We start from the raw sequence: 72,089 nt of genomic DNA on the forward strand, positions 1-72,089 counted from the left end.
TAGGTATATCCTAAGATACTATAATATTATTATTATTTAGAAACCATTAACTTTTACATCAAAAATTTTAGTTTTTAACAATAAAAAATTCAAAAACTTTTATTTTAATTATCTAAAAGTATAAATAATAATTAAGTCTAACATAATAAAATATTGAATTCACTTTTTTAACTAATATAAACAATACATTAATAAATTCAAAAAATAAAAACAGTATGACTCGTGCATTCATGTTATTCAAACTTTTTTTATATGAATTACATTTCATAATATATTTTTCATAATATATTGCATTATATCTATTTATAATATTTTAAATTTTATTTTATCTTTTCTCTTATTTCATATAGGCATTGATATTCTTTTTGTGTTTTAAATTGTTTATATCTACATTTATTTATATTTAAAATTTTAACACAAAATTGTATTATATTTATTTTGTACGAGATCTAACAGTAAAATATGCATTTCATTTTAGTCTAATTTATAACTAAATAATTTGGTTGTAAATTTTAATCATACAATAAAATTATTTCTTACACATCAATGATTAATTATAGTGTCAGTTTTATAAATTAAAATTAAAAAAAAATTCATATCTAAATATTATTTTTTAATATTAATAATATTATTTGTATTATTATTATTAATATTATTAGTTATACTTTTAATAATATGATATTTTAACATTATAAAATCAAAATTAAAACAATTTTATTTAATTTAATTTATTACATAAAAAAAACTCATAATTAATTACTTATCTTTTTCTCATATCACTAAACTTTTTACTAAAATTTTATATTTATAATTATATATAATTATAATCACATAAATAAATTATTTATGTAAATATAAAAATAATTATATTAATTTCTTAATAAAAATAAAAAAATACAATTTTATCAAGTATAAGAAAAGTTAATTACCTTTTTTAATAAAAAAGAACAAAAACAGTACGTATGCACGGGTTAAATAGTTGTAAAAAAATTGTATTCAATTAATTAAATTAATTTTAAATAATAAATTAGTTAAATAAAAAAACAAAAAAAATATAACATACAAAAAACTAAAAAATATAAAATCACTTTAACTTAAACAAATTAAAAATACACTTAAATAAATCATAAAATTAAATTGAAAAGAATTTCGAAATAAAAAATAAAATTTAAATCGAAGTCTTCGTGAATACGATGATTTCACACTTAACAAGAAAAAAAAATTGAAGTTGTCATTAACGTGAAGAATTAATGTTGAAAAAAAAAAAAAAAAGTCGTAACACATCATACAACTTCAGGTCTTTGACATATACTTTAAAATCACCATCCCTCTTACGACTCCACCCCTTTTGGTAATTTTCTTTTTTAAAAGTCCCCTTACGTAAATTAAAAAGTAAATTTATCCATACGCAAATGAATCTTAATAAGATTAGAAATAGCGATGAAAAAAAATAAAAAAGTTATTTAGTACTTTGACTTTCATGAACATGTACATAATTCAGTATAATTGTAAATATAAAAAAAATCACTCATATATAAAATGATTGTCCTTCGTTCTTACATATTTTTGAACTCATCAATAATTGAACCAGAAATAAAATTTTCAACTATTTTTTTCCAATGTAAATATAAACTTATTCTAAATAATTAATAAGAAACTCCTCAACTATAACTTGTTAAACCTTAACAAAGGTTTTTTTAATTGAATAATATAATCATTTGTATGGTGCTCCGGAATACGTAAATAAGTAGAATTTGTTCTGTTTTATATCGTCACAAATATCTTTCTTTTTATCACTTTTAAAAAATAAATATATTTTTTTATTCTTCGTCAATATATCTATTTTTACTTTAAGTTTAAGATTAAAAAATAATTTATCATCATTTAATCAAAAAGTAAAAAAATTAAGAATTATTAAAAAAAAATATATGATAATCAAGCATAAGTTGAAAGACGATTATGAAAAAATACATAATACAATACTTTTTCTTCCATATTTATAAAAATTAATATAAAGCTCATGAGATAAAAAATAATGCTTAATATTAAACAAATGTTTCAGTATTATGTGAAACAATAAAGATACTTTTTTTTTTTCACGAATGAAAGATAACAAATGAGAAATGAAATAAAAATAATGAATTTGTATCTAACTTTTTTTTCGAAACAAAAGTAAAACATGTGAATGTGTGAAATGAATATAATACGTGAAAAAGTCAAAAACAGAATAAAAAAATAAGAAACATCTTTATAGATTTTTTTATTTTTTTATTTTTTGATTTTATGTTATATTTTTTATTAATATTAAATATTATGCTTTATAAAATAAATAAAAAACACCTAATTTAACTTTTAATATATATTAATATAATTTTGAAAATTAAAAAAATTAAAATATTTAATACACATAATATAAAAAATTAAAAATGTTGAGGCCACGGTCACTCTACCTCCAAGAAGTTCCGCCATTGGATTTTAAGATTCTTTATCGACAAAGTTGAAAGGGAAATAAGATGATTGAGTTCAACTCTTCATCTGATATTTAAAGATATAAAATTAATTTTATAAATTTGAAAGGAAGGATGAAATAAATTATGGGTTCAACTCTTCTAACTAATAAATACCATGAAATCCTAATAAATAACATTGGCATATAAAAAAAATGTCTTCGTTTTCATTGTTATTTCTTTTCACTATTTATATTCTTCTTTCTCCATTTTTACTATTCATGTTCTCCCATCTCATTGATCATATTTTCGTACTCTCTTTATATTATTTGTCGTTTTGTTTTTATTTTTTGGTGTTTGTCTTCTTTATTATTCATCTTCTTTTTGCAATTTTTTTTCTGAACTTTATCTTCTTTATTGAGTTTGGTCTTTGTCGAGTTTCTTTACCATTTGGTTTGTTCGTAATTTTTCATTTTCAGTTTCTTCCTCATAAACCCTCCGGAACAGACCTGAATCGCAAATTACACTATTCACATCCTCTTTAATTTAAGTTATGATTCAAACTACAAAAGTGTTTTATGGCCCTAATTGTTTTAATTTTTCTTTTCATTATATATTTAATTCATCCTTGAACTTTTCTTCAAAATTATTATCTATTTAATTTACCGACAATATTATTAAGTCGTTTTCATAAATGACTACCCTTAGTCAAACTAGTTACAGGGTTTGAATTATTTGTTGCATGGATGATGATTTTGACATAAAACTTCGCCTTTCTAATTTGTGAAACTTGTCCCTCATGGATTTCGAAGAGAACATGACCCTTTTTAAACACTTTCAAAAGACGTAAGTTTCTCTCTTTGATCTATTCTTCTCTTTTGTTCCTTTTATTTTATTTTTTTTGTTTCTTGAATGACTAAAATTGTTCTCAATTCTATTGTTTATTTTTCCTTTATAATATCAACATTAGTGTTAGGTTCATCTAGAAAAGTCTCGCATGACTTAAGATAAATAATCAAGTGAGTAATAATAATTATATAATGAATTTTGGTTAAAAACATTTTAAAGTTTGTATTTGTTCTTTATTTTTTATACTCTTGTAATAAAGTTTTGTGAGGTTTAGTTTAAATTATTATTTTGAAAAGGGTGAGTATATTTAAGGTCAATATGCATGAGAGAGTAGTTTATGTGTTGTAAAATTTTTCACATAATGTTATTTTATGGTTGTCATGAGACAACAAACATGGGGTTTATTTTTCTCCAGTTTTGGATTTTTCACATTATATTTTTGTGTTGATTGTTTTTATCTTATTTATCTATTAGTAGAATATTTATCAGAGGTAAAGACATTGATGTCCTTCATGATGACGTTTTTTCTCATCAGAGTTTATGGTTCAATAGGATATTCTTAGTATCTTCTGTGGATGTTGCTTGGTCTAATGTTCCACACCAGAAAAATATTATTTTTTTGTTGTTGGAGAATCATTCGTGGTTGTTGAAATTGCAATGTCATTTGCAAGTGCTCTCAAATGCGACATAGAGAAATTTAAAGGAAGAATAAATTTTGGCTTATGATAAACTCAAGTTAAAGATGTGCTGATACAACCTGGATTACACAAGGCATTGAAAGGAGTGCGAAAATTGGCTAACATTGATGCACAATACTAGGAAAGTCCCACGTTACCTAAGATAAGCAATAAAGCGAGTGATAGTAGCTATATAATGGACTTAAGATCCATGATGCACAAACACCTCAATAAAAAACATTTAAGTCTGTATTTAAATTTTCTTATAAACATAATGTTGTGAGGTTTAGTTTAAATTATTGCTTTGAAGAGTGTGTGTGATTTTGTGGTCAAAGGGCACAGTCTATTTGTTGTAAAAAATTGTCCCAACTTTTAAAAAAATGTTTTAATTAGGTCCTTTTGAACAAAAAAATATTAACAATACTACCATGTGTAGTGTAGGCTTTAAGCCTAACTCAATCCCACAAAATCGATTTGTAAGGTAAGACTTACACCTCACTTATATACTATAAAATGGTCTTATCTCTAGTGATTTCCAGCAATAGAAGAATAGGAGACTGTGAAATTCACATATTTATCTTCAGTTTCAGGTCAAATCAGTAGAATTAAATATTCATAAAAATATTACTTTTTATATTTCCTTTTTCTGAAGACGACAGTTATTAATGCGATCAACGGCTTAAATTTTTTTTAGAGAAACTAATAAATATAATAACTTTATAGTTTAATAAAATAATTATAAGATTCTTTATTTTATTGTTTTTATTACTATATTATAATATATATATATATATATATATATATATATATATATATAAAAGATTAGATAAAGAATGTGTATAAATAATAAAAAAATAATTAATATTGTCTTAAATTTTAAAAATAATAATCAACAAAATAATAAATTATCACACTTAAAAAACACGAGGTATCTATTTTGAACCGATAAATGTTTTCCAAAATTATTCAAATAGTCTAAAATCAAACCATGGACTATTGAGTAGAATTGGAAGAGGTTGAACGTAACGGGTAAATATTATTTTCCATATGTATAATTAGTTTAGTGAGGAGTTCATATCATACAATACATATCTATTCAATCTTATCAGTCGAGAAATAGTATTTTTTTTAACTAGTCTAACATTTAATTTGATTCGTATTTTTTTTGTTATTTTAGTAACTTTTACTATATTCTTTGTAGGAATATTAAAGTAAACTCAATTCCATAACTAACTTGATTCACCTATGTTTAATAGGATTGAGTTAAAAAAATATAACTTTTTAAAATATAGTTCAATATCAACAATATTTACTTATACTGATTTTTTTTTAATTATTTTTTTATCTTTATTTTGAAAAAATGTTAAATTAGTTCTTCAATTTTATTTTTTTTTTCAATTTATTTCTGTTTTCTTATAAGTGATTCAATGTCACATGTCAATTTTTAATTTTTAATTTTTAAATTTAATATTATTTGTGAGAAACTAACAGCAGAACACATTGAATCACTTTTAAAAAAAATCAGAATCAAATTAAGATAAAAAAGATAAAGGACCAATTTGATACTTTAAAAAAAAATTTAACCTTTTTTTTAGTTTACTCATATTACTAACATAAGAATATATATAATTTTTAATTATATTAAAAAATACAAAATACGTACACTAAAAGAAAATAATTCTTCTTATATACTGTTATAAATTATAAATTATAAAATACAAATATTAAGACAAAAAAAAGTAATTTAGCTTTTTTTTTTTTAAGTTTACTCATATTACTAACATAAGAATATATATAATTTTTAATTATATTAAAAAAAACAAAATACATACACTAAAAAAATAATTCTTCTTATATACGGTTATAAATACAAATAGAATATATCTTCGAACCAACCAATTATTTAGTTCAAATAATAATAATTTATGAATGCCTTTTTAAAATAGGGAATGAATTATGTTATGAAGTACTCATATTCAACATGCTTCCGCCATGGATGAATAATTTATATGGTCATAAGAATATAAATTTTGAAAAGTGATTCTTCTATCTCAGTCACTGTATATTAGTTGTTAACTTTAATTAATTTGAATTAAAAATTTATAAATATATTTGACAATAATAAAAAAAACTCATTAAATATGACTAGATTAGAAATATTTCTCAATAAAGATGAGATTAAATTTTAAAATATTATGAGTTAAAAACAACTTATAAAAGCTCTATATTGAATAGCTTAGTGAATATTAGTTTTCTATATTTTTACAATATCTATATCTATATATATTAATATAAAGGAGATTTTTCTTTATTTTTCAAATTTACTCTTTAAATATTTTTTTTAACTTAAATGAATATTTTATTAATTTTTCTATTTTTTAAATTTAGTCATTATTTTTTAAAATTTAACTATTTTTTTAATTATAAAACTATCTATAACGTAAATAAAAAATATTAACAATAACATTATAAAAATGATTTATATTTAATTTCATAGTTATAATAATAAATAATAATAATTATAAATGATTTATTATAAAAAAATTGTGAACAGTAGTATTTGATGAAAAAGTTATTTTTACAATAGACTGATAAAATATTAGATTAAATTAAAAGCATATAAATGATTTTAAAATAGGGTTAGTAGTAAGTAAATCAGGAATTAAATATGAAAGCCGAGAATAATGACAACATCATCATAACGTGAAAGAAACTAACTTGATAGGCAAGTCTCCTTATAGCCTCAAACATATAAATAGCCAAATCCACCTTCTTTCTTCTTCTTTGCTCTCTCTCCCATTCCTCCTTTTCTTTGTTTTCTAGTTTCATTCAAGGTGATTTTTCATTCCCTATTTTCTACCATCTTAGATCTCTTAAATCTCTTCCCTTTCCCCTTCTTATTTTGTTCAATTCGTTTGGATTTGTTTCAGGTCCCTTAACGCGATTTCTGCGCCGCTGAAAAGAGTGGTAACTGATAAATCAGGTACTTGTCGATCTCTTCTCTCTCTCCCTATCGTGAAATGATCCCAATTTTTTTTATGTCATTGGGTGATAGTGCTTCAAAATCAAGAACGAAACCAATTTCACCTTGTGTGTTCCGATAATGACCCTGTGGCAATGAATCATTGATCAAAGCGTCGTCATTTTTTCTTTTCTCCATTCTCAAGCTTTTTTGTTTTGCATTTTCCTGATATGGGCAAAATGGCAGGGGTGTAATCAAAAGGTGATGCTTTTGGGCCAAAGGGACATGAAAAAAATTCAGCCTTAAGCGTCGTCCTATTCGCACAGTTTCGATTTGTTTTCTCCTGCAACTGTAAGCCATTAATTGGTTTTTCATTTTTTTTTTTCAATATCTCAGTCATTTACGACATTTCACACCATACATACGGACTTAAATTTTATATTTGATTGAAAATGTTTAAAGCTTTTAACCATACTGATACACCCGCATAGGGCATGGTAATTGAGTAATGATTTGACAGCCCATGTGTCAAGACCCGAGTGTTTCTCATCTACCATTTGCCTATCAATTAAGAAAAGTAGAAAATAATATGTTGTACTTGAGTTTCTCTATTTTTTTTTAATGGTTACAGAACATGTTCAATTTTCGGAAACATGAATATGGTTTACTAAAATAAAAGCACTAGAATATTTTGCCTAGCCCACCTGCCAGATTTAGGTTAAAGTTTTTCACAGGGTAATGGTTTTTTGTCATCCACAGAACTTTTTCAACATTGACCTTAACCTAGGCCAGATGGATGCCAATTATGTAGTAACAATTGCATATTCAAAAAGCAAATTTGATATGTACCCTTTAAAACAGGCAATATTAACGGAGGCTGAATAGATTTTTTACAATTTATCTCTCCCCCTCTTATTTTTTACCATCCTTTTATTGTATTTTTGTGGTGGGAGAGTTATTGGAGTATGGTTATGTCCTTAACTTTTATTCACGTTGGCTGTTGAAGTGTCTAGTCAATGAAGGGAAATTTGTTATGATCATAATATAGTTTTTTATTTATTTTTAATTTATATATATATATTGGAATGTGAAGGTCGTGCGTTGGATCTACAGCTACAAGTGACAGGCTGACAGCTACATTTTTTCTCCATTTTTAGCTCGGGTAGGTCCATCACCGAAGTTTCAAGTTTCAAATACATACCACAGATATAACTGCACGAACACATGACTCATACAGTGCACGACGCTACACAACTCTGTATCAAGTATTAATATTTTATGCCATTTCTTTCCCAAATGTTGCTATAAACAATTACAGCAATAATGATTTCTTCGTTAGAGCATTTCCGATGGTCTACCGAAATTTGTGCTTCTTAACTTTAGTGACTCTGTCTTATAATATTAGATCTAAAATTTTAGCAGTTTTCCACTTACCGTTAATAGTCTAAAATCTTAAAACATATCTTTAACAAAATGCAATTTTATTTTTAGAAACCATTTACCTGTTCTTACTATTAGAAGCCATGTCAACCCCATCCATTTATAATCTTGAGTAAAATTGATTCTTAAATTGTAAAACCTCCCAGGAATTACCATCGGATATGCTCGTAGTGCATTTTGAACATAAGGGACTATGCATATGCATAATGATTATAATAATGTTAAAGAAGGTCATGTGTCATTTATAGATAAGTTCGAATAACTGACATAGCGACATGATAAACATTTAGTATAATGTATTCATAATCTGCCTTATCTTCTGTGCGCATCATTAGATCTATGCTTGTTTTGAATTCTGGTTATATATTTATTTATTCTACCCAAGAAATTGCTTAGTAATTTTGAACTTCACAAAAGTATCTATACATTGGGTTTTTCTCTATGGCTTTGAAGGTATTGTCTTGTGAAAGTATCTTTTACTTTCATACTTGGGAGGGTTTACATACTTTTAAATTTGTTATAGACATCATTTGACAAGTATTAATGCACGTTGAAAGGTAAAACGGGTATAGAACTAAAATAAATTGCTGACGTGTAGTTTGGTAATAAAATAAGATTTTTTTCCTTTTTTTTATGTTATTTGTTTCCGAAGAAAATCTTTTGGGAGTAAAAAGTAGAGGCTAGAAATCTTAGTCTGTTTTTGGAGAATGTTCCATGTGAATGTTGATTATTTGAAAAACAGTAGAATCAGGTGTTCCTGAAAGTAATTGTAACTTTGTAAGCTTTCATTGCCATGCCAATTGCACCAACACTCAGAAGAACTGGGAGTTCCCTCGGTCACTGAATTATTATCGACCAAGCTCAGTGGGACATCATTTTCATTGTTTGCTTTTTTTGACAACAATGTTTTCTAGTGTTTCCTCGACGTGTTTCGTTTTTTATATTCGCATTTCATATCATGTTCAGCAATTCCTACTTTTCATTGTACATTCCTGTTTAATCAATTAAACGTCCATTACTCTTACATTAATAAGCCTTTATCATGCGCAAACGCCACCATTGAAACAAATTATATATAAATGTAAATTTTGTATTCATTGATCATCTATAGCCAATATATAGCTTATGGTTTCCTCGGCTACAGATTTTATAACAGTCACCCTCTATTCAGAAGACCCACACATCAATATCATCATCCCGTTACAAATGCAATGCGATATATGAGAAGGTATTTTGTTATAATCATTTTTCTGTTGTTTCATCTTCCGAACATTGTTATTTTCCCTTACATTTCATGACAAAATCCCATTTGGTTGCTCTGTAACTATGGTTATTATTCTCCCAATTAATCAAACTTTCAGTGAAACCCGTGCTTGATGGACTGCTCACACAGTTGCAGTGACAAGAGAACATTAAAGCGGTGGTTTTTCATAGACAAAAGAGTTGGTTGACCGAAGATAAAAAAGTAGAATAGGCAGCACATAAAATCAACCCTGTTTGTGACAAAGTCACACGCTCATAATATCAAACACAATCATTTCTAGCTTTCGTTGATACGTTGGTGCCTCTCAAATAGTATAGCTTGGTTCAATGGATTTGAAGTCCTCTCATGTTTCTCCTGTTCTCACTGACCCTGTTCCCGTCAATAAGTCAAGGCTTCGAATGCATTCTAGTCTGCTAGCTTATTCCCAGCAAGATTCGCCAGTCTCTCCGGGGAAGTACTCAAGAAGCAATTCAAGGAAAAGTACAGGGAGTGTCGATGATGTGAAGTCCAATGGTTGGTTGGATGCCATGAAGGCTTCTTCTCCTCCAAGGAAGAAGCAACTGAAAGGGTCCAGTGTTCAGATTGCTTCAATTGACTTTGAGATTGAAGATTATTGTACATGGATGGTAAATTTGCTACATAGTCTCATGATTTCGTCATTTAGTTCTTTGGTTGATTTATTCGGGATCACAACCGTGGTTTCGTCATGTTCCTTGATATTATGAAAAATTGTACAGAAATACAATTGATATAGTCACAATTGCGATTGCATTATGATTGCAGACACACAAAGAAAAAACCTTGATGTTGCTATCAACATCACAGTCGTAGACCGTATTCGAAAACCATGCATTGATCCATCTCGCTTAAAGTTTTTTTTCCTTTGTAGACTGTCTTTGATTTGGTTTCTTTTACCAGCTTGAATATCCTTCAGCACTAGACTCTTTTGAGAAAATCGTTGACCTTGCTCAGAATAAGAAGATTGCAATGTTTCTAGACTATGACGGCACACTTTCACCGATTGTAGATGATCCCGATTGTGCCTTTATGTCCGAATCTGTAAGTAGTACAGGATTGCCATTATATAAAATTATATATATATATATATATATATATATATATATATATATATCATATATCATATATCAGGTACAATTATGTCAATTCTTCGTTAGTTCTTAATGTAAGTTCTCTCTCTTTTTCTTCACAAAATTATGCTTAGATGCGAACAACTGTGAGAAGTGTGGCAACATATTTCCCCACAGCAATCATCAGTGGAAGAAGCCGTGACAAGGTATCCAGGGTGATTATTGTTTTATTATTTGCTGAGTTAAGTGTTCATATTTTTCTTTATCAGATTTACTGTCATAAAAGCGTGTTACTTTTAATTTTCAGGTTTTTGATCTTGTTAAACTAACAGAACTGTACTACGCTGGTAGTCATGGGATGGATATTATTGGCCCTGTCAGTGAAACTTTGTCCAAAAATCACCCTAGTTGTGTAATGTCTACAGACCATGAGGTGTGTAACAGTAGTGAAGCAATCATGGATTGTGTCACCGTTTTATATACATTGAATATATGTCAAAGAATTCCGAAGTTCACCGTGTCTCTGTATTTGAATGTGTCTAGGGAAAGGAAGTAACTCTCTTTCAACCTGCGAGAGAATTCCTGCCTATGGTTGATGAGGTGCGAGTTCTCTTTCGAATATTAAGCGCGAATCATGAGCTTTTTCATAAATTGCAAAGAAAGTAATGATGGGATGATTTCATGCAGGTTTTTAGAGCCCTCGTCGAGATTACTAAAGATATAGAAGGCGCAAAAGTTGAAAACCACAAATTTTGCGTTTCTGTACATTACCGTAATGTAGAGGAGAATGTAAGCATTGGTTGCACCAACCATGAGGAGTTGATATAGTTTTTCCAAATCCCGATCATTCCATTATCTAATCCTTTTTTACTTTTTAAATGGACCGCAGAATTGGACAGTAGTTGGGCAACGTGTCCATGATGTCTTGCAAAGTTACCCTCGTTTACGTTCAACTCATGGACGGAAGGTATTGTAATATTAGCCATTCTTAATTGGAAAGTGGACACTTTGTACTTTTGCACAATTTTTAAACATTTTATGATTGTAACCAGTGATTTAAAATTTTAGTAATATAAACCTCCTTTGGTGCGGTAGGTTTTAGAAGTCCGTCCTGTGGTTGACTGGAATAAAGGAAAAGCAGTTGAGTTTTTACTTGAATCTCTAGGTAAGAACCTCTCTTCTGCCTTTGATTATATTTTGAACACAAACCAAGCTCAAAATGGTGTTTTGCAGGATTTAATGATAGTGAGGATGTGCTTCCCATCTACATTGGAGATGATAAAACTGATGAAGATGCATTCAAGGTATTGAATTTGAATTAAATATTTTCAGTTATGCTACAAATTTTAATGACTGCAATGTGCATATGGTAAACATATAGGTGCTGCGAGAGAGCAATAGAGGCTATGGGATTTTGGTTTCGTCGGTGAGGAAAGAAAGCAATGCCTTCTACTCTCTCCGAGACCCCAATGAGGTACAAATCTCGGCATAGTTGTTGTGCAATTATTTTGTCTGATTCTTCTTTTTGTCAGAACTTAGATTATTGGCATAATACGTGCAGGTCATGAAATTTCTCCAACTCTTGGTGAACTGGAAAAGACAAGAAAGAAAGCATGGGAAGATGTAAAGGCCAAAGGCTTCATTGTATTTTATACTCCAATTACATAGATTTTCTAGAATTGATTATTTCTTCCTCCGCTTTCATTTCTATTAAGTTATTACCAATGGAAGCTACTGGATCCTGCGGATTTGTGGTTATTATTATTGCTATATACACCATCTCAGTATCACTTTTTTATTCTTTTCAACTTGTAATAGTTGAGTGAAATATATCAGCGGCTTCCATCAATTATTTAGCATTTTTCTAAAGCTGGATCAGTAGTCATTCGTGTATTATGAACTGCTTCTTGGCAAGCAAAATGATATGAAAAACAGTAATATTTTTTATACATTTAATTTTAATAATAGTTTCTGCATAAATATATTTTTTAGCCTATGTGCATTACGGAATAAATGCTGAAACTATTTCTTAAATGTTTGTCTGATTCTGATGAAAGTATGATATTTAACCATACTTTTGCATCTGCTTTATAATTGCCATGGAAAGTAAATGTGCGATGATTAGGACGTTAGAAAGAAAAGAAAGCAACGGAGAACAAGACACGACGGAAGCAGTTAGGAAATTGACTATCTATTTATTGTATAGAGAAACAATTGATGAGGGGAAAAAAGTACATATATTTAATTTACAATAAGGACCATGCAAGTAAAACATCATATTCTAGGTACATTTGCATTTATTTAATGAATAAACTTCAACCTTGACCATAACACACTAAATTAAGCGCCATGTCTGAGCACATTTTTTTCATGGAGGAAGAAAAAGTAAGAAAAATAAAATAAAACATTTCATAAATTAACTTTAATTCATAAAAAAGTTACAAATAAGATTTTAGAAAAAATGTTATAAATTAACTTATGAACAATTTACTTTTAATTTGTAAAAAAAAAAAAAATCTTCCTACATTTTTTTATTTTTCAATAATAGTCGTAACATCCTAATTTTAGCAGCTTAAAACTAATAAATTAGGATGTTCCAACTTAGTGTTCAAAACATATAAATAAATGTATAAAATATATTAATACAGTCTTACAAATAATCGGACTATATAAATATATCAATTATACATACCAAACATTTCTAATTCTAAATACAAGCTAACCACTTACAATAGTTTTCCACTGAGATCTCTTTCCGACCTAAAAGATGGCTCTTCAACCTCTAGAGGTGCCTCTGAAATTGCAACCACCACTGTTAATAGGTGATCATCCCAAGAACGAGATTAGGATATACTATTATGATCATTGATCAACAAAGACAAGACTCAAACTGATAAATAAAACGACGCATGCAAGCAGAAGATGACTTATATGCAACAGAAAATATAAAAGACCAAAAAAAGAGAGCAGAAACTTAATTTATGCGAATGGAGAAACTGATAAGTCAAAATTGAAAAACTCACCGAAAGGATCAATCCTAGGGTCTCGATTTTTCAATCAGACGACCAAAAGGATTTAACACTTAGAGAGAAGTCATAAAACTGTAGGAAAATGGTTTTTAGAGAGAGGATGTGTTTTGTTTAAAAATAATGAAACTCATTTATAACAATTCTATTTATATTAAAATATTTTAATATTAAAATAATCGAGCTTCACTATTTTTAACCCACTATCACCTTTAAACTATCATTTTCTAGGGTTTTAGAACGGTGTTTATAAAAAAATCATGTAAACAATTAAATAACCCATATAATATTCATAAAATTTGCTCAAAGTGTAAAAAATGGGTTAAGTACATAGTAATAATGGTTCATCGACGATTAAAATATGTCTGTCATTAATATTTTTAAAACTATTTACAGTTTTTTGGAATTAAAGAAATTGTTTATTACCTTTTACACAAACCAATATTTCAAAACTTGATATAACTGCTCTATTTATTTAACGGTAACGTCACATTTGTATACCTAAAAGGAAAGAAATAAATGACACAACATTAAAACTTTCATCCTCGCAAATAAAACTAGATAGATTTTCCTTTCTTTCATTTAAACAATTTTGTACAAAATATAAATAAAAATGTGAAGAAAAAAATCATAATTTAAGACTTATTAAACATAGAAAATAAATGTGTCAACTTCTTAGAAAACTAATATTTTTTTTAGAAAATGCTCCTAAAAGGTATTATTAAAATGGGACCTTGTATAAAAATAATAATTATAATTTTTTTTATATATTTTTATTTTTATCAGCAATCGTTAGTTGTTAATTTTTGTTAAGGAAGAAGCAATCTCTCCCACCCTCCTTTCTAGAGACATTCAAACTCATTTTATTTATCCAAATTGTTGGGAGGAATTGAAGTAATAACCTCCCTTTCCCTCTCCCTTCCTTCTAATCACTAAGCTATTATATAGTTAAATTTGTATGGAAGGTTAAGTTATGATATAAGATCAATCATTTTTAGATAAATTTGAAGTAAATGAGCTTGTGATGTTTTATTTATGTGTAAATGTTTGTTTATCCCAGGTAAAAGAGTTAGTTTGAATTCTCCATATGATATTTTAATGATTTTGTTTTTTATGTGTGACACATTATGGGACAAATATTCTTGAAGGCCGAAATTTTCCAAATTTTATGTATATATAATGAAAATTTATAGGAATTAAATTAGGTAGGTTTTTAACTTAATAATAAAATATAAAATTAAATATAATAAATAAGAACAAACTTATTAAGATATTTTTGTTATATTTTTTCGTTGTCTCTTGATTTACTTAAAATTTTTGTTTATCTTCACTTTCACAGGTACTCTTTTGTTTCTAAAGAAAAAAAAAATTAAATACAAAATCATTATTTCTGCTCTCTATCTTTTATATGTTTTGTTTTATTTTGAAGTAAATAAAGTATTTCTTTCTTGTTTTATTTGATACTAAAATATTAGTTTCATTTATTTTTTTCTCTTATTAGTAATTTTTTATGAATATAAAAATTGTTAATTATTATGTATTTTCTATAATTTGATTTTAAATATGTTTTGATTATCGTATATTTTTCTTATGATAATTAGACCCTTCAATAATTAATTAGATTTTGATAATTTATTTTTTAATTTTAAATTTTTTTTAAACAAATATACTTATGAAAAATAAAATAATAGATTTATTTTTTAAAAATGATAAAAAATAACTGCATGTGAAAATAAAAGTAAGACATTCAATTTTTTCGTCTTTTATAAAGAATGATGTTAATAACTCAATTATTTATTTATTTATTTTTATTTATTTTTTGTCAGTAATAAAAATTGAATATATAAATTTTAAGTGTATTATTATTTTATTCCAAAATTATTCATCAAAATATATCATTGAACACACAGACTTCTTATTCCTCATCTTCTTGCCACTAATATGCCTCACGTAGCAAGAAAATGGTTAGAGAGCATATTGGCGGGTTTTTAATACACACGATACACAAAGACACTTGCAAATATTTCTATATTTTACTTTTTTAAATTTTTAAATGAACTTATTTTAAAAAAATATTTAAAATATGAACTTAGATAAAAAAATAATTTTGAGTATAATTCAAATTAAAGTACAATGCAAATAAATTTAATTTTAAAAATAAATGAGAGTTGAATCTAAATATAAATTTTAAAAAATTAATCTTTTTAAAAACAACATTAATTTTACAGTCTAACTAAAAAATAAAATATATGAATTCAAATCATAAACATTTTTTAGTGTTTAATATTTATTTTACTAATACTTTTATTTTAATCACTTAATTTTTTCAATAAAACTTTAAATAAAATTTACTGGTAATTATTAGTGGACAGTAAATATACAATGATATCGGTATTTAAATTATATTTCTTTAAATATGAAATTATTGGCATCGTGTTAAAGTTCTAAGGACTTGAAAACTTTTCAAAATTGTCCCTCGATACTAACTTGCAATTCATATAGTTTACATATTTTTTATGACAATGAAAGACCAAAGCGAGCAAGCCAAACCATGAACATGTTTAATTTTAACCTGAAACCATTTAAACCTCACTTAAACTCAAGCGAGTAACCCGCAAGTTTTAAATTCAGCTAAGGTTTGAACTCTTTCAAAGTAAAAGACCTAAATGTTATATATGAATTTAGATATTTACAATTCTTTAAAATTTACTAATCCATTTTTTTTGTCGTTTAACGAGATCTTATGTACCATGAATATCAATATAAGTTACAAAAATCAACCTTTATTATTTGCATTAGGTGGCTGACTTGAAGAAAAATATAGGTCAAACTAAATAGACAAATAAATAATAATAGGCAAATAAGTAGGACACAAAGAACAAATAAGTGCGAAACTACGTTTTCGTACAATTTTTAAAAATTTACTGATCAAATGTACTTCTTATATACCATGAATTTGTTTACAAGTCACAAAAACAACCTTTCTTTTTTGCATAAGGTGGCCGACTTGATAAAAAAAAATAAGTCAAATAAAATCTCAATCTAGGTGGTGTACAATGAATAAATATGTGGGGAGTTGTTTGTTACTTTTCATACAATTTTTTAAAATTTACTAATTAATCTTTTTTTTATCATCTAAAGGGATGTACTTCTTATGTATCACAAATTTAATTACTAGTCACAAAAATCAATTCTTATTGCTTGAACAAGGAGGTTGAGTTGAAGAAAAAAAAAAGACAAATAAGTGAGGCATAATGAACAAATATGTGAGGAGCTGCATGTTACTTTTCGTATAATTTTTTAAAATTTACTAATAAATTGTTTTTCCATCCAATGGAATGTACTTGTTATGTACCACGATTTTGCTTACAACTAAAAAAACAACCCATAGTTTTTGCACAAGGTGATTGCCTTTAAAAAAATAAGTTAGATAAGATCTCAATCTAAGTGGGGCACAATGAACAAATATGTGGGAAGTTTTTTGTTACTTTTCATACAATTTTTTAAAATTTACTAATCAATATTTTTTTTTTGTGTCTAATGGGATGCACTTTTTATGTACCACAAATTTCATTATAAATTACAAAAATCAACCCTTATTACTTGCACTAGGTGGGTGGCTTGAAGGAAAAAATAGGTCAAACTATATAGACAAATTAGTGGGGGCACAAAGAACAAATAAGTGGGGAGATGCATATTACTTCTCGTAGAATTTTTTAAAATTTTTGGTCAATCTTTTTTAGTCATTCAATGGATGTACTTCTTATGTACCAAAAATTTGCTTACAAGTCACAACAACAACCCTGACTTTCTGCACAAGGGCTGGCTTGAAAAAAAAAAGTCAACTAAGATCTCAATCTAAATGGGGCACAATCAACAAATATGTGGGAAGTTGCTTGTTACTTTTCCTACAATCTTTTAAAATTTACTGATCAATCTTTTTTTTTTCGTCTAATGGGATGTACTTCTTATGTACCACAAATTTTAATATAAGTTACAAAAATCAACTCTTATTGCTTGTCCTAGGTGGTTGACTTAAAGAAAAAAAATAGGCCAAACCAAATAGGTAAATAGGTGGTGCACAAAGAACAAATAAGTAGGGAAGTGCGTATTACTTTTCGTATAACTTTTTAAAATCTCTGATCAATCTTTTTTGGTTATCCAATGGATGTACTTCTTATGTACCACAAATTTGCTTATAAGTCACAAAAATAACCCTTATTTTTTGCACAAGGTGGTTGATGTGATAAAAATTGTTACTTTTTGTACAATTTTTTAAAATTTACTAATAAATTGTTTTTTCATCCAATGGAATATGCTTTTTATGTACCACAAATTTGCATACAAGTCAAAAAACAACCTTTATTTTTTGACAATATGACTGACTTGAAAAAAAAAAGTAAAAAAAAAATCTCAATCTAAGTGGGGCACAATGAAAAAAAGTGGGGAGTTGCTTATTACTTTTCGTACAATTTTTTAAATTTACGAATCAATCTTTTTTTTCATCTAATGGGATGTACTTCTTTGGTATCACGAATTTCATTATAAGTTACAAAAATCAACTCTTATTGCTTGCACTAGGTGGTGGTTGGCTTGAAGAAAAAAATAGGTCAAACAAGATAGGAAAATAAGTGGGGCACAAAGAACAAATAAGTGGGAAGTTGCCTATTACTTTTCGTATAATTTTTTAAAATTTCCTGATCAATCTTTTTTATCATCCATTGGCTGTACTTCTTATGTACCACGCATTTGCTTACCGGTCACAAAAACAACCCTTATTTTTTGCACAAGGTGACTGGCTTGAAAAAAAAAAGTCAAATAAGATCTCAATCTAAGTGGGGCACAATGAATAAATATGTGGAGAGTTACTTGTTACTTTTCCTATCATTTTTTAAAATCTACTAATCAATATTTTTTTTTCGTCTAATGGGATGTACTTCTTATGTACCACAAATTTCAATATAATTTACAAAAATAAACTCTTATTGCTTGCACTAGGTGGCTGACTTGAAGAAAAATATAGGCCAAACTATATAGGCAAATAAGTAATAGTAAAATAAGTAAGGCATAAAGAACAAATAAGCGGAGAACTGCGTATTACTTTTTATATAATTTTTACAATTTTTTGATCAATCTTTTTTTGTCATCCATCTTATATACCACAAATTTGCTTACAAATAACAAAAACAACCTTTATTTTTGCACAAGGTGGTTGACTTGATAAAAAAAAGTCAAATAACATGTCAATCTAAGTGGGACACAATGAAAAAATATGTGAGGAGCTGTATATTACTTTTCGTACAATTTTATAAAATTTACTAATAAATTGTTTTTCATACAATGGGATGTTCTTTTTATGTAGTACGAATATGCTTACAAGTAAAAAACAATCCTTATATTTTGCACAAAGAGGCTGCCTTGAAAAAAAAAGTCAAATAAGATCTCAATCTAAGTGGGACAAAATGAACAAATATGTGGGGGTTGCTGGTTACTTTAACTACAATTTTTAAAATTTACTAATCAATCTTTTTTTTCGTCTAATGAGATGTACTTCTTTTGTATCACGAATTTCAATATAAGTTACAAAAATCAACCTTTATTGCTTGCACTAGGTGGCTGACTTGAAGAAAAATATAGGCCAAACTAGATAGGCAAATAAGTAATAGGCAAATAAGTAGGGCACCAAGAACAAATAAGTGGGGAACTGCGTATTACTTTTCGTAAAATTTTCTAAAAATTATTGATCAATCTTTTTTGTCATCCAATGCATGTACTTCTTATAGACCACGAATTTGCTTACAAGTCACAAAAACAACCTTTATTTTTTGGGGTTAAACATGTTTTTGGTCCCTCAAGTTTTAGTGAAATTTGGAATTAGTCACTCTTCGAAACTTTATACCAATTTAGTCCTCATCTTCAAAAATACATGAATTTAGTCCTTTTAATCAAATTTTGTTAAGTTTATCTGACGTTTCATGTAACATCCCTTTTTTTATAATAAACTGTATTATTTATTTTAAATAAAGCAATTAGAAAATCTTATATTTTTACTAATGTTTCATATTTTATCTAAATGCATTTTAAACATTAAAAATCTATTTTATCATGATGTAATTTTACTTATTGAAAATAACAATAAGAATAAAACAAAACAAATATTATATATATATATATATGAGGTAAAAATATTTTAATTAAATAGGTGTGTGTAAATATATATATATATATATATATATATATATATATATATATGAAGAATTTTTAAAAGAGAAAAAAAAAATAATATAGAAAAGAAAAAGAAAAAAGAAAAGAATAAGAAAGGATAAGAAGATAAGAAGAAAAGATAAGAAGAAAAAAAAAAGGAGGATAATGATGATTTGGATAAACATGCACATGCTTTGCTTTATATATATATGGAGAGAAGTTACGGTGAGGTGAGAAAGTGAGAAAGTGAGAAAGAAAGAAATAAAGAAAGGAGGGAGAGAGAGAAAGAAAGGAGAAAGAAAAAGAGAAAGAGAAAGAAAGGAGAGAGAGAAAGAGGAAGAGAAAGAAGAGAGGGAAAGAAAGTATAGAGCAAAGATTCAAAGATATCTTAGTCTTCTTCAAAGATTATTAGTGTGCCCTTCAATCAATAAGGTAAGGGGGAGTGAGGTTAAGCTTTTATATATTAATCTTGATAAGCTCATGGGTTTTATATTAATTTTTTATTTATTTTGACTCATATATTATTCTTTTTACTTTCATTTAACTTATTTTCATTTATTATCCTCTTATATTTATTTTATTTAATCTCCAATTATATAGTAATCCTGTTTATTTATTTATTTTATTTAATCTCCCAATATGTATTGATCCTGTTTATTTATTTTATTTAATCTTTAGTTACGCACTGATCCTATTTATTTATTTTATTTTATTTATCTCCAGTTACGCACTGGTCCTATTTATTTTATTTTATTTATCTCCAGTTACACACATGTCCTATTTATTTATTTTATTTTATTTATCTCCAGTTACGCACTGGTCCTATTTATTTATTTTATTTTATTTATCTCCAGTTACGCACTAGTCCTATTTGTTTATTTTATTTTATTTATCTCCAGTTACGCACTGGTCCTATTTATTTATTTTATTTTATTTATCTCCAGTTACGCATTGGTCCTATTTATTTATTTTATTTTATTTATCTCCAGTTATGCACTGGTCCTATTTGTTTTATTTTATTTTATTTATCTCCAGTTACGCACTGATCCTATTTATTTATTTTATTTTATTTATCTCCAGTTACGCAATGGTCCTATTTATGTATTTTATTTTATTTATCTCCAGTTACTCACTGGTCCTGTTTATTTATTTTATTTTATTTTATTTATCTCCAGTTACGCACTGGTCCTATTTGTTTTATTTTATTTTATTTATCTCCAGTTACGCACTGATCCTATTTATTTATTTTATTTTATTTATCTCCAGTTACGCAATGGTCCTATTTATTTATTTTATTTTATTTATCTCCAGTTACTCACTGGTCCTGTTTATTTATTTTATTTTATTTTATTTATCTCCAGTTACGCACTGGTCCTGTTTATTTAGTTTATTTTATTTATCTCCAGTTACGCACTGGTCCTATTTATTTATTTAATTTAATTTAATTTATCTCCAGTTATGCATCCTGTTTATTTATTTTATTTAATCTCCAATTACGTACTGCTCCTGTTTAATTTATATTTTTGTTTATTTATAACGTTCTTACCCTTATCTAATTATTTATTTAAAGTTCTTGCTTTGATTCTTATTTTATCATTATTTTTACAATTAAAAATAAATAAATGTGAAGTGAAAGTATATATTATTTTATTTAGTGAGCTTGGATATAAGAAAATTGTATGTACATTTTATCGTTGTTTTATATTCTTTGTATAGTTTATACGATGACATGAATTGATAGTCATCACATTTAATGACCTTTGAAAATATCCAAGAGTATGTTGGTTAAGTAAGAGTTAAGTCTGATTTCAATAAGTGGAGATTAAACCAGTGTCAAAGTGTTTGTATTTGGGAAGTCACAGTTTGGTACACTGCGGGATGAAAGGCAGGGACCATGGTGGGGTCTAAGGAAGTTTTACCAAGTAGGTGAATATCTGGATAGTTCAGAATAGCGCCCTGGACTAGAATATTCATAGGCCAAACTTGGAACTATCCGATACCTGCTCGGCATCGCCAAGGTTAGGTAGTGAGTATATATCTCTTTTGTGAGCCGATGAATGGCTAGTATTCTCGAGAAAGAAATAATTATGATTGTATCAATGTTTTATGAGAAATACTCAACTACCTAATCACTTCCCAAAGCAACTTTTGATGTTCAGATTGGATCATCAGAAGTGGAATATGGATCCATATGTCTGGTAAAACAAGATCAAGTTTGGTGGTTATAGGTCCAAATCTAGGCCCCCGGTGTCTGCATTGTTTGTTGAGTTTATTAAGATTGATATTTAAGGCTTATAAAGACCTCACTCCTTTCATATTTTTCTTTCATATATACTTGTTGCATGAATAGAAGATGAACCTGTTCAGTGAGAGTTATTCGGGATATTGTTGGTGGATCTTCTGAAGATTAACTCATGGATAATTTCTATTAATATCTTTAGGAGATATTAAAAATATAGATAAATCTTCTATTTTGATGTAAGACTCTTAATATTATACAAATATATATTTTTGTAATATTTCATGAACAATTACAGAGATGTAAACCATATATATGAATATGATGTTATGTTATTATTAATGTTCTCTCAAGGATAATCTTATAAAAAAAAATTAATTCCATATCTTTTTATCAGATAATAATTATTTAGTATAATAGTCAGGGTGTCACATTTCAAGCGCATTTCATGATAATATTTGAATTGTTTACACCGTTTGACACATTTTCGTTTCATTGTTAACTCAAATATTATTATAAAATACGTTTAAAATGTCAAATAAACTTAACAAAAATTGATAAGAAGGACTAAATCCACGCATTTATAAAGATGAAGGACTAAATTGGTAAAAAATTTCGAAGAGGGACTAATTTAAAAGTCCACTAAAACTTGAGGGACTAAAAACATATTTAACCCTATTTTTTGCACAAGGTGGCTGGCTGGCTTGATAAAAAAATAAGTCAAATGAGATCTCAATCTAAGTTGGGCACAAAGAACAAATATGTGGGAAATTGTTTGTTACTTTTCGTACAATTTTTTAAAATATACTAATTAATCATTTTTTTATCATCCAAAGGGATGTACTATTTATGTATCACAAATTTGATTACAAGTCACAAAAATCAACTATTATTATTTAAATAAGGAGGCTGACTTGAACAAGGAGATTGACTTGAAGAAAAAAAAAATAGGCCAAACCGGATAGGCAAATAAGTGAGGCATGATGAAAAAAATAAGTGAGGAGCTGCATGTTATTTTTCGTACAATTTTTTAAAATTTACTAATAAATTGTTTTTTCATCCAATGGGATGTACTTTTTATGTAGCACGATTTTCCTTATTTTTTGCACAAGGAGACTGCCTTGAAAAAAAAAAGTCAAATAAGAACTCAATCAAAACAAGTAACTAAAACAACCCTTATTTTTTACTCAAGATGGCTACCTAGAAAATAAAATAAGTCAAATAAGATCGCAATCTAAGTGGGGCACAATGAACAAATATGTGGGGAGTTGCTTGTTACTTTTTGCAATTTTTAAAATTTATAGATCAATCTTTTTTTCTCATCCAATGGATGTACCTCTTATATATGACGAATTTGGAAACATCCCTTATTTTTTCTCAAGGTGGATGCCTATTAAATAAAATAAGTCAAATAAGATCTCAATCAAAGTGAGGCAAATTGAACAAATATGTTAGAAGTTGCTTCTTACATTTTCTATAATTTTTTAAAATATACTCATCAATCTTTTTTTGTCATCCAATGGATGTACCTCTTATGTATCATGAATTTGGTTACAAGTAACAAAAACAACCTTATTTTTTGCTCAAGGTGGCTACCTAGAAAATAAAATAAGTCAAATAAGATCTCAATCTAAGTGGGACACAACGAACAAAAATGTGGGGAGTTACTTGTTACTTTTTGTACAATTTTTTAAAATTTACTGATCAATCCTTTTTTGTCAACCAATGGACGTTATGTATCACGAATTTGGTTACAAATAACAAAAACAAACCTTATTTTTGCTCAAAGGCTGCCAAAAAATAAAATAAGTCAAATAAGATCTCAATCTAAGTGGGGCACAATGAACAAATATGTGGGGAGTTGCTTCTTACTTTTCGTACAATTTTTTAAAATTTACTGATCAATCTTTTTTTGTCATCCAATGGATGTACCTCTTATATATCATGAATTTGGAAACATCCCTTATTTTTTGCCTGCCTAGAAAATAAAATAAGTCAAATAAGATCTCAATCTAAGTGGGACACAATGAACAAATATATGGGGAGTTGCTTGTTAGTTTTTTGCAATATTTTTTAAAATTAACTGATCAATCTTTTTTTTGTCATCCAATGGATGTAACTATTATCTATCACGAATTTGGAATAATCAGTTATTTTTTGCTCAAGGTGGCTCCCTAACAAATAAAATAAGTCAAATAAGATCTCAATTTAAGTGGGGCACAATGAACAAATATGTGGGGAGGTCCTTATTACTTTTCATAAAATTTTCTAAAATTTAATTATCAATCTTTTATTGTCATCCAATAGATGTACCTCTTATATATCACGAATTTGGTTACAAGTAACAAAAACAACCCTTCTTTTTTGCACAAGGTGGCTGCCTAGAAAATAAAATAAGTTAAATAGGATCTCAATCTAAGTGGGGCACAATGAACAAAAATGTAGGGAGTTACTTGTTACTTTTTTTTCAATTTTTTAAATTTTATTGATCAATATTTTTTTGTGATCCAATGGATGTACCTCATATGTATCACGAATTTGGTTACAAGTAACATAAACAAACCTTATTTTTTGCTCAAGGTTGCTGCCTACCAAATAAAATAAGTCAAGTAAGATCTCAATCTAAGTGGGCACAACGAACAAATATGTCGAGAGTTGCTTCATACATTTTCTATAATTTTTTAAAATTTACTCATCAATCTTTTCTTGTCATCCAATGGATTAGCCTCTTATGTATCACGAATTTGCTTACAAGTATAAAAAACAACTCTTATTTTTTGCTCAGGGTGGCTGCCTAGAAAATAAAATAAGTCAAATAAGATCTCAATCTAAGTGGGGCACAATGAACAAATATGTAGGGAGTTGCTTGTAACATTTTGTACAATTTTCTAAAATTTACTGATCAATCTTTTTTGTCATCCAATGGATGTAACTCTTATATATCACGAATTTGGAAAGATCACTTATTTTTTTCTCAAGGTGGCTCCCTAGAAAATAAAATAAGTAAAATAAGATCTCAATCTAAGTGGGGCACAATGAACAAATATGTGGTGAGTTGCTTGTTACTTTTTGTTCAATTTTTTAAAATTCATTGATCAATCTTTTTTTGTTATCCAATGGATGTACCTCTTATGTATCACGGATTTCGTTACAAGTAACAAAAACAAACCATAATTTTTGCTCAAGGTGGCTGCCTAGTAAATAAAATAATTCAAATAAGATCTCAATCTAATCGAGGCAAATTGAACAAATATGTCGGAAGTTGCTTCTTACTTTTTCTACAATTTTTTAAAATTTACTCATCAATCTTTTCTTTTCATCCAATGGATGTACCTTTTATGTATCACGAATTTGGTTACAAGTATAAAAAATAACTCTTTTTTTTTGCTCAAGGTGGCTGCCTAGAAAATAAAATAAGTCAAATAAGATCTCAATCTAAGTGGCGCACAATGAACAAATATGTAGGGATTTGCTTGTTACTTTTTGTACAATTTTTTGAAATTTACTGATCAATCTTTTTTTGTCATCCAATGGATGTAACTCTTATATATCATGAATTTGGAAATATCCCTTATTTTTTGCTCAAGGTGGCTCCATAGAAAATAAAATAAGTCATATAAGATATCAATCTAAGTGGGACACAATGAAGAAATATGTGGGTGTTGCTTGTTACTTTTTGTTCAATTTTTTAAAATTTATTGATCAATCTTTTTTTGTCATCCAATGGATGTACCGCTTATGTATCACTAATTTGGTTACAAGTAATAAATACAAACCTTATTTTTTGCTCAAGGTGGCTGCCTAGAAAATAAAATAAGTCAAATAAGATCTCAATCTAAGTGAGACACAATGAACAAATATGGTGGGAGTTGATTCTTACTTTTTGTACAATTTTTCAAAATTTACTGATCAATCTTTTTTTGTCATCCAATGGATGTATCTCTTATATATCACGAATTTGGAAACATCCCTTATTTTTTGCTCAAGGTGGTTCCCTAGAAAATAAAATAAGTAAAATAAGATCTTAATCTAAGTGAAGTACAATAACAAATATGTGGGGGTTGCTTGTTACTTTTTGTTCAATTTTTTAAAATTTATTGATCAATCTTTTTTTGTCATCCAATGGTCCACTGGACTTACCTCTTACATATCACGAATTTGGAAACATCCCTTATTTTTTGCTCAAGGTGGCTGCCAAGTGAATAAAATAAATCAAATAAGATCTCAATTTAAGTGAGACAAAAAGAACAAATATATGGGGAGTTGTTTGTTACTTTTTGTACAATTTTTTAAAATTTACTAATCAATATTTTTTTGTCATCCAATGGATGTACCTCTTATGTATCACGAATTTGTTTACAAGTAACAAAAACAACCCATCTTTTTTGCACAAGGTGGTTGCCTAGAAAATAAAATAGGTCAAATAGGATCTCAATCTAAGTGGGGCAAAATGAACAAATATGTAGGGAGTTGCTTGTTACTTTTTGTACAATTTTTTAAAATTTATTGATCAATATTTTTTGTCATGCAATGGATGTACCTCTTATGTATCACGAATTTGGTTACAAATAACAAAAACAAACTTTATTTTTTGCTCAAGGTGGGCCTAGAAAATAAATTAAGTCAAATAAGATTTCAATCTAAGTGGGGCACAATGAACAAGTATGTGGGGAGTTGCTTGTTACTTTTTTGTAAATTTTTTAAAATTTATAGATCAATCTTTTTTTATCATCCAATGGATGTACCTCTTATATATCACAAATTCTGAAACATCCATTCTTTTTTGCTCAAGGTGGCTGCCTAGAAAATAAAATAAGTCAAGTAAGATCTCAATCTAATTGGGCACAATGAACAAATATGTGGGGAGTTGCAAGTTACCTCTAGTACAATTTTTTAAAATTTGCTGATTAATATTTTTTTGTCATCCAATGGATGTACCTTTTTTGTATCTCGAATTTGGTTACAAGTAACAAAAACTACCCTTATTTTTTGCTCAAGATGGCTACCTAGAAAATAAATTAGTGAAATAAGATCTCAATCTAAGTTGGGCACAATGAACAAATATGTGGGGAGTTCCTTGTTATTATTCGGACAAATTTTTAAAATTTAGTGATCCATCTTTTTTTGTAATCCAATGGATGTACCTCTTATGTATCACGAATTTGGTTACAAAGTAACAAAAACAATCCTTATTTTTTGCTCAGGTTGCTTAGAAAATAAAATAAGTCAAATAAGATCTCAATCCAAGTGGGCATTATAAACAACTATGTGGGAGTTGCTTGTTACTTTTTGCACAATTTTTTAAAATTTGCTGATCAATTTTTTTTTGTCATCCAATGGATGTACCTCTTATGAGTCACGAATTTGGAAAGATCACTCATTTTTTGCTCAAGGTGGCTCCTTAAAAAATAAAATAAGTCAAATAAGATCTCAATTTAAGTGGGGCATAATGAACAAATAAGAGGGGAGTTACTTGTTAATTTCGTAAAATTTTCTAAAATTTAATGATGAATCTTTTTTTGTCATCCAATGGATGTACCTCTTATGTATCACGAATTTAGTTACAAGTAACAAAAATAACCCATATTTTTTGCACAAGTTGGCTGCCTAGAAAATAAAATAGGTCAAATAGGATCTCAATCTAATCTAAGTGGGGCAAAATGAACAAATATGTAGGAAGTTGCTTGTTACTTTTTGTACACATTTTTAAAATTTATTGATCAATTATGTATCACGAATTTGGTTACAAATAACAAAAACAAACTTTATTTTTTGCTCAAGGTGGGCCTAGAAAATAAAATAAGTCAAATAAGATTTCAATCTAAATGAGGCACAATGAACAAGTATGTGGGGAGTTGCTTGTTACTTTTTGTAGAATTTTTTAAAATTTACAGATCAATCTTTTTTTATCATCCAATGGATGTACCTCTTATATATCACAAATTCTGAAACATCCCTTCTTTTTTGCTCAAGGTGCTGCCTAGAGAATAAAATAAGTCAAGTAAGATCTCAATCTAATTGGGCACAATGAACAAATATGTGGGGAGTTGCAAGTTACCTCTCGTACAATTTTTTAAAATTTGCTGATTAATATTTTTTTGTCATCCAATGGATGTACCTTTTTGGTATCTCGAATTTGGTTACAAGTAACAAAAATTACCCTTATTTTTTGCTCAAGATGGCTACCTAGAAAATAAATTAGTGAAATAAGATCTCAGTCTAAGTTGGGCACAATGAACAAATATGTGGGGAGTTCCTTGTTATTATTCGGACAAATTTTTAAAATTTAGTGATCCATCTTTTTTTGTCATCCAATGGATGTACCTCTTATGTATCACAAATTTGGTTACAAGTAACAAAAACAATCCTTATTTTTTGCTCAAGGTGGTTGCTTAGAAAATAAAATAAGTCAAATAAGATCTCAATCTAAGTGGGACACAATGAACAAATATGTGAGGAGTTTCTTTTTACTTTACGTACTATTTTTTAAATTTTACTAATCAATCTTTTTTTGGTCATCCAATGGATGTACCTCTTATGTATCACGAATTTGGTTACAATTAACAAAAATAACCCTTATTTTTTGCACAAGATGGCTGCCTAGAAAATAAAATAAGTCAACTAACATCTCAATATAAGTGGGACACAATAAAGAAAAATATGGGGAGTTGGTTGTTACTTTTGTAGAATTTTTTAAAATTTACTAATCAATATTTTTTTGTCATGCCATGGATGTAACTCTTATATATCACGAATTTGGAAACATCCTTTTTTTTGCTCAAGGTGGGTGCTTAGAAAATAAAATAAGTCAAACAAGATCTCAATCTAAGTGGGGCACAATGAACAAATATGTGGGGAGTTGCTCGTTACTTTTTGTACAATTTTTTAAAATTTACTAATCAATCTATTTTTTTCATCCAAATGGATGTACCTCTTATCTATCACGAATTTGGTTACAAATAACAAAAACAATTCTTATTTTTTGCAGAAGGTGGTTGCCTAGAAAAGAAAATAAGTCAAATAAGATCTAAATCTAAGTGGGGGCACAATGAAGAAAAATTTATGGAGTTGCTTGTTACTTTTTGTACAATTTTTTAAAATTTACTAATCAATTTTTTTTTGTCATCCAATGAATATACCCCTTATGTAAAACTAATTTGGAAACATCACTCATTTTTTTCTCAATGTGGCTGCTTGGAAAATAAAATAAGTCAAATAAGATCTCGATCTAAGTGGGGTACAATGAACAAATATGTGGGGAGTTACATCTTACTTTTTGTACATTTTTTTAAAATTCACTTATCAATCTTTTTTTGTCATCCAATGGTCCAATGGATGTACCTCTTATATATCACGAATTTGGAAACATCCCTTATTTTTTGCTCAAGGTGGCTGCCTAGAAAATAAAATAAGTCAAATAACATCTCAATCTAAGTGGGGCACAATGAACAAATATGTGGGGAGTTGCTTGTTATTATTCGGACAAATTTTTAAAATTTACAGATCTATCTTTTTTTTTTCATCCAATGGATGTACCTCTTATGTATGATGAATTTGGTTACAAGTGACAAAAATAATCCTTATTTTTTTCACAAGGTGCCTGCCTAAAAAATAAAATAAGTCAAATAAGATCTCAATCTAAGTGGTACACAATGAACAAATATGTGGGGAGTTGCTTGTTACTTTTCGTATAATTTTTTAAAATTTACTGATCAATCATTTTTTGTCATCAATAGATGTACCTCTTATCTATCACGAATTTGGTTACAAGTAACTAAAACAACCTTTATTTTTTGCTTAAGGTGGCTGCCTAGAAAATAAAATAAGTCATATAAGATCTCAATCTAATTGGGTACAATGAACTAATATGTGGGAAGTTGCTAGTTACTTTTCGTACAATTTTTTTAAAATGTACTGATTAATCTTTTTTTGTCATCCAATGGAAGTACCTTTTATGTATCACGAATTTGGTTACAATTTATAAAAACTACTCGAATTTTTTGCTCAAGGTGGTTGCCTAGAAAATAAAATAAGTCAAATAAGATCTGAATCAAAGTGGGACACAATGAACAAACAAGTGGAGAACTGCGTATTACTTTTTGTACAATTTTTTAAAATTTACTGATCAATCTTTTTTGTCATAATGGATGTACTTCTTATATACCACAAATTTGCTTACAAGTCACAAAAACAACCTTTATTTTTTGGACAAGTTGGCTGGATTGATAAAAAAATAAGTCAAATGAGATCTCAATCTAAGTTGAGCACAATGAACAAATATGTGGGAAGTCGTTTGTTACTTTTCGTACAATTTTTTAAAATTTACTAATTAATCATTTTTTTATCATCCAAAGGATGTACTTCTTATGTACCACAAATTTGATTACAAGTCACAAAATTCAAATCTTATTGTTTGAACAAGGAGGCTGGCTTGAACAAGGAGGTTGACTAGAAGGAAAAAAAAATAGGCCAAATCAGATAGGCAAATAAGTGAGGTATAAGAACATATATGTGAGGAGCTGCACGTTACTTTTTGAACAATTTTTTAAAATTTACTAATAAATTGTTTTTTTATCCAATGAGATGTACTTTTTATGTACCACGATTTTGCTTACAAGTCAAAAAACAATCTTTATTTTTTGCACAAGGAGACTGCCTTGAGAAAAAAAGTCAAATAAGATGTCAATATAAGTGGGGCATAATAAACAAATATGTGGGGAGTTGCTTGTTACTTTTCGTACAATTTTTTAAAATTTACTGATCAATTTTTTTGTCTAATGGGATGTACTTCTTATGTACCACGAATTTCATTATAAATTACAAAAATCAATCATTATTGATTGCACTAGGAAAATAAGTGGTACATAAAGAAAAAATAGGAGGGGAGCTGCATATTACTTTTCGTATAACTTTTTAAAGTACCACAAATTTGCTTAAAAGTCACAAAAACAACCCTTATTTTTTGCACAAGGTGATTGACTTGATAAAAAATAAGTTAAATCAAATCTCAATCAAGATGGGCACAATGAACAAATATGTGGGGAGTTATTTGTTACTTTTCGTTCAATTTTTTAAAATTTATTAATTAATCATTTTTTTTATCATCTAAAGGGATGTACTACTAAATTAGTATTAACTATTTCAATGTTATATTAACATTAACAAATTAGTAAATACATTGTTACTAATCTAAAATATAATAAATTTATAATTGAGACGAAAATAATTGGTTTCACGAATTTTAGTTAATGCATTATCAATGTTTAGATAATAGAGATAAAAAAATTAAGTTTTTAATAATACGATAATTAAAAACTAAAAGGTTTAATTGTATTATTTTTATTGACTAAAATTTAGTTTCTAAAATAAATTAAAAATGACTAAAAAAATTTCTAACTACATCTAAACAAGACACTAAGAATATTATTTTTAAATAAACAAATATATTTTTAATGATGGGCTAATTAGTAAAAATATAACATCATGATACTTGATAATTTTAATTAAAAACATTAATTTAATCACTAGAATAATAAGTTATTATTAATTCATATTTAATTCATTTTTTAAAATACTAGTAATATTTTATTAAAATGATACTATATAATAATTTATTTACCTACAGTAACATTTTTAAAAAATGTTACAATATTATTGTTAAAATTAAATATAGTAACATTTGTAAGAAAATGTTATAGAATGTATTTAGTAAAATTTTTATTAGATGTAATCGAGCAAATGTTATTAAAATTACTAAATCTTGTGGTGTCCAAGCCATAAGTGTTGATTTTTGTAACTCATAATCAAATTCGAGGTACATAAGATATATATCCCATTGGATGATAAAAAAAGATTGATTAGAAAATTTAAAAAAAGATTAGCTCCCCACTTATTTGTTTATTATGCCTTACTTATTTGCCTATGTGGTTTGACATTTTTTTTTCAAGCCAGCAACCTAGTGCAAGCAATAAGAGTGAGTTTTTCAAACTTATAATCAAATTTGAAGTACATAAGGGATACATCTCATTGGATGATAAGATTGATTAGGAAATTTTAAAAAATTTTACGAGAAGTAATATGCAGCTCCCCACTTATTTATTTATTATGCCCCACTTATTTGCCTAGCTGGTTTGGACTATTTTTTTTTTCAACTCAACCATCTAGTGCAAGCAATAATGGTTTATTTTTGTAACTTATAATCAAATTCGGGGTACATAAGAGGTACATCTCATTGGATGATAACAAAAAGATTGAGATTGATCAGTAAATTTTGAAAAATTATACGTAAAGTAATACACAACTCCCCACGTATTTGTTCATTGTTCTTTGTGCCCCACTTATTTGCCTATTTGGTTTTACCTATTTTTTTATTTTCTATTACAGCCCATGCAAACAATAAGGGTTGACTTTTGTAACTTATAATCAAATTCGGGATACATAAGAGGTACATCCAATTCAATGATAAAAAAGATTGATTAATAAATTTTAAAAAATTGTACCAAAACAAATAAGCAGCTTCCCAAATAGTTTGGCCTATTTTTTTCAAGTTAGTCACCTAATGCAAGCAATAAGGGTTAATTTTTGTAACTTATAATCAAATTCAGGGTACGTAAGGGTACATCGCATTGGATGATAAAAAAAATTGATTAGTAAATTTTAAAAAATATTAAGTGAAGTAATACACAACTTCTCACTTATTTGTTTATTATTTTCCACTTATTTGCTTATCTAGTTTGACCTATTTTTTTTTCTTCAGGTCAGCCACTTATTGCAAGTAATAAGGGTTTTTTTTTTACTTATGATCAAGTATGTGGTACATAAGAAGTGCATCCCTTTGAATGATAAAAAAAATTGATCATTAAATTTTACAAAATTGTACGAAAAATAATACGCAACTCCCCACTTATTTGTTCTTTGTGTCCCACTTATTTGCCTATCTAGTTTGGCCTATTTTTTTGTTTAAGTCTACCACCTAGTGCAAGAAATAAGGATTGATTTTTGTAACTTATAATCAAATTGGTGGTACATAAGAAGTGCATCCCATGGATGATAAAAATAAAATATTGATGAGTAAATTTTAAGAAAATTCTATGAAAAGTAATAGCAGCTCCTGAATTATTTGTTCTTTGTGTCCCACTTATTTGTCTATCTAGTTTGGTCTATTTTTTCTTCAATTCTATCACCTAGTGCAAGATGATAAAAATAAAATATTGATGAGTAAATTTTAAGAAAATTCTATGAAAAGTAATAGCAGCTCCCCATTTATTTATTCTTTGTGTCCCACTTATTTGTCTATCTAGTTTGGTCTATTTTTTTCTTCAATTCTATCACCTAGTGCAAGAAATAATGGTTGATTTTTGTAACTTATAATAAAATTCCGGGTACATAAAAAAAGATTTATTAGTAGATTTTAAAAAATTGTACAAAAGGTAATACGTAGCTTCCCAGTTATTTGTTTATTATGCCCCGCTTATTTGCCTATTTGGTTTAGCCTATTTTTTACTTCAAGCCAACCACCTAGTGCAAGCAATAAGAGTTGATTTTTGTAACTTATAAACAAATTCGGGGTACATAAGAGGTACATTCCATTGGATGATAAAAAAAGATTGAGTAGAAAATTTTAAAAATTTTACGGAAAGTAATACGCAGCTCCCCAATTATTTTTTCTTTGTTCTCCTATTTGTCTATTTTTTTGGCCTATTTTTTTCTTCAAGCTAGCCACCTAGTGCAAGCAATAAGTGTTGATTTTTGTAACTTATAATTAAATTCAAGGTACATACAGGGTACATCCCATTGGATGATAAAAAAATTTTAATTAGTAAATTTTAATTAGTACATCCCACTTATTTGTTTATTATGCCCCACTTATTTGCATATCTCGTTTGACCTATTTTTTTTTTTCAAGTCAACCGCTTACTGTAAGCAATAAGGATTGATTTTTGTAACTTATAATAAAATTCAAGGTACATAAGAGCTACATCCCATTGGATTATAAAAAAAATTCAATTAAAAATTTTTTAAAAATTTTACGAAAATTAATACGAAACTTCCCACTTATTTGTTTATTATGCCCTACTTATTCGTTCATCTGGTTTGACCAATTTTTTTTCAAGCCAGTCACCTAGTACAAATAAGTGTTGATTTTTGTAACTTTTAATCAAATTTGGGGTACTTAAGAGCTAAATCCCGATGGATGATAAAAAAAAAATATTGATTAGTAAATTTTAAAAAATAGTACTTAAAGTAATAGGAAGCTCCCCACTTATTTGTTCTTTGTGTCCCACTTATTTGTCTATCTGGATTGGCCTATATTTTTTCCAAGCCAGCCACCTAATGCAAGCAATAAGGGTTGATTTTTGTAACTTATAATCAAATTTAGGTACATAAGAGGTACATCTCATTGGATGATAAAAAAATATCGATTAATAAATTTTAAAAAATTGTACTAAAAGTAATACGCAACTCTCCACTTATTTGTTTATTATGTCCCACTTATATGCCTATCTGGTTTGGCCTTTTTATTTTCAAGCTAATTACATAGTGCAAGCAATAAGTGTTGATTTTTGTAACTTATAATCAAATTCGAGGTTCATAAAAGGTACATCCCATTATATTATAAAAAAAGATTAATTAGTAAAATTTAAAAAGTTGTACGAAAAGTAATATGCAATTCCCCAATTATTTGTTCTTTGTGTCCCACTTATTTGCTTGTCTAGTTTGGCCTATTTTTTTTTTCAAGTCAGCCTCTTAGTGCAAGCAATAATGGTTGAATTTTGTAACTTATTATCAAATTTGGGTTACATAAGGGGTACATCCCATTGAATGATAAAAAATGATTGATTAGTAAATTTTAAAAAATTGAATGAAAAGTAATAAGCAATTTTCCACTTATTTGTTTATTATGTCCCACTTGTTTGCCTATTTGGTCTGGCTTATTTTTTTTCTTCAAGACAGTCACCTAGTGCAACTAATAAGGGTTGTTTTTGTAACTTATAGTCAAACTTGTGGCACATAAGAAGTGCAATCGTTTGGATGCTAAAAAAAAGATTGATAAGTAAATTTTAAAAAATTGTACGAAAAGTAATATGTAGCTCCCAACTTATTTGTTCTTTGTGTTCCACTTATTTGTCTATCTGGCTCAGTCTATTTTTTACTTCAAGCCAACCACCTAGTGCAAGCAACAAGGTTAATTTTTGTACTTATAATCAATTTCAGGGAACATATGATGTACATTCCATTGGATGATAAAAAAAATATTAATTAATAAATTTTCAAACAATATACGAAAAGTAATACGCAGCTATTCACTTATTTGTTTATTATGTCCCACTTATTTGCCTCTATTTTTTTTTTCAAGCCAACCACCTAGTGTAAACAATAGGAGTTGATTTTTGTAACTTATAATCAAATTTGGGGTACATAAGGGGTACATCCCATTGGATGATAAAAAAAATTGATTAGTAAATTGTTAAAAATTGTACGTAAAGTTATACACAACTCCCCACTTATTTGTTCTTTGTACCCCACTTATTTGCCTATCTGGTTTGGCCTATTTTGTTTCTTCAAGCAACCTAATCCCAGCAATAATGTTTGATTTTTGTAACTTATAATAAAATTCAGGGTACATCCCATTAGATGATAAAAAAAGATTGATTAGTAAATTTAAAAAAATTGTACGATAAGTAATACGCAGCTTCCCACTTATTTGCTTATTATGTCCCACTTATTTGCCTATCTGGTTTCGCCTATATTTTTCTTCAAGTCAATCACCTACTACAAGTAATAAGGGTTGATTTTTGTAACTTATAATCAAATTTGTGGTACATAAGAATTGCATCCCTTTGGATGATAAAAAAAGATTGATCAGTAAACTTACAAAATTGTACAAAAAGTAATACGCAGCTCTCCACTTATTTGCTCATTTTGTCCCACTTATTTGTCTATATAGTTTGACCTATTTTTTTCTTCAACTCAGCCACCTATTGCAAGCAATAAGGATTAATTTTTGTAACTTATAATCAAATTTGGTGTACATAAGACGTATATCCCATTGGATGATAAAAAAAATTGTACGAAAAGTAATACCCAACTCTGTTTATTATGTCCCACTTATTTGTCTATTTGGTTTGACCTATTTTTTTTTCAAGTCAGCCAACTAGTGCAAGCAATAAGGGTTGATTTTTGTAACTTTTAATTAAATTTGGGGTACATTAGAGGTAAATCTCATTAAATGATAAAAAAATATTGTTTAGTAAATTTTAAAAAATTGTATAAGAAGTAATACGCAAGTCCTAATTATTTGTTCTTTGTGTTCCACTTATTTGTCTATCTTGTTTGGCCTTTTTTTTTTCTTCAATCAACCACCTAGTATAAGCAATAAATGTTGCTTTTTTTAACTTATAATCAAATTTGAGATGCACATCCCATTGAATGATAAACAAAGATGGATCAATAAATTTTTAAAAATTGTACGAAAAGTAATACGTAGCAATAAATTTTTTTAAGACAACCACCTAGTGCAAGCAATGAATGTTGATTTTTGTAACTTATAATCAAATTTGTGGTACATAAGAAGTGCATCCCTTTGGAAGATAAAAAAAAAGATTGATTCATAAATTTTAAAAAAGTGTGCTAATAGTAATACGCAACTCCCCACTTATTTGTTTATTATTCCTCACTTATTTTTCTATCTGGTTTTGCCTATTTGTTTTTTTTTTCAAGACAGCACCTTGTGCAAGCAATAAGGGTTTATTTATGTAACTTATAATCAAATTCGGGGTAATAAGAGGTACATTGCATTGGATGATAACAAAAAGATTGATTAGTAAATTTTAAAAAATTGTACGTAAAGTAATACATAGTTCCCTACTTATTTGTTTATCATGCATGCCCCACTTATTTACCTCTTTGGTTTGGCCTATTTTTTTCTTCAAGCCAGCCACCTAGTATAAGCAGTGTTGATTTTTTTTAACTTATAATTAAATTCAGGGTACATCTCATTGGATGATAAAAAAAATATTGATTAGTAAATTTTAAAAAATTATACGCAACTCTCCACTTATCTATTCATTATATCCCACTTTTTTGCCTATCTGGTTTGACCTTTTTTTTTTCAAGCCAGTCACCTAGTGCAAGCAATAAGGGTTGTTCTTTGTGCCCCACTTATTTGTCTATCTGGTTTGGCCTATTTTTTTCTTCAAGTGAGCCACCTAGTGCAAGAAATAAAGGTTGATTTTTGTAACTTATAATCAAATTCGGGGTACATAAGAGGTACATCAATTTGGATGATAAAAAAAAAGATTGATTAGTAAATTTAAAAAAATTGCACAAAAAGTAATACGCAACACCCTACTTATTTATTTATCATGTCCCACTTTTGACCTATCTGGTTGGCCTATTTTTTTTTCAAGCCAACCACCTAGTGCAAGCATTAATGGTTGATTTTAATAACTTATAATAAAATTTGGGGTACATAAGAGGTACATACATCCATTGGATGATAAAAAAAATTATTAATAAATTTTAAAAAATTGTACGAAAAGTAATACGCAATTCCACACTTATTTGTTTATTATGCCTCACTTATTTGCCTATCTGGTTTGGCCTATTTTTTTTTTCAAGTCATCCACCTAGTGCAAGTAACAATGGTTGATTTTTGTAACTTATAATCAAATTCGGGTACATACATCCCATTGGATGATAAGAAAAAGATTGATTAATAAATCTTCAAAAAATTTATGAAAAGTAATACGCAGTTCTCCACTTATTTGTTTATTATGCCCTACTGATTTTCCTATCTCGTTTGGACTTTTTTTTTAAGTCAGCCATCTAATGCAAGCAATAAAGGTTTATTTTTGTAACTTATAACCAAATTCGGGATACATAAGAGGTACACCGCAATGGATGATAAGAAAAAGATTGATTAATAAATTGTAAGAAATTGTGCGAAAAGTGATATGCAGTTCCCCACTTATTTGTTTATTACCCCACTTCTATTTGGTTTAGACAATTTTTTTATTTCAAGCCAGCCACATAGTGGAAACAATAAGGGTTGATTTGTGTAAGTTATAATCAAATTTGTGGTACATAAAAAATGCATCCCTTTGGATTTTGGATGATAAAAAAAAAAGATTGATTAGTAAATTTTAAAAAATTTTACGGGAAGTAATACACAGTTCCCACCTCTTTGTTTATTATGTCCCACTGATTTACCATTCTGGTTTGGACCATTTTTTTTTCTTCAAGTCAGCAACCTAGTGCAGCAATAAGGTTGATTCTTGTAATTTATAATCAAATTCGTGGTACATAAGAGGTACATCCGTTGGATGATAAAAAATGATTAATTAATAAATTTTAAAAAATTATACGAAAAGTAGTATGTTACTCTCCACTTATTTATTGATTATGCCCCACTTTTTTATCTATCTGACCTCTTTTTTTTTTTTCAAGCCAGCCACCTATGCAAGCAAAAAGGGTTGATTTTTGTAACTTATAATCAAAATCAGGTACATAAGAGTACATCCTATTGGATGATAAAAGAAAGATTAATTAATAAATGTTAAAAAATTGTACGAAAAGTAATACACAACTCCCCACTTTTTTTCTTGAAGCCAGCAACCTAGTGAAAGTAATAAGGTTGATTTGTGTAACTTATAATCAAATTTGTGTTACATAAGAAGTGTATCCCTTTGGATGATAAAAAAAGATTGATTAGTAAATTTTAAAAAATTTTACGAAAAATATTACGCATCTCCCCACTTATTTATCTATCTAGTTTGGCCTGTTTTTTTCTTCAAGCTAGCAACCTAGTGCAAGTATTAAGGGTTGATTTTTGTGACTTATAATCAAATTTATAGTACATAAGAAGTGTCATCTCTTTGGATGATAAAAAAAATGATAAGTAAATTTTAAAAAATGGTAGGAAAAGTAATATGCAACTCCTCACTTTTTTTTTTGTGCCCTACTTATTTCTCTATTTGGTTTGGCCTATTTTTTCCTTCAAGTCAGCATCAGCCAGTGCAAGTAATAAGGGTTGATTTTTGTGACTTATAATCAAATTTGTGGTACATAAGAAGTTTCATCTCTTTGAATGATAAAAAAAAATTAATAAGTAAATTTTAAAAAATTGTAGGAAAAGTAATACGTAGCTCCTCACTTATTTGTTATTTGTGCCCTGCTTATTTCTCTATTTGGTTTGGCCTATTTTTTCTTTCAAGTCAGTCACCTAGTGCAAGCAATAAGTGTTGATTTTTGTATGTTATAATCAAATTTGGGGTACATATGGGTATATCTCCTTGGATGATAAAAAAATATTAGTAAATTTTAAAAAATTGTACGAAAAATAATACGTAGCTCCCCACTTATTTGTTTATTATGTCTCACTTATTTGTCTATCTGGTTTATCTGTTACGTTATGTAATTACCGTTATTGAAACGGATCAAATTGATCAAAAATTGACGAAAATAAGAATCTAATTGAATATAATACAAAAATGATGACCATATTGAATAAAAAGAATGAAATTAGGGAGCAAATATATATTGAAACCTTCTGTTTAATATTTAATAGCGCGAGTGTTTAAAAAACAAAGGAAAATTGTGCGAGATAATTATCTGAACAATTATATCTTGCAATTAAGAAAGTAGTTGAAAAATTAATACAAAACAAAATCAAAACATGGGTTTAATTAAAGTTACCTTGTAATTTCATTACAATAAATTAAAAACTAAATAGAAGTGATTGGATGAGTTGCTTAAAAGTGGAGGAATTGTCTAAAAACGGTTAGAAAGACATGTAGCAGAAAATAAATAAATCTGACACGATTGGTGTCCAAAATTAGACAGGTTTTGGATGTCGATCTGGCCTATTACTGCAGTTATTAATTCAGAAGTGGTAACGGAGCTTAGCGTCTTAATCTCTAATCTCAAAATGTCACTCACTTTGCAAACTCCGTCCTCTACAACGCTCTCTTCTGCATCTTCCATTCACTCGACAACAACCAGATCCACTTTCTACTTCTCGATTCGTTCCACGCTTTCCCCAAAAACTATCCATTTCAATTCCCGCAGGTCTCACCCTCAAACTCGCGCTTCTGCTTCCTCTATCAATATCGGTAACTCATAATTTCATTATATTATATACATTCTTCATTCCTTCATTTCGCGCTTTCCTTTTCTCTCTCATTTCGCAATTTCTGTTGCAGCTTCCACCACTGAACTCGATGCTGTGTCCGCCTTCAGCGAGGTCGTCCCAGACACTGTCGTTTTCGATGATTTCGAGAAGTAATGTCGTTTTATTCTTTTTGCTTCATTCCTATGGAATTTGAATGAGTTTTTATCTGATTCTTAATCAATGAGCGTATACGCTGCTGCAGATTTCCTCCTACTGCTGCTACTGTCAGTTCATCGCTTCTCTTGGGGATATGTGGCCTTCCAGACACCATTTTTAGGGTAACATGTGCATTTCAATCTTTGGAAAACCTAACTAGTGCATTTTGATCTGAGTCTGACTTAACGAGTTTAACGTTTTTTGTTTTTAATTATTATTATAGAATGCTGTGGAAATGGCTTTGGCTGATTCTCAGTGTTATGGAATTGAAAATCCTAATGCACGAGTGTCTTGTTTTGTCAACAAGGTATTTGTTTCTGTTTTTCATTTTATTTTTTATTTAATGATAACTTGTGATGCTCATATGAGTCTAATCTATATGTTGTTGTTTTGCGGATTTGATCCTGAAACTGTAGGCTTTCGCGAATGTGGGTAGTGACTTGGCAAAGCTTGTCCCTGGCCGTGTTTCCACAGAAGTGGATGCGCGGCTTGCTTATGACACGCACGCCATTATCAGGAAGGTATTTGACATGTTTCATGACTAATTATGTTAAAATTCTATTACCTTGTTGAATTATACACTTGTAGTTTGAGTGCTTCTTTCTCAGGTGCCAATCATATGTCTTGTAATTTCTCAGGATTATATAGTTCTTATGAGGTTATCCATACTAGTCATGAGTAAGAGAAGAGCTATAAACAGTTTCGATTTTGGCTCCAGATCTAGGAAAATATTTGTTTTAGTTGATTGCACATCATTCTCATATAGGCAATGCCCAAACTGAGGAGATAGGTGTTTCTCTCTGACTCTCTTTTCCTTTTCTCTTTTTCTCTCTGTAAATTCTAAGCTTTGAGTGGCTGCTTGACTGTTTAGAAACAAGCTTCACGTTTTGTGAGTCCTTGTCGCTCTGTACAGTTACAATGACAAAATACACATATGTTGTGAGTTGGTGAAATCTAATGCTACTGTTATCAAATTTTACAGGTGCATGACTTGTTAAAGTTGTATAATGATAGCAATGTACCTCCGCATCGTCTGTTGTTTAAAATTCCTTCAACTTGGCAAGTGAGCAATCTGAAAAATAGAATTGTAGTGCTAGCTAAATCCAGATATACTGATACTTGATTCATGTACTGATGGCTTGCTTACTTTTATTTAGGGAATAGAGGCTGCAAGGTTGCTGGAATCTGAAGGCATACAAACACATTTGACCTTTGTCTATAGGTAGTTTTGTTAAGTATTTTTAAAAAGCTCTCGAGGTTAATATAAGTGCGATGCCATATTAGTATACTGCTTAAAAGACTTGGATCTTTTTCATTATGTGTAGTACACCGATTTTTCTATTTTGAATGCTCTTAATACATTGCAATGTTGTCTCTGAACCTCATGAATCTTACGATAGTATAATTTTTTGTTTCATTATATGAGAAAAAATATTCAGCAATTTGGTAGTTATATCCATAATGAATTTTATTTAACTGATATGCATGTTCACTATTCTCAAGGGCATAGTTTCACTGTTGTTTTTATTAATCTCAAAATGGTTTCATCTGAGCTTGAATGAACTAATTTTTTTTTATTCAGCAGAATCTTTTATCTTATATCTTTATTCCGTAACAATGATAAATTTACTAGTTTGCAGTAGGTTGATGTTGCGCATATTAGCTTCGAATCTGGGAGTATGTGCACATCTCAATCTTCTAACAATAAATGAAAAACTATCCGTGTAACAGAACTTATAGAATATATAAATTGATGCAAAGTTCTGGTCATATTCCCATATATAGAAAAATAAAAGCCATATTTCCCCTGAACACAGATATTTTATGTATTGGAAAAAATAATACTGAAGCTTTATTTCTGCGATTTGTTGATGTTAAATTTCAGTTGCTTAAAATATTAGCAAGTCTGTTTATGATTTTTTTTCTTGACCGTTATCTTTTAACATTTTACGTGAGTGTGGCAAAACTATCCTTAAAAACCTGCTCAATCGAAGTCATTGTTTGTTAGAAGTACAATCGTTACTCTTTTTTTGACTCTGGACCACCAATTTGAATATCAGATAGCTAATGCTATGAAGCATGGCATCATGCTCTCTTACTAGAAATTTTGTGAAATGTTCTGCGTTCTGTTATGTCAAAAGGAAAAACTTTAATGACAATTACATGTTTGGATAATGACTACTGACTGATGTGAAAATTTTTCCCATTTTCTTGTTAAAATTCAAAGATCTAAGTTTGTGTAACCTTGGATCTAGTGGCTATGTGTTATGCCGTTTGAATTGAGTTTTATTTTTATTTTTATTTTTTTGTATTTTTAATCCTTCCATGGATTGGTTCTATTTCGGCAGTTTTGCTCAAGCCGCTGCTGCAGCTCAAGCTGGTGCATCTGTTATTCAAATTTTTGTTGGTCGTATAAGGGTAATTTCTATCTTTATTTGTGTCAAACTTCATAAGAGTGTTTAACAACAGGTTAAGGTTTTAGGGTATCCTATTTAAACTTCGTAATTTTTCAGGATTGGGCACGTAATCATTCTGGTGACGCAGAGATAGAATCTGCCCAGCTAAGAGGAGAGGATCCAGGGTTGGCATTGGTATGTTCTTCAATATTACTCTTTTGTTAATTGCCTATTTCTCTATTCTTAGAATTGAAATTTGTTTATTTTTGTGAATACTAACTTATAGAGCTTTTGGTCAAATAAAAATCAACTTATAAAACTCCTGGTGAAAATGAAAAAATACTGGTATATGACTTGTGGAAAGCAGCTTGGCTATTGCAAGAATCAGATCTTTGCTAAAATAGTTATTGTGATCACCAACAAAGCGTTTGCTTGAAACCATTATTATTGTTTCAGGTGACAAAAGCTTACAATTATATTCACAAATATGGACATAAGTCAAAGTTGATGGCAGCAGCTGTTCGCAACAAGCAAGATCTATTTAGTCTTCTGGGGTATTCAAAGACTTCCTTTCAGTCAGATCCAATTTAATACCTGATCGAAGTTTTATTTGCATGATATACTATCAATTTATTTGCTTTTTCCTCCTTGTATAGGGTTGACTATATCATCGCTCCATTAAAGGTATTGCAGTCTCTCAAAGAATCTGTTGCTTCTCCTGATGAGAAGTACTCTTTTGTCAGGAGGTTATCCCCTCAGTCTGCTGCACAGTACCAATTTCGTGAGGAAGAGGTATGGTTTCAGCTTCTGATTTCATTTGCTCTTCACCTTTACAAAGCAGCAATTCTTAGTTGAAACTGCAAAATTAAGTTGGCGTCGATATATGTCCGCACACCTCATAATTGCAAAAACATGATGGCATGTCCCTTGCTCCTTTTACTCAAATGGAAAATCTAAAACCAATTAGACGAAGAGCAACTTCAAACTGCATGTTGTCTGTTCTCTAATCTTATTATTTCAACAAGGTGTTAAGTCTCCCATCAAGAGACTCAGGAAAATCGAAATCAACCGACCCTAACTTCGGTCACTTTATTGGCTTTGAAAGTTTGATTTGTATCAGTGCCAGTGTAATACGAAATGTGAGCGTTAACCACCATCCACAATAACGCCATTTCCAGTTTCCTTTCTCACCTCAATCATCAGCCGGATAGTTTAAATAAAATCTCGTTTTCGTTCTGAAGTTTGTCATATTTGCTAATTAATCGGGATTCTTTACTAATAATAATTTTGCATTCTTTTATATTCAGCTTGTTAAATGGGACCATGATAGCATGGTAAATGCCATGGGGCCTGCAGCTGTGCAGCTTTTGGCTGCTGGACTGGATGGCCATGCTGATCAAGCAAAGCGGGTGGAAGATCTATTTGAGAAAATCTGGCCACCACCAAATGTATGATTTCACGTCTGTCTTTATGTCGAACCAGAGTATTTTGCCTTATGGAATAAACGTAGTAGCGAACAGATGAAGGGGATATTCCGTTGTTCTCTTTCCCTCTCACATTTGAACTCTTAAACAATTTCCTTAATGTAAACCACGCGGTTCCTAAATGCAATTTTTGTTATCTTTTCAGAGTTGCAGTTGCAGTTGCATTTGTCTTGTTTTATTTTAAGAGAGATTTTTATACTGTGTATCTTTGGTGTACCATTCATTTAAATTTCCGGAACTTCTTTACGGTTTTAATTTGAGATAAAACCGGATACTCCTACAAAGTAAGGCGCAAGCAAGAACCCACCCTCCAAGTATGCCTAAGATCTGACTTCTTGAACTTCGAAAATTCCCTACACTACATTTTATGCACTTAGAAATGAGTTTTTCAAAATGTAAAACATTCTGAAAATTTTACTTTTAAGTGAATGGGACATGATCAACAAAATTATGGTGCAGGAAGAAACAGCTGTGTGCTTAGTAACCAGGCTTGAGCAACGGCAAATTGGGCCACATTTAAGCTGGCTTTGTTGAATCATATAAAAATGTTTTTGTTACAACATTATATGATTATTAGTCGTAATCTATGTCTAGATTTTATTATTAGAATTTAAACCCTACTGAGTGAGTTCATTAAATGTGGGTATGGGTGGAGATGGCCTAAGTTGAGATACCTACCTATTATCTAAATTGGTTTGTTTATGCTATAGACTTCTGTTCTTAGGCTTGACTTGATTCTTTTGAAAGTTTAACCTTTGAAAACTTATTTAAAAGCTTGTTCATAATAATACAGAATATACTTAGCAAATATATCATATATTTTTTTCATATAGGTGATTAAGTCTCAATGAACATTTCGGAAAAAAAAAGTACAACAAAAATATGGGAAAAAGAAATCAAACCTCAATAAATATTAAAGAGGGAATGGGAAAAATAGAAATAGGAAAACAAACTTTGATTAAAATTCTCAAATCAAATTGGGCTGCCTTTTTCTGCCTACTTTTTTATCCATTAAAGTTATATTCTTCCTTTTATTTCTGAAAATAAAAAAGAATTCTTTTTTTATTTACCTATATATATAAATTTATATTAGGCATCGATGTGAACTTACATTTCAACTAGACTAAAAAAAAGCACCGATATGTTTTATCAAATCCTCTCGATTCTCTTCTTTTTATTTTTACAACAACCTTCCTTTATTTGAGAAACATTATAGATAGCGTCCCATACGCATTGTTTGAGTTGTCAAAATGGGTTATTCGATCTGACCCACTATAGGTTGGTCATTTGGTGGACCAACCCAACCCGGTTCACTTATAAGCGAGCCGAAAAACTTCAAACCCGACCCGACCCACCACGGGTTGATGGGTTAAACGGGTTGACTCACTAACCCACTTAATTAAAATAAAATATAATTTTTTTCTTAAGTCATAAATTATAATTCGGATTAAAATTTAAATAAACTTCAATATAATATAAGTACAATCCAAAATGATGTTAAACTCCAATACAAACCAAAATTAAAAAAAAAAACAAATTACTATCTAAGATCAAAGCATTCTTATCACTTATCCAACTATAATATTAGAGTCTTGAATGGATAAATCCACAACATTTTCATCTCTTGAAGCATCTTCTTTATCCCCATCTATTTGGAGTTGAAGCTAAGTTTCCATTTGTCAACTCACTAATGTGTTTGGTTCAAAAAATAGCCCAACATTGCGAAGCCCAACATAATGTGTGTGACCATACGGGTTGGTTGGCCAACCCGGCTCACCATGAGTTCAATCCGGGTGAGCCAGATTCTTGGTGGGCCAGGTCAAAAATTGACATTTGTAAAAAAATTTCAACTCAACCCGATTCAAACCCGTGGTGGACCGAGTTAGCCCACGGATTCTGACCCACTTTGACGGCTCTACCTAACCTCTTGTCCTAATTAGATTAAAAATATTCCATTAAGTAATCCAATAAAGGAGTTTCGATAAACATTAAAATGGTAGGAGGTCATGTGCAAATCTCAAGGAGAATTAGTTTAAATTTTCTTATAAAAGAATTATTATAAAATAAACATAAACCTAGTAAAAAGCAAAAGAAAATGGATTATACAATGCATACGACAAATAAATCTGTAATGTACTGTACAATAATAGAATGCAATACAAAATAACAACCAGATGCGAGTGGCAAATATGAATGTGATGTCGAACTTAGTTTTGTCTGTTTTGTAAGCGAGTTTGGATAAAAAAAACTCTGAAACATGCTCCAAATAAAGTTTTTAGTCAACTAGAAACTAAAATTCTTTTTTCCATAAATTCCAAATGTCTAAGGATACGCTTCAAACATAAGTTAAAGATTACTTTCATAATGGTTTTGTATTTTAAACTAGAAAGGTGCAGGAACAAGTTGAAAAAATATAATCTAATATACAATTGAGAATTTAACAATTAGAAATTTTTTATATTTTATTATTTTCTACACAAAAGCACTTAATTTTTTTTACTACAAATGGAATAGCACATACGTGACATCTAGTAAGGAATTGGAAGCTGAAACAAAATCACTTCTCACCCCTCTTTCCTCCTCTCAGCATTCTCTGATCTCATTTAACTCTTCATCTCAAACATTTCTTCTTCTCTCTTACTCCATCACTCACCATCCTCCATCTCTCTTACACCATGAAGAACACCATAAATGTATCAGCTTTTGTTCTTCTCACCGATTTTGTGTGCTTCTATAATATTTAACTATTTTTCTTTGTTGTATGTATGTTTTACTCTCAGATTCATGAACACCGTGAAAAACACAAAAAATGTAACAATTTTTTTTTCTTTGCCATTTTTTGTTCTTCTACCATATTTAACTACTTTACTTTGTTGTATTTCTCTGTTGGATGAATGTTTTTCCTCTCAGATTCATGAACACCGTGAAGAACACAAAAAAGATAACAGTTTTTTTTTCTCTTTGCGATCTTTTGTTCTTCTACCATATTTAACTTCTTTTCTTAGTTTTTCTATGTTTCATAAATATTTTCATGTTAGATTCATGAATACCGTAAAGAACACAAAAAAAAGTAACAACATTTCTTCTTTTTTTTGCGATTTTTTGTTCTTCTACATTTAACTACTTTACTTTGTTGTATTTCTTTGTTGGATTGATGTTTTTCTCTGAGATTCATGAACACCGTGAAGAACATAAAAAAGGTAACAACTTTTCTTCTTCTCTGCTATTTTTTGTTCTTTTATTATATGTAACTACTTTTCTTTGTAGTTTTTCTATGGTGGATGAATGTTTTTCTCTAAGATTCATGAACCACCGTGAAGAAAACTAAAAAGGTAACACTTTTTCTTCTTCTCTACGAATTTTTGTTCTTCTACCATATAAAGGTAACAACTTTCCTTTTTCTCTGCAATTTTTTGTTCTTCTACCATATTTAACTATTTTACTGTGTTGTATTTCTTTGTTGGATGGATGTTTTCCTCTGAGATTCATGAACACCGCAAAAAACACCAAAAAGGTAATAACTTTTCTTCTTCTTTACAATTTTTTGTTCTTTTATTATATGTAACTACTTTTTTTTTGTATTTATTTCTGTTGGATAGATGTTTTCCTCTAAGATTCATGAACATCGTGAAGAGAATTGGTCTCTTCCAACACGTATTCAATTTTAATTATAACTCTATGTATTATGAACAACAATTATAATTTGTGAGACTCAATGCATTGCCAAACATCAATCAAATTTGGAAGACTAGAGATTCTACACTTCAAATGCTTACTTTAAATTTTATTTTTTAGATTAATTAATTTTAAAAAGATAAATAATATACATTACATTATTCAGTAATAGGCTCATTAAATATTCTTCATTCTATCACTAAAAAACATTACAATACTTCATTTCAAGATTTCTAAACTAATGTTATAATGCATTCAGGATTTCTAAAATATTGTTATAATTGATTGGAAATCAAAATATTTGGTCTGATTTTAAATTATGAGAAATTTCTCATATAATATATATATATATATATATATATATATATATATATATATATATATATATATATATAAATAAAGTTTGGATTTAAATTTGAAATAGTAAAAGATAATAAAAAAAAATATGAGAACAAAGCTGAAATTTAACATTTAAAATAACAGAAATATACAAAAAAAAAATTAATAAACATTTTTAATATTTCTGATAAAAAATATATAATTAAAAAATTTGATGATTTATAACTATATAATATGTTATAAAATATAACACTATTTAATACCATTATAAATATAAAATGTCATATTAATATTAAGATAATAATTATAATAATTAAAATATAATTTAAAAAATATTATAATTTTCTTAAATTTTTAAAGATAGGAAAACAATTAACTATTTCAACTTCAGTCTTATTCCAAAATTAAGATCCATATTGTCAAGATTGAAATTCGAAAAAAAAAAAAAATATATATATATATATATATATATATATATATATATATATATATATTAAATTTATTTTTTAAATTTTAAATTTCAAAAAGTTATAAAAATATCCTAATGAAGTTTGAATTTGAAAGTAAAAAAAAAAAAATCGTAAAAAGTAAAGGCTTTTTAATGGATTCTTTTAATATATATAAACAACTTTCAGATATTCTTATATTATGAAAAAAGTTTTGTTTAAGATATAAAAAAATCTGAAAATTGATAAACTAAAAAAATTTAATGAAAATACGTTAATAATTATAGTTAAAAAATAAATATATGATATAAAACAATAAATAAGAAATATAGTATTTGAAAACAAAATCTTGAAAATCAAAAATTCAAAAGCTTTGATGATTTTTAATAATATAATAATATGTTATAATAAATAATAACAATAATATTTAATAATAATATAATAACATTAGCACTAATATAGTAATAATAATTAAAATATGGTGTAAAATAATAAATAAATAATTGAATAATGATACTATAAATAAACTAAAAGTAAATTAAATATTAAAAGACCGTATACTTTACAAAATGTAATTGTATTTTCAACCAAAGTCAATTATTAAATTAATTATACTATTTACAATTTGTTATTTCAAAGCAGATTTTATAAATAAAAGTTTGAAATATAAATTTGTGCTAAAACATAACAACTCTATTATATGAGTTTATTAGACAAGTCTATTCTACTATTTATATTTTTTTGCTCCATTTTACATTTTCAAAGAAAATAATAATATTAATATTAATATTGAATGTTTATTAACTTTTCTCACAAATTTTAATAATAATATTAATATTAAAATTTCATTATTATAAATTTATTTTTAAAATAAAAATGAATAAATATTAAAGTTTTTATTAATAATATATGGTTCAATGTTCACATATGAAACAAATTTCTATAAATATTATGTAAAAATAATTTGGTTATATATTTTCATACTAAAGTCATTTTTATTCAGGAATCAAACTCATGATTTTGTCTATAATATCAATTATTTGATTGAGCGCTCGACATTTGACCAAAAACTATAAGTGTTAATCAGGACATAACTCTTTCTATTTAAGAGTGTATGAGTCCAAGTGCTATGAATATGATTCAATTGTGACTCAGCCCACCCGGCCTTCGTCACGAGACAATTGATGTCATCCACAACAAATATATCTAATTTAATATATAAATACGCAAAGTTTATTATCTTATTAAAATAATTTACTGTGTATAAAATTATATATAAAATCAAACATGACCATAAATAAATAGTATATATATATATATATATATATATATATATATAATATTTTCTATTTAAATTATAGATGTTCTGATTGATTTTTGTCAATTTATTTTATTTTTTAAAATTATTATTGAATCAATTTATTATTATTAAATGGAGAAAAAAACAGATAAATTATATTTTTTTAATGATTTTAAAAATTAAGTTATAATTTGAAATTTAAACTATACAAAAGAAGTAATGATTTTTTTAATTAACATTTATATTGTCAATAATACAGAAAATTTAAAATTCAAAACATATGGAAACAAATCTAAAATTTAAAATTTAAAATAGCAAAAAACGAATAAAAATATGATATCAAAGTTTAAATTTAAAATTTAGCATCCAAAAATATTGTAAAACATTAAAGTTAGAGATGTCAACGAGGGATAGAGTATGGGTAGTAGCTCTCTCGTGTCCTACCTGCTGGATAAATATTCGTCTCGTACCCGTACTCATATTTGTGCGGGTATCCATTATGTGGGTACCCGCATATTTTTTTAATATCCACGGGTACCCGCGAGTATTTACAAAAAAACATTTTTAATATTTAACAAAATATTTTAATGATAAATCCAAATAAAAATATAATGCATAACATTCATAAATTTTAAACAAAGTGCAAATAACCCATTTAAATAGTGTTCAATGACAGTTTACAAAAAAAATTGAAATTTTTTAATACCAATTGATAAAAAATAACTTATTCAGAATCAATGTGTTAATGTTTTAGTCATGTTTTTTTTTTTTTTGAATTTAAACTAGAGTATAGCGGGTACGGGTATCCATGGGTATGGATACTGTGATACCCGTACTCGTCCGTTAACATGAGAGTATACAAAAATACACGTACTCATTACCCGCATGTATCCATTTACAATATTCATTTCTTACCCATGGCGGGTTTTATCCCCAGATATTCACAGACACGAACTTTTTTGACATCCCTAATTAAAGTCTTTTTAATAAATTTTTAAATGTTTTTGAACAACTTTCACATATTTTTTACATTTCACAAAAGTCTAAACAAAAATTTAACAAATAATTTTTATAATATAGACATCATGTGTATCATTACAAAGTAAAAATTATAAATCCTTAAAACTTTTAAAGATATAAAAATTACTAATGATTTCAATTTCAATATTTTTTTCTAAATTAAGATACATATTACACAATTTGAAATTTAAAATATAAATTAATAAAGTTTGAATTTAAAAATTGAAACCGTAAAAAACTATAAAAATACAATAACAAAGTTTAAATTTGAAATCCAAAAAAAAACTATGAAAAAGTGACTCTAATAGATGAGTCTACCAAATATCTAACTTTTGTATTTTTATAAAGTATACTTTTTATATTTTTTATGCATGGTCTACATTTTGTAGTTTTTTATTGTTTATTATTTATATTTTATTTACATCGTCTAACATTTGTATTTTCAATATAATCTATTTTTTATATTTATATGTACTTTCATTTGTAATTTTATATCGTTTATCCCTTCTAATTTTTTATCGTCTAACTTTTATATTTTTATTAGTTCTACATCTACTCAACAACTTTTATATTATTTATCTATTTTATTATCAGAAAATATACTATTACATTTTTCTACATTGTCTACTCAATAAATTATTTAAAATTAAATTTATTTCTTAATTTTAATTAACTCAATCTTAATATATTATTTAAAATAATTATATACAATACATTTTATTAAAAAATATAAAACAACTTAATACATTTTTATCATAAAATTAATAAAAAATTATTATTTAATTTATAAAAGAAAATATTTATATTAAATTTAATTATTCTCTTATAATTTTAAATTAATTTAATAAATATACTATAATTTTAAACTTTTAAAATCCGGTAACCCCACGGTATAAATGTCAGTGAATAAACAACTCTAATCAGTGGAGCATTGTGTGGAAGCTGCTGGGGTGATGTATGTTGCTTCCAAATCCGCGCACAATCTATCTCTACAGTTCCGCAGGGTCCCACTAATGGACCTCTTTTAACATATATTATACTTTAAAACAAAATTTAAATTTACTTTGCTTACTGCAAAATTGAAATTTAATATATGTTAATGACTTTATTCTTTAGATCATTCGTATAAAATATAATTTCGATTTTTTCAAAGAGACCAGCCATAAAATACAAAGTACAAATTTGTCTGTTTTTTTTTCTAACGATAAATTCAAGTTAAATAATTATTATATCGAAGATGCATATATACATTATAATCTCATTGCACTGTCAACACATCACACACTATAAACTATAACCGAATGGGTGATACATGAATCTTCAACTACATATCATTAAGACAATGTATTTTGTCAACACTCAATCTATTTAAGAAAACTTGTATACATCTAACTTGTTAGAAGTCTATTACACTCCAATGTATTTAAGAAAATTTGTATCCATCTACCTCATTAGAAGTCTATTGGTTAATTATTATTGATTTGCTGAAAATAATACATGCCGACAAATCCTACATCACTTACAATTATGACACGAGTGATAATGATTATATAATTACTTTAACTTCATGAAAAATGTTTCAAATAAAAATATTTTTAATTCGTATTTGAATATTAAATTTTATACTACTATCATCTTTTATTTACAAAACATTTAAAAATGAAAAGCAAAGGTAGAATCCTTAGTACAAAGTGATCTACTTACCTAGATCAATACTTTCACACAATTTATTTAATCATCACTTCATTACCTTCTCAAATATGTAATGCTACAGTCCAGTAGCATTTTAATTATTTTATAAAATTTAAAGAATTAGAGTTTTGTGAAATATAACTTTTAATAAAATAAAAAATAAATATTTGTTTTATTTATGAATACTTTATTATTTATCCTTTTAAATAAAATTCATATAGTAGTTTTGTATATTTAAAAATTGCACTTATTGCACATTATACAGGGTATTCGTTGTCTACACAGCTCAATGAAAGATGCATTCCAAATCGTGAAAGAACCATGATGAACGATAACGGGTTTGTCCGAGTCACCATTCTTGAACAGATCGGTTAATCAAATTCATCCTATTTTATTTTCTTAAGGTGTTGTGAACATACTAATTTATAAAATTCGTGATCTAATATTAGTTAATTATTTTTATTTATGTATCGCACTAAAATATCATACTTTCCCTCTTCTCTTACAAAATTATTTTTATTTTTACAAGAATAAATTTTTAATCTTTAATTACAAAAGTAATCTTTTTGTATTTTAGATTTATCAGTTTTTTTTTTTGTTAAATATAACAACTAGTTGATAACTTGGAATTATAGTAAGATGATTTGTTAAGAAGTAGAACGTTCAAGAAGTAAGATTAAATATTAATGAGTGGTCCGATTGTAATCTGATAATGGATGAAATAAAGATTCAATGATCTCGTTGAAAAATTTTCAAATATGTAACATGTGAGATGATATGAGATGTTCACATTGTCAATTATTTTCATAGATGTGGTCCATTTGTCAATCAATTTATAATTGTTGCATAATTTTTTATACCGTAATCCCAAATAATTGACAACAATTTATTATGACAGAGATGGGAAGAGAACTCTATAAGTTTCGCAAGTGCTCTATGCTTTGGATCATCAAATTTGTTCTCTTCTACAATATACTATACCATAAAGTTTAGAGAGTGAACGTTTGAAATGAAAAAACACATTAAAGGATTATCATGACAGTGGCGGTGGCTGAATGTTAGTCCTTACTCCTTATTCGCATAAGTTTTATCATTTGGTATCAGAGTAAGGTTTACCTTCTTGCTTGAATCTGTTATGGTTTTCCTTTTGGATTCTTTATTTGTGTTTTTCTTGTGTTTGATATCGAGCATAATATTATCGGCGTTATCGTTATCACTATTGATGAGGTGATGCTAGCCCACGGTTGGGTTTTTCAGTTGAGTACAAAAGAGCTTGGAACATCCGCATTGAGACCCTTCTAGGCTTTGTCGAAATCGCTCTAGGACTCCGAGATTTGTTTTGTGTACTCATGTAATGCAAAACGTGGTTGCTTGCTTATGGCAATTGACACCATTCTTGAACAATGGGTGTGCGAATTATTTTGAGGTTGAAGATGAATTAAAAAAATACACCTTTTATTTTGTTAAATAACGAGAGCGTGAAATATTTTATAGTGTTATAGTCAAGTAATCTTCTAATTTTGTTTGAATTAGTATATGAGTTCATTAAGGTTTGATATATGATTATTCATTATTCCTTTTGTATGTAATATTTGTACGTACTATAAACTTATTTTCTACCTAATGCATGTTAATATACATTATTATGATTATATGTTATATGATTAATTTATATACATGTGAACATTATTATTTATTTTGATTGTATTATAAACAATGTTGATGCATATATTTATTTTAAATGTTTGAATAGTGAATATATTTTGAGTGAATTAGAGAATGGCCACATCATCATCTCTCATTGATTGATATAATCACGTAATAAACATTGATTGTAATTAATTATATGTGATGTGATGAATTTTTATCCACGATAGTTTTCTTACATATGTATGATTGATTAGGATGAAATATTGAATTATATTTCTCAACTTGTCCACATGAATTGAGATAATGAATATAGTCTAATAATTCTATTATTCAGTTAGATGAGTCTAATTGAGTAAGACTTTAGTCCACAGACAACAATTTTTATGTCACTAGATTCATTCATTAAAATGTGCGTCTACATATGTAAAACATAATAATTAATAGTTTTATTATGTGTGATGTGTTTGGATCCACATTAATTATTACTGTTCATACATATGGAAAGTGACTTGAAAAATTGTTTAGATTTGCTTGTTTGCACTGATTTGTGAGTATGAATTTGCGAGTTGTAAAATTTGGCACTCTCTAAAATGAAGAGATGTGCAGAGAAAGTCATATCATAGTATTAAAATTACTTTATTGTCCTTCTCTTTTAACAATTTAATTTACTTATACTTATTATATTTATTAGTTTCTTTTGTCGCATGAATGTATACAGAAAAGATTCTTGACTACACACCCTACATAGGTTCCTACATGTTACATGCATATAATAATTAATATTATATAATAAAATATAGAATAATTATATATTAATTATATGGATACTGATAACACTGTATATTATTATATATATATATATAATTTTAATTTTAATTATTATAATAATTAGTATTATATAATAATAATTAATATTATTTTTCAAATAAATATCTTTTGTAAATGAATTAATTATATAAAATAAAATAAAATTAAATAAATGTGGAGATATAAATTAAATAGTCTATATTATAAAATATTTTAAGTTATCATTGAGAATAATAATAATTTATTTTAAATTATTAATGATATCAATAAATTATATTTTTCTAATTTTAAATAAAATTTTTAATTTTAATTTAATATCATTTCTTCTATTTACGTTGAAGGGTAAAATGATAATCATACAATTTACTCTATTAAAAATTATAATTTATTAAATTTTATCAATCACATCATACACAAACTTTCATAAACTTTCCAGTCATATCCACTCAAATCATATCATCTTTTCCTTAATCCAAACAACTTCATCTTTACCTACAAATCAACTCAAATCAACGCAAATTCACTCCCTCAAATCCATGTTAGAATTAATTGACGAATTAATTCTATTATGTGATTCATTTGAAATATTATGATGGACCCATTTGTGATTTAATAAAATATACGACCTATTGGTTATTATGGGAAGTTGTAATAAAATAAAATAAAGCTCAGCCCAACTTGATGGACTTTAGTTTAAAAAAGAAAGAATATTAAGATTTTGTCTCTGGTCATAAGGTTCTCTCACAATAAGCCATAAAAAAAAAGAGTGTGAGAGGAGTAAGGAAGGCAAAGAGATAGATTGGGGAAAGGAGGTTGAAAAATAGAGATTGAAAAACGCATTACTATTGGGTCTCTCATTATTATGATTTATGTACATGAATGTGTGATTATGTGCATGAACATGTGAGAATCATGAATCTTAAGATGCTATAGTAGTTTTTTAGAATGAAGTATTATTGCATGGAAACTACAAAATAATTTACAATCCACACCCCAATCCAAACACAACACTGGTGATGTGAGTCTAATTGAGTAAGGCTTTAGCTCACATGCAAGTCTTATGTCAATAGATTCATTCATTAAGACGCGTGTTTACATTGATAAAACATAATAGTAGTGATATAAGTCTAATTGAGTAAGATTTTAGCTCACAGACAAGTTTTATGTCACTAGATTCTAGATTCATTCATTAAGACGTATTTGTATCGGTAAAACATAATAGTTTTATCATTTGGTTATGTGAGTCTAATTGAGTATGACTTTGATCCATAGTCAAGTTTTATATCTCAAGATTCATTTATTAAGACATGTTTGCATTGACAAAACATTATTTTGATATAGTCTCAAATTATAATAATGAACATGTATTAAACAAAAAATGTAGTTTATCAATCTGTGAATATTTCTGATATCCATTACGAGGTATTTCCAAACTAAAAAAGGCATAATTATGAGTCTTGGAAGGAGAAAGTTCTTATCCATTTGGGTTAGATGGGCATTGATTATGCTATTAGAAAATAGAATCACCGTTATTACTAAGACCAACACTCTTGTTGTTAATCTCTATGAAAAGTGGTAGAGGTTAAATTGTCACTTTGTGACATTAATAAAGACCAACCTTTTGTTGGTATTCGGGGTCTATTTATCAGCATGACAATATGATAGATTTGATAAAGGTTATCCATGAACAATTCATCGCATTTGATCAATCTCTTACCAACACTATTATCATGTATTTTTTCATCTTAAAGTTCATCGGGACACTAAGAGTACATGATCAATCATGTGCATAAGGGACATTGTGATTCAACTAAAGGCTTTAGAGGTTACCATGTCTGATTCCCTTCTAGTACATTATATTTCGTATATTTTGCCTCATCAATATGCTCCTTTAAAATTTGATTCTAACACACATAAGGATAAGTGGTATATTAATGAATTAGTGATCATGTGTGTTCAAGAAAAGGGAAGGTGGCTAATGGAGGAAGGTCAGATGGTGAACTTGACTACTTCTCTTAAGAATAAGAAGAATCAAGTTAATCAGAAGGAATAGATGTCTGCTAAGCTAGTTATAAAGAGGGAGTCCAAGTATTTCTTTCGTAAAAGAAGCGACACATGAAGAAGGATTGCACGAAGAAAGGTAATTATTTTATTTTTGTTTGTTATGGATATAATATGACTAGTGTTAATCATAACACATGGTGGATTAATTCTGGATCTCACTTTTGGATCACCTGTCACTATGATCCTTGTATTTAGTTTATTGTATTGATTGATAATAGGATAAATGGACCAAGTGGGAGAATGTTGGAAATTTTCCAAATATGTTATATGTGAGATAATATGAGATATTTACATGGTCAATTATTGTCATAGATGTGGTCCATTTGTCAATCTATTTATAATTGTTGCATAATTTTTTACACTGTAATCTCATATAATTGGCAATAATTTATTATGGCAACTACTCTGTGATGAACAAATAACTCTATAAGTTTCAGAGGTGCTATGTGCTTTGCATCATCATATATGCTCTCTTTTACATCATACTATACCATCAAAGTTTAGAGAGTGAAGATTTGAAACGAAAAAGTACATTAAAGGATTCTCATGATAGTGACAATAACTGAAGGTTAGTCCTTAATCCTTTTTCCGCATAAATTTTATAACAACCAACAAATTTCGCTATGGTATATTTTAACCAATGATTCTAATACCCGTTAAGAAATAGACTTTAAATCTAACTCAATTTCAAAAAATCGTGCAACAATTTATATATTATAAATTCGTCTTATATCATGCAACAATGACTGATGTTGTCAAATTTTCAATTTTATTCGGCTCTTAAATCTTCAATATCTTTCAAGTGTTTGTTTCATTTATCAACTAGTTTTTTTAGCAGCAAGTTATGCCAAAATCTGTGATTATATGCATGTTACTTTGTTATATGTAAATTCTAAAAATAAAATCATGACTCCTATTCAATGTTAATTAGTTGGCACTAGCTACCCTGTGAATCATCCCATGTTGATGTTGGTTCCGTGTGGTGGGCTTGCATTGTTAATTTAATTGACACCAGTGTCCCTTAGTGAACAGTATCTGTATGTAGTGAAACACAAACAGAAGGTTATGTGCATAGAAATTGTCGTGATTAGCTTGCCCTAGGACAGATTCATCTGATAAAAATTAATTAGTCATTCACTCATTGGTTGCTCCAAACATTATTGAATAAATGTAATCATAGCACATAGTAATTCCCGAGAGGCATGTGGAACCTCCAACACCACCCATTTGGTGCACGTGGATTGTGGAAACATGCAACAAAATTTATGTCAAAGTTAACTGGGTTGGTAGGGCATATCAATTACATCATTAATCGTAACGCAGGGAGAGCCAAACCTTAAGATCTGCCTCCGCTTTTGTCTGCTTAATTTCTTCGGTGGCTTCGTGAATAATGAAACATTATTGTTGAGCATGAAAATGAGGTGGGAGGAAAAGAATGTGAGCCACAAGCAGAAAATACAAGAAAAAGAGAATAATTTGAATGTGGATTAATAAGGAGCTAATATGATTATCTTTCACATGTGGTCCAAAACTGTCACCAGAATGTTTGGTAAATATGAAAGCCACGGCAATGTGTGTTGACAGTTGCATTATTGATGCAGGTGGCAACATGATGGACCATCTGACTCAGCAATGACTCACTTCTCATTCACCTATTAATCACAATCACAGGGAAAACTCATTCTCAACATCAGATTATATATGAATAAATATATAGTTTTTGGTTTGATGTTTAGTGATACAAATTATTGGTAAAGTCCAAACTTCAACCCACCTGTGTCACTAAAGTGTAATAATGCATTTAATTAAATTTGTACAAAAAAATAAAGTGACAACATCTTGAGTAGATACTGTTGTTGTACAACATAAACTCATCATGTCATAGTCATTTATTTACATTATTAAAATATTTTCAATGAAAAGAAACTCCTATGTGCAAGAAAAAAGGGGAGACCAACTGTTACTGTAATAAAAGAATATTTTCAGTAAAATATATAAATACTGATAAATTAATTAATCTTGAATCCCTGAATCCAAATAAAACCGTGTTTCATTAACAAAGATATCGAGGTTTTTGCAATAATTAAGTGGTATAAACCCTTCCTATACTAGGTTGATTAATTTTTGGAGGTATAGTAATAGCTTTAATTGCAATTTCATGTCTATATAGAAGTTCAAACTCAAAACTTTAGTTAAAGAAAAGTGTTGGACAAGATATGAAGTTTGAATATTTCATACAAGTAAAATGAAGTTAAAAATAAAACAAAATAAATTATTTAATAAAGATTATTGTTGACAAATTGATAAATATTACATCATTTTGTTTATATAATTTTAAAAATATACCTCTCATTTGTGGCAAACTTAATAACATTAGAGATATAAATCCTTTACAATGTACACATATCTCATGAATAATATTTTATTTAAATTTTCAATTTAATTTCATATTTTCTAAAAAAACTAGTTTTGATAGTTATAAATCATCTTAATTTCAATTTATAAATGAGATTTAATCTAAAATAATTTACAACCAGTATACTTCTTTTACCAATACTTTTGAAATCAAAATTTGTTGGAATCTTTATATTTAAAAAAATGTGCAATTATTCATAATTTTAAAAAACAAACCAATTTCTGATATTTAGTATATGTTTAGGTAGAATGTTTCTATATTTCTTGAATGTAATTGCATGTCATTTACTAACAGTAACAAATGTGAGCGTAACTTGAGAATTTAGTGTATTTGTTCAAATGTAAATATACTTTTTTTAAATTAAGATATTTTTATTAAGAGTTGGACAGGCTAACATAGGTTTTCCTTTTATAAGTAATGTTATACATTTATTAAGAGTTGACAAACAAAAGGACGTGACACAAACTTTTTCCTTATATAATATTGTACTAAATCAAAGAAATATAATAGTTAACGTTAAGTAAATAGTGAGCGATCTACTTCTAGGTATGCACACTCTTTTTTATCTTTAGACTATTAAAAACTATGAAATTGATTATGTAAAATATATATATATATATATATATATATATATATATATATATATATATATATATATATATATATATATATATGAAAGATACACTGTGTCAAACTATGTTTTATATTTTTAATTAATATTTATTTAAATAAATTATATTTATTCATCATGTATTTCATATAGAGGTTATATACTAAATATCATTTTTTATTTATCGTATTACTTATTATGAATAGACTTTGCAATCCACTAAACTTGACTGTAATTTGCACATATGTGATGTGTAGTATCTCAATATTTATTTGTTATACCTATGATTTTAAATTATTTGAGATTTAAAATCTATTTTAAAATTGATATCAAAACTTATTTATAAATATAAAATTATTTTCCTTTAAGAAAGTGAGAATTTCACTTTCAACCCAATTATTTTGCTTTAGGTTTAGAATAATTCAAGTTGATTATTTTTTTCGAAAATTCAATTAGTTGGGTCCATAATTATTATGAGTGGCGAATAAACACCAAGAAAGTAAAAAAAAAAAAGTGAAAAAAATTAACCCAGTGTGAAAAAAAGAGAGGTGAGACTCAATTATTTCATAACCATATTGATGCCAAAGTATTAAGACAGGATACCTAAACTATATAAACTGACAAAAAGAAGATACTGTACTTTACTTCAATAAAAAGAAGACAATGTCGAAGTTTATTTAAAACATTGGATAATGTTTCAATAGAAATTATCCATTGAGAAAAAAATTATGCATCACAATGGAGGTTATTATTTGAAACTGGAGTTACTCATTGAAAAAAAGGAGAATGTTGAAAAAGTAATATAGGTACTTGTAAGTATCTTAATTAGTTATCTTATCATAATATCTTGAATTCTTATTTACACATATGTAGTGAATATTTCTTATTTTTTAAAATAAAATAAAATAGAAATACAGTTAAGATAATAAATTTATTTACGTTTATTACCAATCCAATATTGAAGCAGGGCTAGATCTAAAGTTTTTCTAGTCCTACAGAATATCATGCCTTAATATATATATATATATATATATATATATATATATATATATATATATATATATAGATATATATATATATATAGATAGATAGATTAAAACACACCTACGCCCCTCCAATAAACTATTGCCATATTTCAAATATTCTTATATTGTAGATTTGGATTTTGCTTAGTTTCTCACGTCTTGTTTTCTTTTGATAATTATGTTTAAAATAATCTGACGGTGCATTTTCTTGAATTTAATATAAGATTTATATAAAATATAAAAACAGACAGCTCTTATATATAATGAAACCTAAAATATTATATATATATATATATATATATATATACATATATATATATATATATATATATATATATATTAATTATGGATCTAGACATGGGAGTATATATATAACTAAAATATATATATTTTGAAAAATGAAAATATGATTTAATATGTAGTAACATGAGTCTATTATTAATTAAATAATTAAATATTTTTTTAATTCTTAAATTTAGACATAAAATTAAAATTTATGTATTTTTTGTATATTTTAGTTATTAAACTTTAAAAATAAAAATAAATGAATATAAAACATGTTTAAAAATAATAATAATACTATTGGACTAAAATAATTATATTTTTTTTTTTAAATTTAAAAACTAAAATATATCAAAATTTAAAATATAAATTGAATTTTGATTTCACAATTAAATTTAAAATTAAAAATATATTTAATTTTTGATTAAACCTTACAAACAGACACCTTATACAATAAGATAACAGATGAAAGAAAAAGAAACACCGTTGATTTATGACAAAACTAAAACTTGAATATTCAGATAGACTAGTTGTTGTTGAATGCTTTGGCTAGATTTCTATTTCAACACGGTGAACACGTAAGTTCCCGTTATCTTTCTTTTTCCGCTCTGTATACCTATTTTAGTGGTTTGAAAAAATAGAGTGGACCCATCGCTTATTATTTGTTACTACTTTTTCATTGTCTTAACTGTGTCTCAGCCCTTACCACACATATACAACATAATTTGGATACGTAATTTGGTGAGATTTAGCATGGAAGAAAAAATATTATTGGAAGAAGTTGGTGTTTTTTAAATAAATTATTTTAGTTTTGCACAGTTAAGTTTTTAATGAAATTTTCATTTTTTTTTCATGTTAAAAATTAATAAGACTTTTTACTGGTATAAGCTGTAAATTTTTATGTATTTTCAAGGAGATGTTAAAAATCTTTCACCCTCGTAACTACACCATTAAACTTTGGTTGATTTACGTTCACAGGTCAACTAATTGAATTTAATATATGAATATTTATTAAATTTTGATGAGTTTCAAGATTTGTTGAGAATGGCTTTTCTGGGATCAAAATTAAATACAATTATAATAGAACCAAATCAGTTGTTTTCTATGGTTATTTCGAAAGCACTAATAAAATTGAATTCAAGTTTACAAGTATGAGTTATGTTTACTCTTACATTATTAAAAGTTATATGTAAAATTGGCTATTTAGTTTATTCAATCAACCAATTATAATCCTATATCATATAGATGATTTGTATTAGATATTATTATAATAAAAAATATTCTTATTTCTGACAATTTTAAGAAAAATATATATTATAGACTTATTATAGATTTTAACCTTTAATCTCAATAGAAAATTTTAGAACAAAATTATGCAATAAAATATATTAATTAATGTAAAAATAAAAGTAAATTGTATCAGTTTAAATTCATCCTTCCACCTCATATAACTTCACATATTTCCTAACAAAACACTAAAAATATTTCAAGTTTTATTGGACATCAACTTAATGTCTTAAGTTTTCCCTCGATTGATTATTTAATTAGTTTACTTTTGTTAAATCTATTCCTCTAAATAAAAATCTTTTACTAATATAATTAATTTTATTTTTTAAATTTAATTGAACTTTTTGGTCTTTTTCCAATACAAGGGACCTTTGGTGGAAGAAAATATTTTAAATTCAGAAGAAAAAGAAAACACGTTTATCTTGTTTATTTATAGAAAACGACATTTGCATTAAAAATAACAATTAAGTTATTATATATATATATATATATATATATGTATATATGTATGTGTGTGTATGTTTTTACTAGAAAAATGTTATCCGTGGTAAATTATATATTATAGAAAATTAAATATTTTAGTTAAAATGATACATTGTTATTTTTATTTATAGAGGACTTATACAAACAATTCGGTAATAGTTTTTATCAACTAAACTATATTTAACTATTTTTAGCGGTTATAACTCTCGTGATACACGTTCTACATGTGAAAAAATTTATTGTCCCAAATACTTCCTTACATTTTTGGTATTAAGTTGACAGCAAGAAAGTGTCAAAATTGGGATGAGAGGTTGGACAATAATTTGAAAAGGTCTAGCTGATTTCAATTTTTTTAATTTCTGTTCTCTTATGATATTTATCTACCAAATATATATAATATATTGTAAGTCACTTACAATATTTCATAATAAGTGTTTATTATTATTATTATTTCATATAGATAATTTAAAAATATTAATAAAAAAAGCATTTAATTTTCTGTTTATTTTTAATCTTTGACATTTAATTCAAATAATTTCATTTCTCTTTCTTTTTTTTATACTCTTACGTACCTTTAATCCGTCCATTGAAACAAAGATTGAGTATGAAGATAATTTTAATCATATAGTTTTAATTATTCAGTTTTGGTAAAAATATTTTAAGAAACTTAACAAATTGAGCACTCTAGAAGCATGTCTGCGATATTAATTACTTACCTTTTACAAATTATATAATGTAAATCTTAATATTATGAAATGTCTTAAAAGAAAGTAAAATGATGAAAAATTAGCTCTCAATAAAGTCCTTCTATCTTCTTTTCTTTTTTTTGACACATCATTTTACCTCTTTCTTATTAATTAACACTTTGGATATGAATAAGAATTTGGGTTGGGGTATTAAAAAACTTTTGTTAATAAAAATGTAAGTGATGAATGCAATGTAGGTATACAATTAAACTCTTAACAAAAAAAAAAAAAAATACTCCTATTAAAATTATTATCACCTAAGTATGAATCCAAATGCAGAAAGTTTTTGAAGAAACACAGAAACCAGACCAAAGTGTACCAAAATTTGCCGAATTACCATCCTTAATCACACACACTTAACATTCAACTAAGAACAAGACAAAGACAATGAAGAATCATTGCATTAGGAAATTGTAGTCTTGAACCCCACCTATGCATGTGAATGTCCCCGACATGGATCTGTGAGTCCGAACCTCCACCTGGGGCCCATCCCATCCACCTCATCCAGTCCTCAACAATTCATATGGTTCATGTCACAGACATTCTGAAAAAATAGTTTTTTCAAATAATAAGAAACCAAAATCTTATAAAATTATACATTTTTCTGCTAAAAAAATTATTTTATTAGTCTTCGAATCTGTGTTTGACATCCCTATCAGTGCTGGTTTTCTCCAGACTCTGGGATCCGAGTCCTATAAAATGTGCTAATGTGAGGAAAAGCCTCTCTCATCCCATTCACTTTTGAACCCACCTATCTACCTTCTGCACACACTTCCAACCCAATCCAATCCCCACACACATGCATGCTGTCTCTGCCTACAACTCATAACACACCACCCCCAATTACTCATTCTCTCTTTCTCTCTTTTCTCTCTTTCATTCACAACCACTTCCTCTGCCCCTCATCTTTTCTTTCTCACCATGGAACATCATAAACCATTGTTACCTACTTCCTCTCACGCCGCTCCAACCCCAACCACTCGCAAGGACCTTCTTCTCGTCGTTTTCGGCTTGCTCTTCCTCTCTTCCCTCGTCGCTTATGGGGGTTACAGGGCCTCCAACGTGCCTCATGCTCACGTTTCATCGCCTGCATCCAACCATCAACAAGAACACCAAAGTCCCACATCGCTGCCTTCTTCTAAATGGTACCCTGTTTCAAGGGGTGTTTCTTCCGGCGTGTCGGAGAAGTCATTGAACTTGTTATTCGCCGGTGAAGGAGGAGCTTCCGAAGCATTTCCTTGGGACAATAGCATGCTGTCTTGGCAGAGAACTTCTTTTCATTTCCAGCCAGAGAAAAACTGGATGAACGGTAATTCTTTTCGTTTTCTTGTTTCGTTTCTTACCCCAACTAAAATTCTTTGATTCGAAATCAACACGTTTTTATTGTCTTCAATTTCTACCTAACCAATATCCAGGTCACACTTTATTTGATTTTATTAAGATGGAACGTTTTGATTATGTGTGATATTGGATTAGCCTGAATAGTTTTCTCGTATCGTGTAATAAATTTTCTTTACGATTGAAACCTCTGTTTTGTTTTTTGTTATTCACTTTTTAGAGATGTCATTTTGTAGTTAAACGAAAAGGGAATATCGATTAGGATTCCGTGGGTTTTCTACTTGGAAAAAGAGCCCTATCAAAAGTGATAAGGACAATAATTAATCAAGGTTTAGCCAATAAAAAATCATCTTTTTTTTTCTTTTACAAAAAAGTGTTTTTGATGGGGTCAAATCCCGTTTTGTCGGAGTGTTTTTTTGAATTAAAAAATTGTGAATACTGGTGGATGTTTCTACGTAATTGTATTTTATCTCAAGCTAACTACTGTCTCTGTTATTTTTTTTTTTGTTTGATGACTGTGGCTTGGACTGATGGGGGAACCTGATTTGCTCTGCTTCAGATCCGAATGGTAAGAAACTCCTCTCCCTTGCAAAGTTTGCGTAATTCGGTTTAATTCGTTGCTAATTTTTTTCTTCTGATTTGAGTATTTCGCGTTGAATTGCCACCATTTTTCTTAATAAAGAATTGTCTCCTTCAACGCACTGATTGATAGCAGCCAAATAAATACTGGGACCGAGTTAAAGTTTAGCGGGGTCTGGGAGTTCAATTGGATTTTGGCATCTATTATTATGGTTTAGCAAGTCTCACAAAATTATCCATTACTACTAATCTAGAAGCAAATAACTTTTTCCACGACACAACGTGGGAAATTGGATTACCAGAGGGCCCACATAAAGTTGAATATATGACAACGAGTTAAATAATATGAAATAAAATAAGATGACGTAAAATACACTTGAAATTTATAAAAGAATTGGAAATAAAATCAAGTCATTAGTTTAAAATATTTATAATAAAATAAATAAATAAAACCTCGTATCTTTTATTTTAGGAGAAGTAAAAGTATATTTAAAAAACAAAACAAATATAATTTGACTTCGATTTATTTTATTCCTTCCCTGAATCCAAAGATGTCTTGTTTATGCATCTCAGGTCCTATGTACTACAAGGGATGGTATCACTTTTTCTACCAATACAATCCGAACGGTGCAGTTTGGGGTGACATAGTTTGGGGACACGCGGTGTCAAGGGACATGATCCATTGGCTTCACCTTCCATTAGCAATGGTGGCTGATCAATGGTATGACAAACAAGGCGTGTGGACAGGCTCAGCCACCATCTTACCAAATGGTGAAATCATCATGTTATACACAGGTTCCACCAACGAGTCAGTGCAAGTTCAAAACCTTGCATACCCTGCTGACCCCTCTGACCCTCTGCTTCTGGATTGGATCAAACACCCCGAGAACCCAGTTTTGGTCCCACCACCAGGAATTGGTGCCAAGGACTTTCGTGACCCTACAACTGCATGGCTCACCTCTGAAGGAAAGTGGCGCATAACCATAGGATCCAAGCTTAATAAAACTGGCGTTGCTTTGGTTTATGACACTGAGGATTTCAAGACCTATGAGCTTAAGGAGGGGTTGCTTCGAGCTGTCCCTGGCACTGGCATGTGGGAGTGTGTGGACTTCTTCCCTGTGTCCAAGAAAAATGGAAATGGATTGGATACCTCTGTTAATGGGGCTGAGGTCAAGCATGTCATGAAGGTCAGCCTGGATGATGATAGACATGATTACTACGCCATTGGGACTTACGATGAAAACAAAGTTTTGTTCACACCAGATGATGTTAAGAATGATGTTGGAGTTGGTTTAAGGTATGACTATGGAATATTCTATGCATCCAAGACATTTTATGATCAGCACAAGGATAGGAGAATTTTGTGGGGTTGGATTGGAGAATCTGACAGTGAATATGCAGATGTCACCAAAGGTTGGGCTTCAGTTCAGGTACATTTATATATGATATAAAAGTTTAATTTTTTATATAATACACACCTAAGAATTTCATCAATATAATAAAACCATAACTATGTCTTTTAGGATAAATATTGTAAAAATGAGTTAACTTATGATAGATGATGTGTTTTCTGACTTTATAATTAGTTGGTAATGGCATTGTTAAATTTTGATTGTACAGAGTATTCCAAGAACTGTGAGTCTTGATACGAAGACTGGCAGCAACTTACTTCAGTGGCCTGTTGCTGAGGTGGAGAGTTTGAGATTGAGAAGTGATGAATTCAAAAGTTTGAAGGCTAAACCAGGGTCAGTGGTGTCACTAGATGTTGAAACAGCCACACAGGTTTGTGTTCATGATATACATATAAAAAGTTTCTAAAGCTGTCAAATTTTTAGCTATACATGAACAAAGGTGAATCTGAATTAAGAGACATTGTTTGTACCAATGCAACAGTTGGACGTTGTTGCGGAGTTTGAGATAGACAAGGAATCCCTAGAGAAAACAGGTGAATCCAATGAGGAGTTCACATGCAGCAGCAGTGGTGGAGCTGCACAACGTGGTGCCTTGGGACCTTTTGGTCTTCTGGTTTTGGCTGATCAGGGGCTTTCTGAGTATACTCCGGTGTATTTCTATGTCATTAAAGGAAGAAATGGAAATCTTAGGACTTCATTTTGCTCTGATCAATCAAGGTATTGGACTACTATTTGTTAATTCTGAACTTGAAAGTTATCCAATATTCTGAGATAGAGAAAGAAAATAACTTTGCACTAGATTTTCATAAATTCAATATTGAAGAATCTGGTACGTTGTCTTGGTAGGTCTTCTCAGGCAAATGATGTTCGCAAGCAAATACTTGGGAGCGTTGTTCCAGTACTTAAAGGCGAAAAGTTTTCCTTACGGATGCTGGTAATTGAGTTGTTCCTTTAAGTTTTCTATTGTTTTCTTGCTCAAGAAAACACATATCTTGCGCATGTTAACCAGATTAACTAATGAATGTTCATTTTAGGTGGACCATTCTATTGTTGAAAGCTTTGCTCAAGGTGGAAGAACGTGTGTGACATCTAGGGTTTATCCAACAAAGGCAATCTATGGAGCTGCTAGAATATTCTTGTTCAACAATGCTACTGAGGCCACTGTGACAGCCTCACTCAAAGTTTGGCAAATGAATTCTGCGTTTATACGGCCATTCCCATTCGACCCAGATCAGAAGAGCTAAAGTTAATTAAAATTGAAGATGAAAGATTTATAGTCACGAAGGATTGGAGAACATGGCAATATGTGCTTATCAACAACTGTAATGACCTTCCCTTAAACCCAGATAAAGTGATGGGTTCTTGTTCAACGTCCATTCTTTCATTTTTGCCCAATTATATTGATCAGATGTTTCTCAATGAAATATAATTTTAATGTTCTTCGATTCTCTGTAAAATCTTTTTCACCTTTTTTTTATGAGTTTTGAGTCCAGGTATAATAAAAATTATTTATTGTATTTTGTTAAAGGTAAAATTATACTTCTGGACATTCACCTTATTCTTTTTTTATTTAGTTTGGCTTTTATTTTCTTAACTTTTTATCTGGTGAATTCGATTAATGTCATCCTTCTTTTCCTTTAAAACTAACATCGTTAGTAACTTTAATTCATTCACAGTCCAAAACGGTAATAAAAGAATATATAGCTGACTATTTCTCATCTAGAATATTTAATTAATAATTGAAGGTGTATTATAAAAATTATTCTTTATCTAGAATATCTTCTTGAGCCTTGTGCTATGTTCGCTTGAAAAGATTCTCCATTTGAAAGGAAAAGAGAAGATAAATTAATAGATTATTTGAACGTTCGTTTGAGTTGAATTGAGGACGAGTGAAAGTACTAATTTGCGGGATGCATCAATTTTGTAATTTTGTGTGTTATGAACAGATTTGAGGGGTTATCGGAGGAAAGATCATTTTATCTTGGATCACATAAATGTATGTAGCAATCTGGTGAAGTTGGAGAGTAAGAGGATCGATCAGTGGATCTGTAAACTGAATGCAAAAGTATCTAAATTTGACATAATGATAATATCGTTAGAGCATTGTTGGTCCTCTGATCTTCCTTTTGTAGAACACCTGTATTTTTTTATAGATTTTCTCTCCTGATACTGATGGGGATAGAGAGAACAAATCAGGAATAAAAACTTATGTGTTTTTAGAAGGGGATCATGACCCTTTAAATAACCTAATTAGGTTAATTACTTTAAGATTTAGTATTCCTAATTTGGTCCCTCATCAAATTATAAATTACTTTATGGTCTCTACACTATTATTATTTTCATGACGTATGTCTTTAGCCAAAACATTAATTTAGTTATGTCACTTAATTATTTGGCTTAATAAATATGGCTCTAACACATTAAAATATGTATCATATATATTTATGACCCAAAATTACCAACATACAACTGATTCCAACATGGTATATCAAATTCCTTGTTATTTGGAACATGATCTAGAGATCTAGATGAAAAAAATTAAATTATTTTATTAATTGCTTTGTAACATTTTTTACAAATGGAATACGAAAAAATTAAATTATTTTATTAATTTCTATAATTTATTTCTTTCAATTGTAGTAGTAAAAAAATTTTAAAAAAAAATTATAATTCCTACAAATACTAATTTATACTATTTATTACATAAAGGACAATATGGTAATCTATCTTTTATATCTTTTATAATTTATTTTCAAATTCACTCACAATCACCTCTAAATCTCTTAAAAAATATAACAATTCACTCTCATATCCACTCAAACACATCCATTCTCTCTCACTCAAACTCATCCACTCAAGGGAACATGCCCTTACATTTACTTGTCCTCAAATTTTGGATGTTTTAATCCAAATGCATGAAACAATACCAAGAGAAATCAAATACGAAATTTTTCATGTTTATTGAAGGAATTTTTTTTAATATTATTGTTATTACATTAATCAAATCATTCATAAACTCTCACAAATTTTATTTCTAAATTCATTCACAATCACCTCTAAATCGTTTAAAAAAAACATATAATTCACTGTCATATCCACTCAAATATATTCGCTCTTGTTTCTCAAATTCATACACTCAAGGAATCATGCCTTACTTTTACTTGTCCTGAAATTTATAATTTTTAATCCAAATGCATGAAACAATACCGAGATAAATCAAATATGAAATTTTTCATGTTTAGCGAAAGAGTTTTTTTTTTTTTTAGTTTTTGAATATTATTGTTATGTTGTAGCGACAAAAAATCGTCACTTAATTGATTATGCACTTAAAAATATACTTCTTGTAAGTATTATCTTGTAGTAATTTTTAAATGTTATTATATTAAAATTTATACTAATTTTAAATTGAATGAAGAAACAATTTAACTCGTTTAAAAGAAAAAAAAAATCTGAATTGAATTCCTTTATAAGAGAAAAAGATAAATGAAATATAATTAAATATAAATCTAATTTAGTATTTTCAATATTTGATATGTTAATTATATATTTGTTTTAATATATTTGTTTCCGGTTCGATCTTCAAGTTTATTTTTGTGATAATTTTTCTCTGTCTCAATAGGTAGCAATAAATTAGGAGAAAAAAATTGTTTTTTAAAATATATTTAAAATTTAATTTTGTTTGAATCATATCCAATTTAAAATAATTTACATTAGACCGAGGTTTAACTTTAGTCTTTATTTTATTTTATTTTTAAATTATAAAATAAATAGTGAATATAATAAACATAATAAAAACTTAAAAAATAATATCTAGAACCTCATTTACAGGTCATTACATGAATACATTACCGGTAATATAACTCTTAAAAGTAAAATAATCCACTTGCAGAATTATGTTTGTTTTTATATATATATATATATATATATATATATATATATATATATATATATATATATATATATATATATATATATATATATATACCTTATTCAAAAGAAGTATTCATATGATAAACTTATCTAAAATAGCTCATGAATAGAATTAGATTTGAAGTTATTAAAATCCTGGTCCAAATGAAGCTCATCTTAAACTATTTAACTAGCCCTGAAGTTGAGATTATGTCCTTTTAATGTAAATAATTTAATTTAAAAATAATTGCAAGTAATACTTTTTATTCAATCATATATGCTTTAGAATTTGCATATAAAATAATTACATATAATTGAAGTAAAAACATCTTATTTTTGTTATTTTTTTTTATAACAACAATTAACTCATTTTATCTTTTAAATCAATTCTAACCCCATTTTTTTTACCGACAGCAAAAATAAAACATAAATTTAACAATTATATTTTAATAATTTATAATATATATATATATATATATATATTCTTTTTTGTGTTTGTATCTAATTTTTTCTATTTTATCTTTAATTATTATTTTAATAATTAATTTTTTTATAAATTGTTTACCTTTAACTGTTATTCTAAAAATCTCTTATGTCTTTAAAAC

General features: G+C 28.0%; 3 protein-coding genes and 1 pseudogene across 5 annotated transcripts; all 4 read left to right on the top strand.

Moving 5' to 3' along the window:
• Positions 1 to 6,737: 6,737 nt before the first annotated feature.
• On the top strand, positions 6,738 to 12,576 carry LOC114177365 (putative trehalose-phosphate phosphatase F). 3 transcript variants are annotated; one of them, XM_028062675.2, is made up of 16 exons: positions 6,738 to 6,807; positions 6,904 to 6,956; positions 7,182 to 7,286; positions 8,029 to 8,097; positions 9,520 to 9,603; positions 9,737 to 10,265; positions 10,558 to 10,698; positions 10,862 to 10,933; positions 11,035 to 11,160; positions 11,271 to 11,327; positions 11,415 to 11,516; positions 11,617 to 11,694; positions 11,823 to 11,892; positions 11,961 to 12,031; positions 12,109 to 12,201; positions 12,289 to 12,576. In XM_028062675.2, the coding sequence occupies exons 6-16, from the start codon at positions 9,966 to 9,968 to the stop codon at positions 12,352 to 12,354; spliced, it is 1,176 nt and encodes a 391-aa protein (XP_027918476.1). In that variant the 5' UTR covers positions 6,738 to 6,807; positions 6,904 to 6,956; positions 7,182 to 7,286; positions 8,029 to 8,097; positions 9,520 to 9,603; positions 9,737 to 9,965; the 3' UTR covers positions 12,355 to 12,576. The 3 variants fall into 3 exon arrangements, with proteins under 3 accessions (XP_027918476.1, XP_085526772.1, XP_085526773.1); XM_085670646.1 differs by lacking the exon at positions 7,182 to 7,286 and having other exon boundaries at positions 6,750 to 6,807; XM_085670647.1 differs by lacking the exons at positions 6,738 to 6,807; positions 6,904 to 6,956; positions 7,182 to 7,286; positions 8,029 to 8,097 and adding an exon at positions 8,146 to 8,200.
• A 27,425-nt stretch (positions 12,577 to 40,001) lies between these two features.
• On the top strand, positions 40,002 to 44,548 carry LOC114175820 (Aldolase superfamily protein). The gene is made up of 12 exons (XM_028060635.2): positions 40,002 to 40,309; positions 40,400 to 40,478; positions 40,571 to 40,646; positions 40,748 to 40,831; positions 40,941 to 41,045; positions 41,507 to 41,587; positions 41,682 to 41,746; positions 42,873 to 42,942; positions 43,038 to 43,115; positions 43,377 to 43,474; positions 43,577 to 43,712; positions 44,228 to 44,548. Exons 1-12 carry the CDS (start codon positions 40,048 to 40,050, stop codon positions 44,372 to 44,374), a joined length of 1,281 nt encoding a protein of 426 aa, XP_027916436.1. The 5' UTR covers positions 40,002 to 40,047; the 3' UTR covers positions 44,375 to 44,548.
• Positions 44,549 to 53,911: 9,363 nt separating this feature from the next.
• LOC146887952 (uncharacterized) lies at positions 53,912 to 59,033 on the top strand (annotated as a pseudogene).
• Positions 59,034 to 64,969: 5,936 nt separating this feature from the next.
• Positions 64,970 to 69,032, top strand: LOC114178394 (acid beta-fructofuranosidase). Its single transcript, XM_028064258.2, has 7 exons — positions 64,970 to 65,555; positions 66,144 to 66,152; positions 66,737 to 67,593; positions 67,784 to 67,945; positions 68,057 to 68,292; positions 68,422 to 68,509; positions 68,610 to 69,032. The coding sequence occupies exons 1-7, from the start codon at positions 65,168 to 65,170 to the stop codon at positions 68,817 to 68,819; spliced, it is 1,950 nt and encodes a 649-aa protein (XP_027920059.1). The 5' UTR covers positions 64,970 to 65,167; the 3' UTR covers positions 68,820 to 69,032.
• The last annotated feature ends 3,057 nt before the right edge of the window (positions 69,033 to 72,089 follow it).

This window comes from Vigna unguiculata, chromosome 3 (assembly GCF_037176805.1).
Source record: "Vigna unguiculata cultivar grain cowpea cultivar isolate G323 ecotype 2 chromosome 3, ASM3717680v1, whole genome shotgun sequence".
Lineage (NCBI taxonomy): Eukaryota > Viridiplantae > Streptophyta > Magnoliopsida > Fabales > Fabaceae > Vigna > Vigna unguiculata.

Coding starts and splice junctions, on each gene's coding strand:
- LOC114177365 (XM_028062675.2), top strand. CDS start 9,966: ATGGATTTGAAGTCCTCTCATGTTTCTCCTGTTCTCACTGACCCTGTT. Junction 10,266..10,557: donor AAGATTATTGTACATGGATG/GTAAATTTGCTA, acceptor TTCTTTTACCAG/CTTGAATATCCTTCAGCACT. Junction 11,893..11,960: donor GTTTTTACTTGAATCTCTAG/GTAAGAACCTCT, acceptor GGTGTTTTGCAG/GATTTAATGATAGTGAGGAT.
- LOC114175820 (XM_028060635.2), top strand. CDS start 40,048: ATGTCGATCTGGCCTATTACTGCAGTTATTAATTCAGAAGTGGTAACG. Junction 41,747..42,872: donor CATTTGACCTTTGTCTATAG/GTAGTTTTGTTA, acceptor CTATTTCGGCAG/TTTTGCTCAAGCCGCTGCTG. Junction 43,475..43,576: donor GATCTATTTAGTCTTCTGGG/GTATTCAAAGAC, acceptor CTCCTTGTATAG/GGTTGACTATATCATCGCTC.
- LOC114178394 (XM_028064258.2), top strand. CDS start 65,168: ATGGAACATCATAAACCATTGTTACCTACTTCCTCTCACGCCGCTCCA. Junction 67,946..68,056: donor ATGTTGAAACAGCCACACAG/GTTTGTGTTCAT, acceptor CCAATGCAACAG/TTGGACGTTGTTGCGGAGTT. Junction 68,510..68,609: donor AGTTTTCCTTACGGATGCTG/GTAATTGAGTTG, acceptor TGTTCATTTTAG/GTGGACCATTCTATTGTTGA.